The sequence below is a fragment of the Pinus tabuliformis genome, chromosome 3_1 (assembly GCF_031772625.1).
Source record: "Pinus tabuliformis cultivar Carrire ecotype Pingquan chromosome 3_1, CPIR1, whole genome shotgun sequence".
Taxonomy (NCBI): Eukaryota; Viridiplantae; Streptophyta; class Pinopsida; order Pinales; family Pinaceae; genus Pinus; species Pinus tabuliformis.
This window is the reverse complement of record NC_142301.1, coordinates 757,188,643-757,260,731: the sequence shown is the minus strand read 5'-3', so window position 1 is coordinate 757,260,731 and position 72,089 is coordinate 757,188,643. Positions and strand designations below refer to the sequence as shown.

General features: G+C 36.2%; 4 pseudogenes; all 4 read left to right on the top strand.

Annotated features, from left to right (window-relative positions):
• Positions 1 to 3,874: 3,874 nt before the first annotated feature.
• On the top strand, positions 3,875 to 7,197 carry LOC149189582 (potassium channel KOR2 pseudogene; annotated as a pseudogene).
• A 9,886-nt stretch (positions 7,198 to 17,083) lies between these two features.
• On the top strand, positions 17,084 to 25,086 carry LOC149189581 (potassium channel KOR1 pseudogene; annotated as a pseudogene).
• A 7,327-nt stretch (positions 25,087 to 32,413) lies between these two features.
• LOC149189580 (potassium channel KOR1 pseudogene) lies at positions 32,414 to 40,107 on the top strand (annotated as a pseudogene).
• Positions 40,108 to 47,787: 7,680 nt separating this feature from the next.
• Positions 47,788 to 61,254, top strand: LOC149189579 (potassium channel KOR1 pseudogene; annotated as a pseudogene).
• The last annotated feature ends 10,835 nt before the right edge of the window (positions 61,255 to 72,089 follow it).

Sequence of the window (72,089 nt, the reverse complement as noted above, 5' to 3'; positions counted from 1 at the left end):
GCGTGGGGCAAATTTGTTGCCCCATGTGGCCAAAAATGGCAAAAATTGTAGGATACTTTGCAGGTTGGTGCGAATTGTAGCATAATTAGTAGGAAAATTGTTCTGGAGCATAACTTAGTCATTTTTTGACATTTTTCAGTGCAACAAGAGCCCATCTAGGGGTTTTTTACTATTCTGGAGCTGTTAGAGACACTATTTTTGCATTCTGAGTATTGAAAATTCATGTAAACACATATTTTAGGGCGTAATGAAATAGGTCCTTCATTGGAAGCTAGACCAAGAGATGTAGCCCACGAGAGGGGTGAACTCCTTTATCGTGTTTTACGGTTATGTGTTTCTGAAATGGTTATTAATCTCTGTTTGTCTGTTAATTGTGTTTAAAATCACTTGTTTATGTTTTTAGTAACTTGATCCATTACCCAAAACACATAAAATTTCACTTGCAATTTGTATATCACCTTCAGTTTTCAATTACAAATTAGAGAGAGAGTGAGGCGGGGGGGGGGGACAAAGGAAGGTGGGAGAGAATGACAGAGAGAGGACTCAATAGAGAGAAGGAGAGAGAGAGATGGAGTTAGAGGGGGGGCAGAAAGGGAGGTAAGGAGAAAGACACAAAGGGAGAAAGGTGGAGAGAGAGAGAGAGAGAGAGAGAGAGAGAGAGAGAATTTGTTTGTTTGGGGGTGATATAGAGAGAGAGAATAAGAAAGAGAAACATAGATACCAATATAGATATTATAAAATATTATATAACCAGCCTAGACCCATCTTAACCCTGAATCTATCAAGCATTAAGAGAAATCAAATCTCTCGAGGTACAAACCTTTCCTCAATTTCCGCACTAAAAAAAGAGGTTTTCACCTCAAGAGATTTGATCCCTCTTTGCGCTTGATAGATCTGGGGTTAAAATGGATCTACACTGGTATGTATATTTTAACACAAGATACCTTAAAATGGACGAATATAAATTGCAATTTATATTACTAGAGGTATATAAATTTAGAATTATATTTTAATAATTATAAAGGTGAAGTATGAGTTTTTAATGTTTTATGTTTTGGTTCAATTTCTTAAAATTTGGGAATAATTTTTAAAAATTTGGATTTATATTTTTATAATTATAAATGCGCATTATAGTTTTTTTTTATGATTTGGTTTTTTCTTTAAAAGTGAAGGATTTAAAAAAAAAAGGAAGTAAAATTGTAATTTTTTTTAAGTGTAAAATGTTTTTTTTTAATATATAAATAAATTTAATGTTTTGAAAATATTAAATTATATAGATTTAGCTATTAAATTAATAATTCTAACTAGTTTTATTTTTGAATTTTAAGTAGAATTAATCATAAAATATACTAAGAATCTAAAATATAATAGATTGATTTATACTATAACAATTACAAAACTTAATAATGGTTAATATTTATCAGTATCCATGATAACCATGCATCAAAACACTTACTTTATTATGTATATCAAGTTTTAAAAAAATCATAAAAACTAATTAAATTATAATTTTTAAAATTTATTATTATAAAAATAACTAATATAAAACTTAAAGATACATACATTTTAAAAAATGGAACAAGGCTCTTAAACATGGAGATTTATCCTCACTTTATCATTGATATTTTTAATATGTAAATGGATTTTATTACATTACCATGACATGTCAATACCACATGTCCAAAAAATTATAACACACTTCAAATGACACTTTTTCATATAACATGTGTTTAATTAATCAATTTAATTAAAAAGACATAACTATGAAAATAATTATCAACCTTTGATATGTAAAATGTGTACACTACTATGAATACTCTAGAATATTTTATGGAAGTTAAATTAAAATTATGGAAGTCCTATTTCAAAATAAAAATATCTATTAAGAAAAAACTTATCAAGATTCAACTATAAAACAAATGTGTAGTTTGATGATTAGATGTTTTTGTCTTTTCAAAACATTTTTTTGTCACTTTTGCTTGAAAAATCTTGTAGAAAATTCTTGAAATACTAAATTTTGACTCAAAATTCAAATATCTCAATGATTTAGGGTTTTCATGATGTTAAATTTATATATACATTAAAAATACATTTTATACAATTAAAATTTACAATCTTACTCAAAATTGTACCACTAATGAAAAACCAATAAATATAAGACTTATTTTAATCTCACTGTTCTAAGTTTTGAAGGCTTTTTTGGGCATATTTTCTTTTCAAATTATAGAGGTGTGGTATAGTTTTTTTTAGGGTTTATGTTTTGGTTATCTTTCTTATTTTTTGTGTAAATTTAGATTTATATTTTAATAATTATAAATATGCATTATATATATATATATATATATATATATATATATAAAATGTTTTGGTTTTTTGTCTTAAAATTTGGGAACAATTTTGTTTAGTGAAATTGTCAATTTTTTTGGGTGTGACATGTGTTTTTGAATATATAAATAAATATAATTTTTTGAAAATTTCAAATTATATAGATTTCACGACTCAAATTTATAATTTCAACAAATTCTTATTGAATTTTTTGTAGATTTAACCAAAAAAATATGTTGGAAAACCAAAATACCAAAGCATAACATATTATATTACAACAATTATAAAACTTAATAATGGTTAATATTTAGTATAATATAAAAGAAAAAGAAATAAAATTATACCAAGGCTGGCATATAAATTAAATACTTGGTAAATATCATTATCATAGTAAGCATCCAAACATTTATTTCATTATATATCTTATATTTAAAAAAAATCATAAAAATTATTATTATTAATAATATTATTATTATAAAAAGAATTAATATATAACTTAAACATACATACATTTAAAAAAACATGGAACAATACTTTTAACCATGAATATTTATTCTCACTTTACCATGGATATTTTTAATTTGAAAAGAGACTTTATTTAAATACCATGGCTTATCAATATCACATGTCCAAAAAAATAAGTCAATTGAAATGAGATTTGTTCACACGACATTTGTTAATTTAATCAATTTAATAAACGGGGAAAAAGAGCATAACTAGAGCATAACTACTTTGAAGATAAATATTATTCTTTGATTTGTGTATACTATTATGCATATTCTAGAATATTTCATAGAAGTTAAATCTATATCTTCCACCTATAACTATTGGTAATTAACTTAAAATTATGGAAGTCCATGCCTAATTAAAAGAAAAAACTCCCAAACATATCAACATTCAAAACATTTTTTACTCAATTTTGTCTAAAATATCTACTTGAATAGTTTTTAAAATACTAAATTTTACTATATAATATGCAAAATTCAAGAATCTCAAAAGTTTTTGATGACACTATATATATACACATTTTAAACAACTGAAATTTACAATTTTACTCTAAACGATACTCTTGAAAAAATCAAAATATATAAAATTTATTTTAGTTTAACTGATCTAAATTCTGAAATTTTTTTTTTTAATTCAACTGTTCTAAATTCTGAAAAGTTTTTGGGTATTTTCCTTTTCAAATGATCTTAAATTTAACCAGAAAAATTATAAATTTAATTGGTAAACTCTATACGATCTAAATATCCTAAAAGATTTTTCATGACACGGAATCTATTTATAAATTAAAAACAGATTCGAAACTGCCAAAACTATGATTTGAAAGGACACTCAGATTTAAACTCCTAAAACAAAACCTTCCCTAAAAAAGAGTGGTTATACGAAATTGATATGACGTTTAAGTATCTTCTCCAACTGAATTATAATCAAATTATATATACAGTTCCACCCGCACATAGTTTTATCATACATTCCCACCCACACAATTTATATCTTCACTTTCACTTTTGCTTTATATAAGTGGCTGTAAGTGTGGATTATGAAGCCCATGTCTATCCCAATCCTTTCTCAAGACGTGATTTGTTGGACGCCACGCCAAGATATTTACAGAATTCGCGTGTATTCTACCCCACGGCATTGAAAAACACTAAAAAGGGTGACTGGAACACGACTGGCCGACGCCCAACATCGGATTAGCATCCAAATCCTTAATCCAAGAAATGAGAAGACCTTCCTAATGTTCGCAGAAAAGCATTCAGTGTGATGTTATCAGTCGTCGCCTGCCAAGAATTGGCTATATAAGGAGAGTTCTAAAATTCCAGAACGATTCGGACTGGTTCCGATATTGTGGCAACATTCGTTTGAAGCAGAACCATACATTCACAGAAATGGCTACCAGGAGTAGACGAGAATCGCTGGAGGAATACGAATTAACGGACCATGAGGATTCAATCAAGTCATCAATTGGGAGCAAGCTGTCCTTATTCGTTAAAGAATTGGGTCTGGATCGAACCCGCGACGGCCGAAGTCAGGAAAGCCGACTGAGATTGGTTAACGGTTTTTCTCACAGCTTATGTTCGCGAGATTTTGTTATAGAAAAGGATGGTTCAGTGTATAAATGGTGGTCGCGGTTTATCCTGGTTTGGGCATTTTATTCCTCCTGCTTTACACCCTTTGAATTTGGGTTTTATCGCGGCTTGCCTAATCATCTGTGGGCGCTTGACATTGCGGCACAAGTTGTTTTCTTGGTAGACATCTGTGTTCAATTCTTTCTTTCTTACAGAGATTCACATACTTACACGATGGTGTATGATCGCCGGAAAATTGCTGTTCGTTATGCAAAAACAAGTTTCATTCTGGATTTTCTTGGCTGCTTGCCATGGGATATTATTTACAAATGTTCAGGCAGAAAAGAAGAGGTGAGGTATCTGTTGTGGATCCGGTTGTATCGGGTACGGAAATTGATTGATTTTTTTCAGAAATTGGAAAAAGATATCCGTATAAACTATCTGTTCACAAGAATTCTGAAACTTATCTCTGTAGAGTTGTATTGCTCACACACTGCTGCTTGCATCTTTTATTATCTGGCCACAACTATTCCAGAGGCAAATGAAGGGTCTACATGGGTTGGAAGTTTAAGTTTGGGAGATTACGATTACACTGATTTTAGGGAGATCAGCTTGTCAAGATTATACATAACCTCTCTGTATTTTTCAATAGCTACCATGGCCACAGTAGGATATGGAGATGTGCATGCAGTGAATTGCCCGGAAATGATATTTGTAATGATATATGTGTCTTTTGATATGATTCTCGGGGCTTATTTGATCGGTAACATGACTGCACTCATTGTTAAAGGATCCAAGACAGAAAGATTTAGGGATAAAATGGCTAATCTGATGAAATACATGAACAGACATAAACTGGACAAGCATACAAGGGCTCAAATCAAAGGTCATGTCAGGTTGCAGTATGAGAGTGCTTATGGTGAAGCTAGTGTTCTTGAGGATATTCCACTTTCTATTAGGGCAAAGGTTTCAGAGTCATTACATTTGTCAGAAGTTGCACAGGTTCCTCTTTTCAAGGATTGTAGTGCTGAATTCATAAGCCAGATTGTCACTAGATTAAAAGAAGAGTTTTTCCTTCCTGGTGAGGTGATAATGGAACAAGGAAATACAGTAGATCAGCTCTACATTGTTTCTCATGGGTCTCTCGAAGAGGTAATTGTTGGAGAAGATGGGTATGAGGAGATCATTGGACGGATTGAACCCCATGGTATCTTTGGTGAAATCGCTGTGTTGTGTAACATACCTCAGCCATATAATGTTCGTGTTAGTGATCTCTGCAAGCTGCTGAGACTAGATAAACAGTCTTTTGCAAACATTATACAAATTTACTTCAAGGATGGAAGACAAATCCTCACTAATCTTCTTGAGGGAAAAGATACAGATTTGAGAATTAAACAGCTAGAATCTGACATCAGTCTTCTTATTGGAAACCAAGAAGCTGAGTTAGCCTTGAGAGTTAACAGTGCAACTTACCATGGTGATATATACAGTTTGAAGAACTTGATTAGATCCGGTGCAGATCCAAATGGGACTGACTATGATGGAAGGAGAGCTTTGCATTTAGCTGCATGTAAAGGATATGAAGATATCACAGTTTTTCTCATTCAAGTTGGAGCAGAAATCAATGCTATAGACAAATTTGGACATACGCCATTGTTGGAGGCTGTTAAGGCTGGGCATGATAATATTTCTTCTATACTTAAACAGAATGGAGCAACTCTGGGCTTGGAAGATGCTGGTAGTCTTCTCCGTAAAGCCATAGCAGATGGGAATGCAGAGCTGTTAAAGCGATTGTTAGCCAATGGTATAAACCCCAATTCAATGGACTATGATCATTGTACACCACTCCACATGGCAGCTGCAAATGGTTTGCAATTGTTGGCAAGGATTTTGCTTGATTCAGGTGCAAGTGTTTTTTCATTGGATAGATGGGGAAACACTCCACTAGATGAAGCCCAAAAATGTGGCAGCAGACCACTCATCCAGATGTTAGAGCAAGCAGCAGCTAATGCTTCTGGGCGAGTTTGCTTAACAGATTCAGAAAATCAAGAAAGCGCCTCTTCTTTTAAAGATTCAAGAAGAGAGATATTTGAGCCAAGGGAACAGGCCAAGTCCAAAATATGCACAGTGTTTCCTTTTCACCCATGGACTCCCAGAGAGAAGAGAAGAAATGGCCTTGCCATGTGGGTTCCTGAGACAATTGAAACCTTGCTTCAAGCAACAACACAGCACTTTGGTTCCGTTGGTACCATTGTTTTAACAGAAGATGCGGGAGAAGTTTTGCATGCAGACTTAATTCAACATAATCAAAAACTTTATATTGTTAATGTGGACGAGTAGCAACGAAGTTTGAAAGAAGCACACTGCTTTTTTCAATTTACCTCGGCACTACGAGGTGGGCTATGGAGAAAATCACGGACAGCATACTCTGAGAAAGGTTAAAGTCAGTTGGTCTTACAGGGAAAGGTTGTCTGTAAAAATTCTCATGGTCTGATACTATATTTCTTTAGTTGGGTTTGATGAAATCTTGGCCTCTGCATTTTGTTTTAGTCCTAATGTTCTATGTTCAATAGTGGAATAAGAGCTGTTGTTAATAATATATTTGGAAAAAACTCTAAGTGTACGAGAGCTGTGGTTGAGAATATACTCTGAAAAAGCTCAAGTTGTTCCAATCAAATTAGATTTTATTCACTGCAATGGTCACTTTTTATACTGCAGGGAATCCAGCTAAATTACCCATGTACTTTATCCTACAGTCTGAGATGATAAGTAATAAAAATATTAACTTTATCTTTTTTAACAGATATTTGTTCGAAATTGGGTATGTATTTGTTAAAATTGGGTAGAAATTTGTTAAAGTGGGATGGGCATTAGTTAAAATTATAATTTGCACAATCCAATCATTTAAAAATATATTTTAAATTTAAAAATATACTTTAAATACTCAAATATCATAATTTGGTTCTTGATTAATTTTCATTAAAAATAAATAAATTTGACCTGTACTTAGCTCCGCTTATTTAGAAACATATACTTAAATATTAGTGTGTACTTGAATTTTAACTAATGAAAGTTATTGATAACCATTTCATGTTTGAAATTGTATGTAACACTCATAATAAAATCTCCATAACTCTGAAATCAAATGTCTTTGACCTGAACATGCCATTACGTTTATATATATGGATATTACCAAGGAAATGTTATGGGACATATCCTCCACGAACATAATCACATGGAATCAATGTGGGGTTCCATCATGGAGAGTTTGTAGTCAAGCAAGCATAATGTATTAAAAGTGTTTTAATATTTCATAAGTGGCGGTAGATGTTGTTCTTCATGAGTTAGATCTTTCAAAGCTTTTAAGTGACATGTTGAGAAACTCGAGATCTGGTGCAAAGTATAGTTGAAGCAACACTTCCACTGTTCCACATGTGACATTGTGACATAGGATAACATTCATAAGTGAGAGGTGAGTTGGTTACATTGTGACAGGGCCCCGCCCAAACAATCTATTAAAGGTGGGTGGCTAATACACTGAGGGAGAGCAAGTGGCAACAAGCAGGATTGTGGTCCAAATTTATTATGACAAGGAAGAGGTTTTGTTGTTTCTGCTAAGTAGGTTCGATGATGCACTAGCACACTCATGGATTGATTGGTAGTTTCATTCAAGTGGAGATTTTATTTATGTTTGCATATTCATTGGATTTCAAGGAAACTACTTGGACTTGGATTCTAATCCAACTTACCTTGATCAAATGAACGAATTGTGAGTTATTGAACGACTTTCCTTCTGAGTATGAAATATGCATGTTTTCTTCCCCTTGTCCTTTCTAGGTGACACCTATGAGAATTCAATCATACTAGATTGAGCACCTAATGAGATCTCATCATGAACAAAACATTTCAAACCAAGAAAAAATTGTTGTGTTGTGGATATATATATATATATATATATATATATGGCATTATTTGATATAAAGTCTCTATAGGCTAGATGTTTATTGATCACTTAGTCTTGTAGACATATATTTAAGGAGACTAGGTAATAACCTTTCTTGAATGGTCTCATATCCATTTTTCGTGGTTATATGTCCTTATGCTATATGTGCTTTTGCACAAGTTGGAAGTATTTTAATTCCTACTTGAATAAAAATATAGTTTTCCTTCTATGTGTGTGCAAATTCGAATTCACTAGGGAGCTCTCTTCAATTGGCATGGTCCACTCACATGTACCTCGAGTTGCATCAACAAGGAAGCAAATCAATCAAAGGTGAAAAGGGGCCTAAATAGATTTACCCATGGAAAATTGAAAGCTTGCAATATTGATGGCAAAAAATCAAATAGAGAAAGACTAAGAAGTGAAGCCTAGGAGTAAAATTTCACAGAATGGTTATCTACAAGTTTACAACTTCTATTTGTAATAATTCCTAAAGCATAAAAGAGCCAAACTAAGGCAATTTCTTGATAGTTTTGTCAAAAAAGGTTTCCAAGGTAAGATTTCTACATTATTTTCTTGTTTATAATTGAGTTCTTCAACATCATTTCTACATTTTTTTTATTTTAATTAATCAATAAATGGTTTCTAGTGACGTTTTTAATTTTGATATTGAAATTTTACAATTAATAAATTAGATTTTGGTTTAGTTGAATGCTTAACCCACTTAACTTCGAAGTATGTGTTTAAGTGGTAATGGATAGAGTAAAACATAAATTACGGTAATAATTAATTATATACACATTTTTTACAAATTTTATAAAATAATTGTGTTTATAAATTGGAATGGTTGATAAAAAGTTTCTAGTTCTGGAGTATGTCTTAGAATTTCTTTTGTTTGGCTAAGAATTTGATTTCATGGGATGTAAGGAAATAGGTTCATGGCCCATGGCCCAAGAATCAGAGACATTTAGTAAGAGCAAAAACCATATTCAATCTATAATAAGTTAATTCCAAGTCGTCCTTTTTCTTGAATAACTATGATTAATCAACCTGGATGTAAGGAAATAGGTTAATGGCCCATGGCCCAACAATCACAGATATTTAGTAAGAGTAAAAGCCATATTCAAACTATAGTAAGTTAATTCCAAATCGTCCTTTTTCTTGAATAACTATGATTAATCAACCTGCATTATGAAGAACCACCAGTGATGATTGTCCCCAACTTAAATTAAGCAAAAAGAATTAAAATATTATGAATAACAAATCACCAAATTCACTAAATATAAATTAACTTAATATATTTCAAATATGTTTTTAACTAAAACATCATTAAAAAAACACGTTTTTTTTTTAATTTGTATTTATTAAATTTTAATTATTTAACATTACCAATATTTTTAAACATACTCAATTGATTTATACTTTCAAAAAAATGACTTAAACCATATAATACTTAATTCCAACCCAAAAAACATATATATATCATTTTTCTTAAATTTAAATCTTCTATATCAAACAGATATCCCTAAAAAAACTATATATTTATTAATAAATTTAACTAATAATAATATCAATATAAAATTTTCTTTCATATACTAAAACCACAACAATTTTTTTTTTTTTATAAAATTAATATAAAAATAACCTTTTCCCATTTAAAATTAATGAATCAGAAATACAATACATTATTTAGGCTACATAAAATGTAAACGAAATGATAATTAATCACAATGTTGTCTACTCTTCGTGTAAACCAATCCTGTTATATGGAATTTATTTATGATGAAAGCTTAGCATCAGGGTCAAATCTTAAATCTTAGACTATCACATCAACTGAAGATCAAATGCAGCTCCGGTTCAAGGTATGAGGGACAGTCCTACCTCAACTTTTAATGTTTATTAGCTGGCACTTATTAGAGTGTTGCATCCGTTCCAAGTTGGGAAACTTCAGTTGATGGAAAGGTGCCAGCTTGGTATTAATAAAGTTTTGAAAAAAAACGGTGCCCGCTTGGTATTAATAAAGTTTTGAAAAAAAACATAGCCGTCAAAAATTCGTGTTACATATTTAAAAACACGTCATGCCGCACGGTCTTTTAAAAAATTAAAAATTTCAACGTATTTTACGGGCAAAATGGTGTCTGACGGTTAAAATGCCCTTCAAATTCCAATCCTGGGTCCCAGAATGCTTACTGTCATCACAATCACGTGAGGTTAAGAGGAAAAAGCAAACGGAATCGTACGAGTGGGAACCTATAACTGTCGTCCATGAACTAATCAAAACAAACACCCTGTATTCGCCAATCTCAATGATCACATTTTGAATGGTTATTTTTTAATTTCAAAACAAAAAGTATACATAAAGTCAACATTTTAAATGATCAAGTGGTGAAAAAATGGATACACAAATTCAATTTTTCCATTGATGAATTGTGTAAACTAAATACGCTTTATTAGCGTAAATTTAAGAGAGTTAGGATTTCCAACATTATAGATACAATGTTGCATTAAATATTTCGAGTAAGGAAACAATGCTACATAAAATCAGATTACTATTGATTGGGTTTTAATAACCTTTAATCTAAGATTAAAAATACTTAATATTCTTTAACTATGGGAATTTAGATTGGAGTTAAATTTTCATTAACTTAAAATTTAAAATTTAAATTATGTAAATTGCTTGATTATCGGATCTTAAATTGGGAATTAATACAAATTAGGAAGTGGTGATGCATATGCAACTTTGTTTTTTAGGTGAATAAATATCACACTGAATGTTTGAGGGCTTGCACTAAGGAGTAAAATTTTATATCACAAATATCATAATTGAATTTGACATTGAAGAGACATTCTAAATGGCATGAAACAAGGTAGTTGCTTTATTTCAACATAGTTTCCTTGATGGTATGTTGGGATGTCTTACTCTCAATTTCAAAGGGTTGTTGCAAGTATGATATTTGGAAACTTGGGTTGTTGCACAATAGTAGTTTAAAATAATGAAAAATAGTGTTTGTTGTTTTTATCCATACAGGTGTTTTTAGATTGAAAAAGTGGTACGGTGACTAAGCTATCTTAAAGAAGTATGGAATGAATTCACAATTACAGTAATAGTTGAGCCCTCCTAGCAAATTCTTTCATATAATCATAGAAGATGATCTGTGCACAAGGTTGATAATATGTTGAATAAATCACTATAGAGGAAAACCCATTGGTTCTACAAATATATTGACATATTCCTCTAGTAGAGGTTGTTGCTTTGATGATGAAAGTTCCCATTGATGTTATCCTCTTCCATGGGATGAATGATGTAGATGCTATGAGAAATGTTGGAAGCTACCTTGTTGACAAGGGGAATGTGGGCACTACAAAGAGGTAGGGGAACCATACAAGAAGTGAGTTGATAGCAATTCCCATCAAAATGAGTGTATCAATTCAAATGAGCATGATATTGGGATTTATTAGATTTATGGTAGGGGTAGTCGAAAATTAGATGTGCGTAATCAATTTGAGTAACATCATAGTCAATAATTTCATGAAAGGTTAAAATGGTGAAAGTAATGGAACAATATTGAGTGATAAAGATGTGTTGACCTATGCCCTAGCCTAAATGACTTTCCTTGTGAAATGCCACCTAGGATTTTGTTGGGTTGAGCCTTTGATAAGTCTATAATAAAGCTCTATGTTATTTGTCTTTGGGGATACAAATCAACCAAGGACATATATGGATCATACCCAAAGTAAGAGTCCCAAATGTTATTATAAATTAACAACCTATTATTGATTCATATTTATGAAGGGAACAAAATAAAATATATATTTGTAATAAAAATATAGAGATATAACGAAATTGACTTCTATTAATAAATTGAAAGTGTTGAAACTATATAAATGCATAATGAAAACAGACTAGCTTGAATGGTGGTAACTTATCTCTGAGAAGATATGTGATAGCTATGTGCCTTCCCAAATTATCTTACAATGAGAGTGACGGTCTTTTTATCATAGAGAGGCAATGAAAAAAATCCTAAAAATCCAAAAACCTAACCCTAATCGATGAAGCACCTAAATGTGGGCGGGCCTCGATAAGGTAAGTTGGAACGTCAACTTCCCAGGGTTGTAAGTTTGGCATATGATCGACGATTAGGGTGATCGGTAGCACCTTTGAAGGGGTTGACTAGGAAGTACATTTTTTTTACTGAACTAAGCACATTGCCGAGTGCTTGTTTCGCCAAAAAGCATCATTTAGGGTCTCAAAATGACTCTAGAAGTTCAAGACACAAAAAGCTATAGAAAAAATTACAAAATAGAAAAATATGTTGTGAGATAGTGGAATAGGTGGGTGGCCACCGATATCCACTAGGATCAATCCTTCCCCCTTAAGAAGAAATGGTCTCCATTGTGTTAAGTGCCTCCATTACATAAGGAAAATTATGCTAAACTTGGCCCCTGATGACCCACTTACCTTGGTACAGGATTTCACTTGCTTTGACAACCCAACCAGTTGGATCATCTATTGGAATCCATGTGTCAACGATTTGATCAATTGTTGTCTTTTCAATGCAATATGGGTTGAGCTCTATCAGTGTTAGTTGCTCTGCAATCTCTGAAGTGTCCAACAATGATGTAAAGTATGGTTGAACGAGGTCCACATTGAACACTGGATGCAGGGCAAGGAAGGGGGGATAATTAGCTCAAAAACATAGGCACCCCGTTGACGGTGCAAAATTGCATTGTTATAGCCTAATGGTATCTCAAGTATGAGGTCCCCATTAGACCTCACACCATTTGGGATGAGATTCCCATCCGAAAATGTTGGCCAAACTAACATCTCGTGTTTGGTGAAGATTAGATTTTGGATGAATTAAACAAGGAAAGGGAAATTCTAATAAAACTACTTATGAGATACAAGTAATAATAGTTTTTTGGAAGCGTTTTAAATGAATGATGCAAAGAACATTGCAACATATTTATAAAATAAACATGCACCTCAAAAAAATAATGATAACACCTTTGATTAAGATACATGACAATCAAAGTGTTCTAGCTATTAATTGTAAAGTAGCTTGCAATTAATAACTAGCATGTAAACCCCCGGATGCGGGTGTCTCGCCAGTTCGTTAATGCAATGGGACAGGGGTGGGGCGAGAAGGGACGCCACCTGCCCGCCCTGTACAACAAAGATTATAGCCAGTCGACGGATGAACCTCGGCATTTGGGTATCGCAGCGTTTAATGGCTTCACCGCAGGCGACTCTGATACTCCCAGCCTGTCCTCCGATATGTTTTTCACCTCCGCACGCTCTGGACTGCACTGGACCTCGACTCTCTTGAATGCCATAGTAATGGCGGGTGCAATTCGAGGCAGGACTGAGGGTGATAAATCTAGGCTCAGCCATGGGATCGCTCTGGAGCCTCTGTTGTTTTGTTGGCCTGGTTATGGCCTATATGATGCTGGCTCTAGTAGTTTGAAAGGGGCGACTAAGCTGGGTTTTTGCTTTGGTAGTCCTGCGGAGCTGACTTCGTTAGTTCCCTGGGTTCTCTCTAAGGCATCGGGCCCTCGTTTGGATGATCATTTGAATTGCCCGTGTTCTGCTTCTATGGTTGCTCGGTCTTGTTCTCACAGCGCCGCTGCTACTTTCGATATGCCCCGTCTCTGCCATAGAATGAGATGCCATAGGGGCACCCCTCGGCGGGCACCCTCTAGCCCGTCCTCCAATTCTACCTCCCTCTCCAGCGATTTCATAACAGGCCATTACCCTCGCACTCGTAGTGGGAGAGGGCGTCTTCATCTGCCCAGCCATTACCCTGAGCCCCGTCCTCCAGACTCCACATCCTCTCCCACATTCGGCTCTGCGATTTTCACCTTCAATTGCTCCCTGAATCGTCCCAGGATTACTGCTCATGTTTCGGTGTTCTTTCACGAGGAAGCCCAGGAGGTGGGAGAGTCTAGCTCTCATCAGGAGGGCCCTGGTTCGGTCTCTGCGCCGAATCCGCGTTCTGTGCAAGCTCCGAAGGTTCCAGCGCACAATGCTATTGACGTGGTGATGGAGCAGGCGGTTCCTGGTCCTTCTGAGAATGAAGCTGCTCGTGCACGGGACCTGCCTGACTTCGGCTGGTGTAGAATCGTGGAAGAGCCTCCAGATGCTTAGTTCATTCTCTACTGCCTTTGTTTCAGGTCATGCGGCCCATAATAGAGGGAAAATTTTTGTTACTGCTGATAAGTGGGTTCTTCTCTGCAAGCTATGGTTCAAAATGCAAGTTTTTTTTTGGAATCTCTGTAAGCTTCGTAATGTCAAGAAGGTCATCACTGGTTCCCCTGCATCGATTGGATTACAGAGTATCGTCTAAGTTCTATGTCTTGGGCAGTTTTTCTGTTTCTATCTGCCTCTCCTTCTAGGCAGTTGTTTTAGACTTTGGTCAAGATGTAATTTTAACCCTTTATTGTGAATAGAGTAGTTTTATTTAGAAAAAAAAAATAACTAGCATGTAAACATACAATATCAATAAACAATTCCAAAAATGTAAGCCTACGATTAAAAAAATAGCTCATTAGCTTTCAACAAGTGAACAAAAATCACATACCATCAAACACCCATCAACAATAATCTTACAATGTTCAATAAAATGTGAAAGAAATGCCTTTCATGGCCCTAAAGACTTCTAAATATTATAGATGAAATATTCCATACACAATCATACAATATCTACATGACACCAAGTAGTGGGAATGCAAAACTCGAACTTGATGCTCAAATAAGTTTAAAAGCTTTCCCTTTCAAGTGATCTAAGTGTCACAAAAGCCAAAAGTCTCTTTCTCTAGCATAGAGGGTATATTTATACAAAATTGGGTGACCGTTCACCTTCCATGACTTTTCATCTACCCTCACGTATATTTTCTATTTCACTTTATTTCCAATTCTATTTTTTTTACATAATTACATGTAAAACTAAAAAAATAAAGTAAACATTCTTTATGGGAATAATTCCAAGATCGCCAAGGAAAGGGCTTTGAATTGTAATTCTTGTGTTAGGTAAGCATGCCATTCCTTTTAATCAGGTGTTATGGACAAAGCTTTGTTTGATATGAGCCTTTCATATGTGATCTCACACCCGAAAGAACTAGGCACTATTATTTTCATGCCAGACTGTACTAAGTGGAATAGTGTGGAGAGCATCGTGTGTAACTTTGTTGGTTCCACCACGTGTGCTTTGATAGCCTCCTTGGTAAGCTTCATGTCCTTTTGAGTGATGGGAATCTTGTGTTTGTTATCATTTCTTGTGTCTCCCACTGAATCTCTTATTTTGGTCTTATTCCTCTGCGTGCTCCAATGAGAACTATTTTTTGGAATTTGATCAGAACATCCATCATTTTATGAAGTTGTTGATAAATATTTAGAGTTCTAGTTACGTCCCTCACTAGATCTTCTTGGGATTGGATGGCTAATTTGAATTTTGCCTTATCTCGTTCTTTGTCCATATCATCTCTTCTTGGTAATTTTACTAGTGCATTTAGATGTTCCGTGTTCCACCATACATTATCTCCACAACTATTAGGATTATTTCAATAACAGACCTCTTTCTTTGAGGGAATTTTGAATGGCCATAAGCACAGAAGCCGCCTTTTGAAGTATAATTGCTTCATCATATCTTCTAACAATATGTTTTCTTTTAATGTTGCTGCCTAAAAATCATCATTTTTGGAAATCGATGTTAACAAATCTTGATTCTCTTTATGATGCCTCTCATTTTCCTATTGTGCATTTCCAAGGCTCCTCTCTAGTTCCTTGATCCTATCCATCAATTTCTCGATGTTTCTTTCAATGGAAGCTAAGAAAGTTGATCTTTCCAAATCAATGACTTTGATCTTAAATTACTCTTATAAATTTATAATTAATAATGATAATAATTTAATTAAAACATAATCTAAGTTTTAAAGGAAAAAATAAATTTCAGCTTTTACTTATTTTTAGTTTTTAGTTTATTTCATAAAAGTTTGTTTAAGAAAACAAACAATAGACATTCGTGATTAAGAGATAAGTATTATAAAGACTTGGACAAATACCCTTAAATCTAAACTATAGAATTCGCTTAGAAGATGCTTCTTTTTATTGTTAAATATATGACTTTGACCACTAGTCTCTGTTGACCCAGCGACAAATTCACCCTGAAAGCAAAAATTCGCCAGAATCTCTACGCCGCCACCAGAAAAGGGACACGCCGGTCGTCTTAGTGGAGGAGGAGCATGGATTTGTGGAGGCCTAGTCTGCCTACTATCCAAGAGACCAACCTCGCTTGTTGAGCTCATTTGGGTGATCACTTGTCATTTTAGTTCATTTGGGGGTAATTTAGTTTTATAAAATAATTATTGACCTTCTATTTTAAAGAAAAAATCCCAATGTTTATTAATTAGACTACAATGTGTATCACATTGGAATTTATTATAATTTAGATAATGGAGGAGTAAACGAAAAGAAAATTTAAGATTTATGTTGTTTATGAAAATAAAATTTAATGATGGTTATTTGATTTTCATATTTTTATTTTAAATTTTACACAGATTACGAGTATTAAATATATTTTACACAAATTATGAGTCTTTGGTCTTCTTTAAGCTTGTTTTGTTTTTCTTTCTTGGATGCTTATTTCTCTCTCCCTCTCTTGGGTAACCTTCTTGTTTTAACATCTTTACTCTTGGATGACTCTCCATTGGTAGGTTTAACGCCATCTGTGGGTTTAGGGCCACTGTGTTGATGGTGCTGGATTCAATGAAGTCATCATTTGGGAGAAGGTTGTCCTTATTCGTTAAAGAATTGGGTCTGGATTGAACCCACGCTGGCCAAAGTAAGGAAAGCGGACTGAGATTGGTTGTTTTTGTCATAGCTTTATGAACGTATGTTTCCAAGATTTCATTATAGAACATGATGGTTCAGTCTATAGATGGTCATCGTGGTTTATCCTGGTTTCGGCATTTTATTCCTGTTGCTTTACACCCTTTGAATTTGGGTTTTCTGACGGCTTGCCGAAGCATCTGTGGGAGCTTGACATTTTGGCACAAATTGGTTTCTGGATAGACCTCTTTGTTCAGTTCTTTCTTTCCTACAAAGATTTACATACTTACAACATGATGTATGATTGTCATAAAATTGTTATTCGTTATGCAAAAACAAGTTTCATTTTGGATGTTCTTTGTTGCTTGCCATGGGATGCTATTTACAAATGTTCAGGAAGAAAAGAAGAGGTGAGGTATCTGTTGTGGATCTGGTTGTATCGAGCATGGAAATTGATGGAATTTTTCAAGAAAATAGAAAAAGATGTTTGTATAAACTGTCTGTTCAAAAGGATTTAGAAAATTATCTCTGTGGAGCTGTATTGCACACATACTACTGATTGCATCTTTTATTATCTGGCCACAACTATTCCAAAGGAAAATGAAGGGTCTACATGGGTTGGAAGTTTAAGTTTGGGTGATTACCATTATACTCATTTTAGGGAGATCAACTTGTCAAGATTGTACATAACCTCTCTGTATTTTGCAATAACTACCATGGCCATGGTAGGATATGGAGATGTGCATGCATTGAATTCCAGGGAAATGATATTTGTAATGATATATATGTATTTTAAAATGATTCTCAGGGCATATTTGATCGGTAACTTGACTACACTCATTGTTAAGGGATGCAATACATAAAGATTTAGTGATAAAATGGCTAATCTGATGAAATATATGAACAAACATAAACTAGCCAAGCATATAAGGGCTCAAATCAAAGGTCTTCTAAGGTCGGACTATGAGAGTAGCTATGGTGAAGCTAGTGCTCTAGAAGATATTCCAGTTTCTATTAAGACAAAGGTTTTAGAGTCATTACATATGTCAGAAGTTTCACATGTTCCTCTTTTCAAGGATTGCAGCGTGGAATTCATAAGCGAGATTGTGACTAGATTGAAAGAAGATTTTTTTCCTTCTTGGTGACGTGATAATGGAACAAGGAAATGCAATATATCAGCTTTACATTGTTTCTCATGGGTCTTTGGAAGAGGTAATTGTTGGAGAGGATGGGTATGTGGAGACCATTGCACGGATTGAGACCTATGGTATCTTTGCTGAAATCCCTGCATTATGTAACATATCTCAACCATATAATGTTCATGTTCGTGATCTCTACAAGATGTTGAGACTAGATAAACAGTCTTTTGCAAAAATTATACAAATTTATTTCAAGGATGGAAGGCAGATCCTCACTAATCTGCTCGAGGGAAAGGATATAGATTTGAGAATTAAATTGCTAGAATCTGACTTCAGTCTTCTTATTGGTAACCAAGAAGCCGAATTAGCCTTGAGAGTTAACAGTGTAACTTAATATGGTGATATATATAGTTTGAAGAACTTGATTAGATCTGGTGCAAATACAAATGGGACTGACTATGATGAAAGGAGAGCTTTGCATTTAGCTACATGTAAATGATATGAACATATTGTACAAGCCCAAATAAAATCGACAATGAAAGAGAATCATATTAATTATAAAATTACTTATTTATACATGTGCAATCTAGGTACGAGACAGTTGTGTTTTGGTAACTTATTAACCATAAAAACAAAATGTAAAAGTAATTACATATTATACAATAACAATCCCAAAGGATTAGTTAACACTCCCCCCTTAATCCGAAGGGAAATCTGACATGCTGAGTAACATTCTGAACTTTTCAAACTTTTCACATCTTAGTAGCTTTGTAGATATGTCTGTGATCTTCTCTGAAGTAGGAAAATGTGTCAGATGAATAACTTTGGTCTCTACATAATGTCGAATCAAGTGATATTTGGTGTTAATATGCTTTCTTCGATCATGAAACTTTGGATTCTTGGCCAATTGAATTGCATAAGAGTTGTCGACAAGTACTGGAGTTGAAGCCTTTTGTTTCTCCTACAAGTCTTCAAGTATTTTGCGAAGCCAAATTATATCTTTTGTAGCTTGATTTGTTGCAACATATTCGGCTTTAGTGGTAGAATTAGCAGGAACAGATTTCTTGTGTGATCTCCAACTGATGGTTGTTGATCCAAGACTCATCAAATAACTAGAAGTAGAGACTCCATTCTCCTTATCTCCATCAATACGAATAGCCGGTGAGATGGGAATCTACAACTTTGGAATATTTGATGCCATATGTTCGAGTACCTTTCAAATACTTGAGCACTCGCTTTGCTGCATTCAATGACCTTCACATGGCTTATGCATGAACCTGGAAAGTTTCCCTACAAAAAAATCTATGCTAGGTCGAGTAGTAGTTCGAAAATTCAAACTTCCAAAGAGTTGCATGTACTTTGTTGGATATTCAAACATACTTCCTTCAGTGGAAGTAAGCTTCAAATTATGATACATAGGAGTAGCGACAAGATTACAATCCTGCATCCCAAATCTAACCAATCGTTGTCCAATATACTTTTTCTGAGAAATGAAAATATATTTGGGTTTTTGATCAACTTTAATCCCTAAATAATAATGTAATAAACCCAAATCTGTCATGTCAAAAACTTTCAATAATTCTCTTTCGCTATATAGTCATCAATGTTTCTTGTGATCATCAAATCATCTGCATACACAACCAAATATACAACTGAATTTCCAATTTTCTTAGCAAAAAGAGTTGCATCATCTAGATCAAATAACTTATAATTCAACTTGAGAAGGTGTTCAGTTAACTTTTCATACTATGCACGAGATGCTTGTTTTAGTATATACAAATCCTTAACCAATTTTCATACCTTTTTCTCTTTTCCTTTAACAAAAAAACCTTCAGGCTTAAACATATAAACACCCCCCTTCAAATCACCATTCAAAAAAGTTGTTTTAACATCCATATGGTGTATCTTCTAGCTATTCTGAGCTGCAAGAGAAAACAAAGTTCTAATTGTGCCCCATTTTGCTGTAGGAGAAAATGTCTATGTGTATTCAACACATTCCTTCTGAGTGTAGCCTTTTGCTACAAGTCTTGCCTTATATTTATCAAGTGAACCATCTACTTTGTATTTGATCTTATACACCCATTTGCAACCAATGGGTTTGACCCTTGCAGCAAGATCCACTAACCTCCAAGTTCCATTACTAATAAGTGCATCATATTCCTTTTGCATTACATCCTTCCATTCATCACAATTAGGAGCTTCTTCAAAACAATTAGGTTCGCTAATTGTACAATGATTGAATTCACAGTCATGAGAAACATTACCTGAATCGTCTATAGAAGAAATTCCTATTTCAAATCATCATACTTGCTTGGAACTTTTCGAGCACGTGTAGATCTTCGTAAAGGTTGCTGAAGTGGTTGTGAGAGTCACTCATCTTGAAAAACAGGCTCAAGAACAGGGTATTCAAGAGAAATTTCTGGTCCTGCAAAAACATTACTATCATAAAATTTTACTTCACCAATAACATCCTGATAAGTCAAAGATGGAAGAACCATAGATTGATCCAGAATGGGAACCCCCCCTTTCGTGTGTGGAACATCATTATCAAATTCAAAATAGAACTGTTTAGATGCAAATTTATCCAAATGAGCCAGTTTACTATCAACAATGGAATTACTTTTATCTTATTCAAGGAAAATAACATAGCTTCTTGTTCTCTTCATCATATAACCTATAAGCTTTGGAAGTAACAGAATATCCCAAGAAAAGACATTTGCGACTTCTAGCACCCAACTTGTTGCGCTGATGTTTAGGAATTAATGCATAGCATAGAGAACCAAAGACTCTAAAATGTTGAACAACAGGAAGACGATTATACCACATTTCATAAGGAGATTTATTATTTATGATAGAAGAAGGACAACAATTACGAATATAAGTTACACAAAGAACTGCTTCTCCCCAAAAAATCAACTTAACATTCTTAAAGAACATCATAGATCTAACCAAGAAAAGTTATATTCATACATTTTGCGACGCCATTTTGTTGTGGATTATAAGGTATGGTTGTATGATGTTTGATTCCATTGTCCTTCAAATATTGTTCAAAAACATGAGAAGTGTACTCGCCACCATTATAAGTGCTGAGAATGCCTATATTCTGTTTAGTTTCATTTTTAATCATCAAATGAAAAGTTTTAAAAACTTCAAACACTTGTGATTTATTCTTCAACAAATACACCCAACACATTCTCGAGTAATCATCAATAAATGCCAACATATATTTATTTCCATTTGCAGTTGCAACAGGCATAGGTCCACATAAATCTGAATGTATGAGACCTAATTTTTGTGAAGATCTGAAAGAACTATGAAAAGGTTGTTTACAATGCTTTCCTATAATACAAGCTTCACAAGGTGTAATATTTCTTGGAAATATCGGAAGACCTTTAATACCTTGATTTTTCATAATTTTGATGCTGCCATAATTGGTGTGACCAAATTGAGCATGCCACAACAAGCTGGGAAAAAAGATATCACTTTGTTGCACTAAAAGAATAAAACTTTCATGAGAATTAGTAGATTAAGTACCATTTAATTTTAAAAGTGTACCTTCTTCCACCACTGGTCATAACAACTACATGATCAGATGCTCTTCTTATCTCGATGATGCCATCAAATATATGAATAGAATGCCCCTGCTTCCGAATATGGATAAGAGACATCAAATTTCACTGAAACTGTGGAATATAAAGTACATCATATAGAACATAATCTGGAAGATTCAATATCTTCAAACGAATAGACCCAATTCCAGATGGTTTAATTTGAGACTTGTCAGCAAAGTAAATAACACCATCAATATCATCACTAAAAGTTTCAAAAATATATCACCTAAATGTCATATGAAAAGTGGCTCCTAAATCCAAAATCCAAATATCTCGCCATGAAGAAAATGCAGTGTTGAAAACATCATTCATATTAAACTTACAGTGAACAACAATGTAATGTGCAGAATCTAATGATTTTCCCTTATCTAGTGGTGGATGATCATTCTTTTCATTCAACTATTCTCTCCTTTCACTAACTTTCTCCCAAGGGATTTTACAGTTAGTAGTAGTATGACAAATTTTACCACATCTAAAACATTTCATAGATAGTCTATCATTCAAATTCCTTTGTTGTCTGTCTCCCATATTACTTTTCCCCCCTGCCTCTAGAATTTCTCCTACCATGACCTCTACTACTTTTATCACCTCGAGAAGTTTCAGCATGAGACTTCTGATCCTTTTGTGCAAGGCACAAAGTTTCTACATTAGAGTTAGGTGGAGCCTCTTTCTTCCCAAAGGATTTTTCTCTCTCAGCTATTTTTCATACTAGTTTATCAAATGTAATGTCTTTTAATTGCTCACTAGCTTGGAGAGATTCCAAATAGTTTGAATAGACAGGGTGAAGGACTTTTATAAACGTTGTAAGCTGTAAATCTACTTTAATTCCAATGGCTTCTATATCATGAAAAATGGCTTTTATTTCAGAGGCACTCTTCAAAGGATCATTATCCTTCATCTCCAAATTAAACAACTTTAACAATAACTGAATAATTTCGAGTTCTGAGTGTGAATCATACAATTATTTCAACTTCTTTGATGCTTCGAATGTAGTACCACAAGAAACGATATATCTTCTTACCTCTTCTGTCACTGATGCAGTTATTAATGCATATGCCTTGTTGTCTTTTATCTCCCAAATTGCACATTGCTTCTCGTTATCAAGTGGCTCCAATGCAATTTCTTTTCTGTCACTATCCTTCTTTCGTTGACAAACTTCCCACAAATCCTTAAAAACAAGGGCACTTTTAAGCTTTCTAAACCAATCTTGATAATTTTCCTTTCCATTAGGAACAACTCCAACTATGTAAACTATTGAAGTCATAATTGTTATGCAACCAAATATTCTTCAAATCCTTTGAAATTAAAAATATATGCAATTCTTTTGAAAAGATATAAATTCCTTTCTCCTCTTCTTTCAAACAAAGTTTTCTTTGTGGTTTAATGGTAAGTTTCAAAAAAAACCTAGTAAAGAGATAGGTTCAAGTCTTATTAGCCTCCTTTTTTTTTTTTTTTACGAATGGCCTCTCAAAAAAATATGTATTTCAAATCACCAGAAAATTGACCACTCTTCAATTAAAAATTTATTTCAAATGACCAAAAAATTTATATCCTTCATTTTAAGTATCATTCACAAAGACTTCAGTAAAAACTTTGTATTCTTCAGGAATCTTGCTGAAAAAAGACTTTGTATCATTCATCTCTGTAAAAAGACTGTGTATCATTCATCTCCTGTTTGCAATAAATGTCTCTTATTATTATTCATAAATTTTACTGTCATTAAAACTCATGTTTACTGTGGTAAATGCAAATACTGTGATTAAACTCTTGTTTACGGTAGTAAATGCAAATACTATTTTCAGAAATTTCATTGTAAGTAAACTCCTGCTTGATGAAGTAAATGCAAATAAAACCTCCCAAAATTAAAACAACAAGCGGCCCTTGGATGCATGGAACTGCAATTTTTAACAAACAATCCAAATTTTATTGGCATTCGACTTAGTCTTGGCAATTCTTATTGTGAACAACAAGCACTCAAAACTCTAACATGTATTTTAACTTCCAAGGATATTGTAACAAAAAATTATGCCACTGAATTTCTCCAATCATCTTTCATTATGACTTAAAGATATAAAACTTACAAAGAGTCACTAGTTTCGACATTCCACTGCATTTCTCCACTGGATTAACCTTCTTGTGCACTCTATCTTCATAGTTTCCATGCTTTGTGTCTCCTTTACGCCATAGACTTCACATGGAGTTTAGGAACAACTCAACCAAGGCTCTAATACCACCTGACAAGCCCAAATAAACTCCACAATGAAAGAGCATCATATTAATGATAAAATTACTTATTTACACATTTTCAATCTAGGTATGAGACAATTGTGTCTCAGTAACTTATTAACCGTAAAAACAGAATGTGAAACTAATTACATATTATATAATAAAAATATCGAAGGATTAGTTAACACATATCACAATTTTTCTCATTATAGATGGAGTAGAAATCAATGTTATAGACAAATTTGGAATTACACCATTGTTGGAGGCTGTTAAGGTTGGGAATGATAATATTGTTAATATACTTGAACTTAATGGAGAAAATATGGGCTTAGAAGATGTTGGTAGTCTTCTCCGTAAAGCCATAGCAGATGGGAATGCAAAGATGTTAAAGCGATTGTTAGCCAAGGGTATAAACCCCAATTCAATTGACTATGATCATCGTACACCACTCCACATGGAAACTATAGAGGGCTTGCATTTGTTGGCAAGGATTTTGCTTGATTCAGGTGCAAGTGTTTTTTCATTAGATAGATGGAGAAATACTCCACTAGATGAAGTGCAAAAATGTGGCAGCAGAGAACTCATCCAGATGTTAGAACAAGCAACAATTAATGCTTCTGGGCTAGTTTCAAAAAAATGCTTAACAGATTCAGAAAATCAAGAAAGTGTCTCTTCTTTCAAAGATTCAAGAAGATAGATATTTGAGCCCAGGGAATAGGCCAAGGCCAAAATATGCACAATGTTTTCTTTTCCCCCATGGACTCCCAGAGAGAAGAGAAGAAATGGCCTTCTGTGGGTTCCTCAAACAATTGAAGCCTTGCATCAAGCAACAACACATCACTTTGGTTCTGTTGGTACCATTGTTTTAACAGAAGCTACGGGAGAAGTTTTGCATGCAAACTTAATTCAAGTTAATCAAGAACTTTATATTGTTAATGTTGGCGAGTAGAAATGAAGTACATATACAGATACAGACAAATATAATTTCACTGACCTTATAAAGTACAAATAATTCATCAAGATTGAAATGTATTGTCAACTTTATTGTATTTGGATAAATTGTATATGCAAGACAGAAATATAGAAAGGTACGCAGACCTTTGCATATAATACTTTCTTTATTTTTGTTTAAATGTGGTTTCTTATTTTTTTTTTTATGTGGTTTCTTGATTTTCTTTTGGATTGGATCCAAGTTTCTCATTAATCAAATTGCAACCCAATACATGCTTGCAAATTCACCTACATAGTCAAAATGCAGTATTAATAACCGATAAACATCATTTCACCTTCATAGTTTAAGTGCACAGTATGGTTTGAATGAATAAAATGTTTACTCTTGGATCCTTGAAGCGAAAGATAATCCTATATTTTTTCACACATGATTTTGAATTATTACATATATTTCTTATTTTAATTATATCTTCTACTTTAGTATATATATATATATAATTTCTTCGTTTGGTTATGTCAATCCATAGTTTATCATGCTTGTTCCTACCTATATTTCTGGAAAAGCTTTTGGTACGCAACATTTGATCTTTTTTTACAAGAAATGTATCTTTGCTAGGCTGGTCAGATGAGAATTCTTGGGATTCTTGTAGATCACTGAGGTTTATCTATTTGAGCTCAGTTATTGAAACTGCGCTCTATGTACATAGTTCTAATTCGCAACAATTTCCCATTTACAGTACCCTTTGTTTGTTAATAAACAATATGACACTATCTCTCATAAATAAAATTCACCATAACTGTGACATTTATTTTTAATTTTCCCATATTGATTGGTTTCTTGATGGGCGTCCATTACCATATCTAACAGAATCTTGCAGATGAAGAATTGTTTAAAAATCAATTTGATCAGATGATAAATTTCTCAATTTACCTCCGCACTACGAGGTGGTCTATGGAGAAAATGACAGACAATGTATTATGGGAAAGGTTAAAGTTGGTTGGTCTTATTATAGGGAAATGTTGTCTATACAAATTCTCCTCGTTTGATACTATATTTCTTTAGTTTGGTTTGATGACATCTTGGGCTCTGCATTTTGTTTTAGTCCTAATATTCTATTTTCAATAGCATAACAAGAGTTGTTGTTAATAATATATTTAGCAAAAGCTCAAGTTGTACAAGAGCTGTTGTTAAGAATATATTCTGAAAAATCTCTAGTTGTTCCAATCAAATTAGATTTCATTCACTGCAATGGTCACTTTATACTGTAAGGAATCTAGCTAAATTACACATGTACTCTATTTTTGGGAAAAACAGTCTGAGATGATAACCAATAAAAATATTATATTTTGCTTTTTTTTTATAGAGATATTTGTTAGAAATTGGGTATATATTTGTTAAAATTTGGTAGAAATTTGTTAAAGTGGGACAGGCATCATGAAAAAATATAATTTTCACAATCAAATCATTCCAAACAATTTTTATGATAAAAATGTATTTTAAATAACCAAATATTATAATTTGGTTCATGATTAATTTTCATTAAAAATAAATAAATTTGGCTTTTACTTTTTTTTTTTCAAACGAAAAAACTCTAGTTTATATTATGTACCAATGTATATATCCAATGTATTATAAGTACAAAAATATTTCATAGATCTACTAGTAGATCAGGCAAAAATTGTTTAATACATATCTTTCCATAGTCAAAAGAGAGTTAACAACATTGTAGAACTGACACAAATGAATTAATGACTTTCCATCCAAATAGCCTAGAATCAAAATGAGGAAACATAACTATATATACTAGCATAGTTCAAAATTTGTAAAGTAAAAAACAGTAACTATGGGAGGGGAAAGGAGCCTTTAGCCGATATTGTCTCATCCTCCAAATAAGTATATTGTATGATACCATAATTATCAACGATCTCTAGCTTAGAGAGTTAACAACCTGATTCTTTTGGCGAAATATGTGTGAGACAATGATTGCACTGAAAATTCCTATGAGAATGTTAATATGGGCGTTCCAATTAGAAAGAAGTGGGAGAAGAAGCCATGGTTTGACAATAAACTATTAATAATAACTTATGAGTTCCCTTATACATATAAAATGTTAATGCACAGTGACCTAGAGATCCATAAAAAGGCCCAGAGTACCAAAGTTCCGACCCTTGTATTGGTATCTTGTCAACTATTTCAATGAAACCTGTATTGTCATACTTCCCTAGCTCTGCTTATTTAGAAACATGTACTTGTTGGGAGCGAGATCCCCCAAGGGTAGTTTTGGGGCTAAAAGCCCAAGTTAAGTCAATTTTTGTAATATAATTGTAAAGACTCTGCATTTTGTGGTCGTGGAGCATGAAGGTGTTATGTTTCAAAAAGGGTAGTCCGCCCTTAGTTTTGTAAAGTAAAGTCAGCTGTAAGAGACCTACCCATGGTTCGCAGACCATGAGATTGTATAAAAAGAGCTAAGCTCTAAGTAGTTAGAGGCATGAAACATGAAATAGAGTCATAGCCATGAAGAAAGAAGTCTAAGTCTTGGGTTGTAGTGTAGAGAGAGGCTCTGCCGCTAAGTGCACATAGGCAAAGGGTAGAAGTCCGCAGCTGAGTGCGTGTTCCCCTGTAGCTGTGTGCGCAGGGTGAACAAAGTTTGTAACACTTGGGAGATATTAATAAAAGGAGTTATTCTGCAATTTATGTGTATTTGTTTTGTCGATGAGTTTGGATTCGGTGTATGGATTTCCTTTATTATTCTTATATGATGCGCGAATAAATCCAATTACACTGAATAATTGAACGCAATTATGAATATCTGCTTATGTGGTAATAACCTCAAGTATTTGACAAGATAAGAAAATCACTTAGGATAATTTAGGAACCTGCATGGCACGCTGCCATAACAGCACGAAGGTACCTGAGCCACAGGCTAGGGTTACGCGAAGGTCGATCATATACTTTCGCGAAGGTATTGAAGGCCATAATAGAGGGCTTGCTTACAAGCCCTAGAGTGAGACCACCTGTGCGCAGGCAGGGATAGAAGAAATAAAACGACATCACAACCATCTCAGGGTGCGGAAACTTGGTTCCAACACCCCCCATACTACTTCGAGTGATACTTCGGTTCGCGCTCCACGGGCTGATGCTGAAAAGGCCAGTAGTGTAGGGATTTGTTTGGCAAATTAACGCTAAACCTGTGTCAGGCCCCCTGAAGCAAAAAAATGGTTCTGTTTTTGGGACTGGAATCTGCATAAGAGATGTGTGATGTCGTATCATTAGAATCCAACTAAGAAGGAGATTAGAGACTGGTTGGGTAGAAAGATCCATGAATTTGCGACACAGAGAATTGAAACCCGCAGCTGACAAAAGAACAGTGGTTGGACAGATACCTATATAAAGAGATCCATGAGATCTTTTTCTGCTCCTTCCCTATTGAGCTATATGAGTGGATTGTGAAGCTAGCAGATAGACAAGGAAAGTGGAAACTTGACAGTCCTATTGTGTGGACCCCAGAGCTAGTGCGAAGGTTGGAAGCATTAGAGGATAAGATCGCCCGTGCTGTCGATCATTGGCTCGATCACATCATAGGAGGATTTGTGATTGAATTCACAGTCGACACCTCAGTTAGCTACAACAAGGTAGAGCGATGATTTTTCAAAGGACCATGAGGTAAGTACGTAAAATATTTGAATACCTGGATTAAAATGCTATTGTGCGAAAAACAGGTTATGCAACTACCTTGATGTTCAGGACTATACGAAGAAGAAAAACTTATAGGAATGAAGGAAAAAAGGGTCCAGAGTGTAGTCCCCTAATTTCGCCTCCACGAGGTGATGAAGAAGGGATAGCAAAGGTTTCTCCATGAAGTGATATTCAATTAATAAGGCAAGGATTCCCGCGAATACCACCTATGCCCACACCATCTCCAACTTTACCATCCTCACCTCCAACTTCACCCGCACCACCTCCACCTTCACCGTGGTTCAGTATGACAAATACAATGAAGTTTCCTTTGTTCAAAGGCTTGGGGAATGAGGACCGGACCAATTCTGGTTTGTTGTGAGGGCTATATGGGAAGCTCAAGGTGTTACAGATGATCATATAAAGAAGGCAAAATTGGTTAGTTCTCTGCAAGATCGCGCACTTACCTGGTATATTAAGTACTCTAACGATAATCCGAATGCTAGAGTAGCAGATATCTAGGTAGCACTAAATAGAGAATTTAGTAGGCCTAAATCTGAGGCACAGTGGATTGTGGGATTCAAAGAGATCATGATGCAACCAAGCGAGATGCCTTGGGAACTAGATCAGAGCTTGAAATGTATAATCTGCGAAGCCATCATGAATTTGACAGATGTACATCATCGCAAGTGGTTTGTGGCTTCACTACTACCACATTTAAGAAGTGCGCTGTTGCAGCAGAAGATAACAATTTAGGCTAAGGCCTTGGAGATTTCCATGAGACTACACGAAACTCTGATGCATGATCCTAATCTAGGAGTTCAACAAATCCATGCGCAGCTGAAGAATCTGTGCCTTGAGATGCGAAGTCTGACGTAGGACAGGACGGTTCAACCAGAGGTGCACGAGGATTTATGGTGCTTGAAATGCAAGAGTCAAGGTCATGACAAAAACTATTTCCCGGTCTTTGTAAACAATATTGTAGGAGGAGGACCGATGCCTTTAAGGCCAGAAGCTCAAGCAAGACCTAGCGCGGGGCCTGCATTATGGTGTGCTATCTGCTAGGTAGCTGAAAAGCATGCCACAAATAACTGTCACTTGCTACAGAAGTTTGCATAGACACCGCAACAACTGTTCTGCAACTTTTGTAGGTCGATAGGGCATGATGAGCATACTTGCAGGAGCTATGAACTGATGATGGATAGAACTCCTGCCTATAGGGTTCAAGCCGAAACGTGACCCCTTGACTAGAACGCAGGGATGGCGCAGACAAGATTTTAGGGGTATGGAAGAGGCTCAGGTAGAGGAGGACCCGGTAGAGGTCGAGGACAGTTGATTTGCTACAATCGTGGAGGACCAGGACACTATGCCCACGATTGCACTAATCCAATGCGTCCCTCATGCAAGTATTGCACACTGTTTGATCAAGAAATGGAAGACTATCCTATGTTGATAGCTAGGATACATGATAAAGGGGTGCTACCACCTCTGCCGACTCAGAACCTATAGATGATGGGGTCTGAGCTACGCGAGGAAGATCTAATCATAAATATAGTGCTCAGAAGTGGAATCACGATAGGAGATGACAAGGAGAAACAACCAGATGACACTACATGGGTTCGTAAAGCCTCGGTAAAGGAGGCTAAGTTCGACTTGGAACGTGCTCATGAAGCCTTCAAGGAAGCTAAGAAGAGCTTTGTTGAGGCCTCCAGCTCAGGAAGCAAGGATAAACCTGAGCAGGAGATGGACACCTCGATGCTCACAACTTTCTTGGAAACCTACATGAACTTACTGCGCAACGGTAAGGCTATGAAAGGGTTACAAGAACTCATCAATAGATGTGCTGGAACCACGCCAGGTGAGCTGCGCATAGTATGAAAGTTTGGCAAGCATAAAACAAGGATGGGACGGGAGATGAGACTGACTGTACAGATAGGAGAGTATGAAATGGATCAGGTCGTTTTGGACCTGGGGTTAGATGCGAATGTCCTACCAAAATAGACTTGGGAGTGAATGGGAAGACCTACATTGCAATGGTCTCCGGTTCAACTAAGGATGGCAAATCAAAAAAAGATCATCCCCATGGGGCGACTGCAGGGGGTGAACGTTGATATTGAGGGAGCAAGCGCGTTGGATGACTTTGAAGTAATAGAGATAGTGGATGATAGCAATCCCTATCCTGCACTCTTGGGAATTGACTGGGTTACTGACATGAACGGGGTAATCAATTTGAAGAAGCAAAAGATGATCTTTAAGAAGAAATCCCTACGCGTAATAGTACCCCTCGATCCTACTGAAGGATCGTGCTATACTGAACCAGTCCATGATTATGAAAGTGATGATGATCTGGACTATATCTATAAGATAACAGTGTGATACCAAGATTGGGTGAATCCCACTGTGGATGGATGGATAACATGGGATTGTGAGAGTTCCTACAGTTCAGACTCCGATGAAGAAATAAAACACTGGTAGAATCGGGTACATGAAGTAACTATGCTGAATTGCAACATGATGATCTGATCACTGCACTGTGTGTCCTCAAAGGTAAGAAATATGCCTACTTATGATGGTCTTAATGAGGTAGATATATTTTTGGATGCATTTGAACGGGAGGTACGAGAAAAGCAATGCTTCCAGGTGTTAGACTGGGCACTGCGCGCTACGCCCGCAATATGGTGGGATACGCATAAAGGAAGCTTTGATGATTGGAACGAATGTAGGAGGATGATGAGAACATTATTTGGGAAACCTAAGATGCAACTGATAGACAAGTATGATGGGCAAGGTGATCTGTGCGCACATCTGGCCAAATGAACCCAAGATTATGGAGAAAAGACCCAACTTGAGTGGGTGCACTTGTTCTGTCATACCTTGGATGTTGTCCCCATGAATTGGTATGTGGAAACAGAGCTCCGCCATGGGATAGGTGAATAGGATATCCTGCACGAGGGATTCATGATGATGTTCAGTTTTGAGGACGGGTTTGATAGTATTGATGAAGCGCTACAAGAGGTGAAAGCAACGATATTTAGGATACCACAAGATCCTTTAGACCTGATTCAACTTGAATGGGCTACTCAGCTAAGTCGCACGCTAGAATGTTATAATGTAACTACTGAAGAAGAGGACGAGGATCTGCGAAAGTTTAACGTTCCAAAAATAGAAGGTCACCGCGAGGTTCAGGGACAGTAGATTGAGAACCCTAATATAACTGTGCCATTGAAAACGAAACAAGTGAACATTGGTATGGAGGAAGAACCCAAATTCACGAAGATTGGAGACTACTGGGATGATGTAAATTTTAAATTTTACACAGATTACGAGTATTAAATATATTTTACACAAATTATGAGTCTTTGGTCTTCTTTAAGCTTGTTTTGTTTTTCTTTCTTGGATGCTTATTTCTCTCTCCCTCTCTTGGGTAACCTTCTTGTTTAACATCTTTACTCTTGGATGACTCTCCATTGGTAGGTTTAACGCCATCTGTGGGTTTAGAGCCACTATGTTGATGGTGCTGGATTCAATGAAGTCATCATTTGGGAGAAGGTTGTCCTTATTCGTTAAAGAATTGGGTCTGGATTGAACCCGCGTTGGCCGAAGTAAGGAAAGTGGACTAAGATTGGTTAACAATTTTTGTCATAGCTTTATGAATGTATGTTTCCAAGATTTCGTTATAGAACATGATGGTTCAATCTATAGATGGTCATCGTGGTTTATCCTGGTTTCGGCATTTTATTCCTTTTGCTTTACACCCTTTGAATTTGGGTTTTCTCGCGGCTTGCCGAAGCATCTGTGGGAGCTTGACATTTTGGCACAAGCTGGTTTCTGGATAGACCTCTTTGTTCAGTTCTTTCTTTCCTACAAAGATTTACATACTTATAACATGATGTATGATTGTCATAAAATTGTTATTCGTTATGCAAAAGCAAGTTTCATTTTGGATGTTCTTTGTTGCTTGCCATGGGATGCTATTTACAAATGTTCAGGAAGAAAAGAAGAGGTGAGGTATTTGTTGTGGATCCGGTTGTATCGAGCATGGAAATTGATGGAATTTTTCAAGAAAATAGAAAAAGATGTTCGTATAAAATGTCTGTTCAAAAGGATTCAGAAAATTATCTCTGTGGAGCTGTATTGCACACATACTACTGCTTGCATCTTTTATTATCTGGCCACAACTATTCCAAAGGAAAATGAAGGCTCTACATGGGTTGGAAGTTTAAGTATGGGTAAATTACCATTATACTCATTTTAGGGAGATCAACTTGTCAAGATTGTACATAACCTCTCTGTATTTTGCAATAACTACCATGGCCATGGTAGGATATGGAGATGTGCATGCATTGAATTCCAGGGAAATGATATTTGTAATGATATATATGTCTTTTAAAATGATTCTTAGGGCCTATTTGATCGGTAACTTGACTACACTCATTGTTAATGGATCCAATACATAAAGATTTATTGATAAAATGGCTAATCTGATGAAATATATGAACAAACATAAATTGGCCAAGCATATAAGGGCTCAAATCAAAGGACTTCTAAGGTCGGACTATGAGAGTAGCTATGGTGAAGCTAGTGTTCTAGAAGATATTCCAGTTTCTATTAGGGCAAAGGTTTTAGAGTCATTACATATGTCAGAAGTTTCACATGTTCCTCTTTTCAAGGATTGCAGTGTGGAATTCATAAGCGAGATTGTGACTAGATTGAAAGAAGATTTTTTTCCTTCTTGGTGAGGTGATAATCGAACAAGGAAATGCAATATATCAACTTTACATTGTTTCTCGTGGGTCTCTAAAGAGGTAATTGTTGGAGAGGATGGGTATGTGGAGACCATTGCACGGATTGAGACCTATGGTATCTTTGGTGAAACCCCTGCATTATGTAACATATCTCAACCATATAATGTTCATGTTCGTGATCTCTACAAGATGTTGAGACTAGATAAACAGTCTTTTGCAAAAATTATACAAATTTATTTCAAGGATGGAAGGCAGATCCTCACTAATCTGCTCGAGGGAAAGGATATAGATTTGAGAATTAAATTGCTAGAATCTGACTTCAGTCTTCTTATTGGTAACCAAGAAGCCGAATTAGCCTTGAGAGTTAACAGTGTAACTTAATATGGTGATATATATAGTTTGAAGAACTTGATTAGATCTGGTGCAAATACAAATGGGACTGACTATGATGAAAGGAGAGCTTTGCATTTAGCTACATGTAAATGATATGAACATATTGTACAAGCCCAAATAAAATCGACAATGAAAGAGAATCATATTAATTATAAAATTACTTATTTATACATGTGCAATCTAGGTACGAGACAGTTGTGTTTTGGTAACTTATTAACCATAAAAACAAAATGTAAAAGTAATTACATATTATACAATAACAATCCCAAAGGATTAGTTAACACTCCCCCCTTAATCCGAAGGGAAATCTGACATGCTGTGTAACATTCTGAACTTTTCAAACTTTTCACATCTTTGTAGCTTTGTAGATATGTCTGTGATCTTCTCTGAAGTAGGAAAATGTGTCAGATGAATAACTTTGGTCTCTACATAATGTCGAATCAAGTGATATTTGGTGTTAATATGCTTTCTTCGATCATGAAACTTTGGATTCTTGGCCAACTGAATTGCATAAGAGTTGTCGACAAGTACTGGAGTTGAAGCCTTTTGTTTCTCCTACAAGTCTTCAAGTATTTTACGAAGCCAAATGATATCTTTTGTAGCTTGATTTGTTGCAACATATTCGGCTTTAGTGGTAGAATTAGCAGGAACAGATTTCTTGTGTGATCTCCAACTGATGGTTGTTAATCCAAGACTCATCAAACAACTAGAAGTAGAGACTCCATTCTCCTTATCTCCATCAAAATCATAATACGAATAGCCGGTGAGATGGAAATCTACAACTTTGGAATATTTGATGCGATATGTTTGAGTACCTTTCAAATACTTGAGCACTCGCTTTGCTGCATTCAATGACCTTCACATGGCTTATGCATGAACCTGGAAAGTTTCCCTACAAAAAAATCTATGCTAGGTCGAGTAGTAGTTCGAAAATTCAAACTTCCAAAGAGTTGCCTGTACTTTGTTGGATATTCAAACATACTTCCTTCAGTGGAAGTAAGCTTCAAATTATGATCCATAGGAGTAGTGACAAGATTACAATCCTACATCCCAAATCTAACCAATCGTTGTCCAATATACTTTTTCTGAGAAATGAAAATATATTTGGGTTTTTGATCAACTTTAATCCCTAAATAATAATGTAATAAACCCAAATCTGTCATGTCGAAAACTTTCAATAATTCTCTTTCCCTATATAGTCATCAATGTTTCTTGTGATCATCAAATCATCTGCATACACAACCAAATATACAACTGATTTTCCAATTTTCTTAGCAAAAAGAGTTGCATCATCTAGATCAAATAACTTATAATTCAACTTGAGAAGGTGTTCAGTTAACTTTTCATACTATGCACGAGATGCTTGTTTTAGTATATACAAATCCTTAACCAATTTTCATACCTTTTTCTCTTTTCCTTTAACAAAAAAACCTTCAAGCTTAAACATATAAACACCCCCCTTCAAATCACCATTCAAAAAAGTTGTTTTTACATCCATATGGTGTATCTTCTAGCTATTCTGAGCTGCAAGAGAAAACAAAGTTCTAATTGTGCCCCATTTTGCTGTAGGAGAAAATGTCTATGTGTATTCAACACATTCCTTCTGAGCGTAGCCTTTTGCTACAAGTCTTGCCTGATATTTATCAAGTGAACCATCTACTTTGTATTTGATCTTATACACCCATTTGAAACCAATGGGTTTGACCCTTGCAGCAAGATCCACTAACCTCCAAGTTCCATTATTAATAAGTGCATCATATTCCTTTTGCATTACATCCTTCCATTCATCACAATTAGGAGCTTCTTCAAAACAATTAGGTTCGCTAATTGTACAATGATTGAATTCACAGTCACGAGAAACATTACCAGAATCGTCTATAGAAGAAATTCCTATTTCAAATCATCATACTTGCTTGGAACTTTTCGAGCACGTGTAGATCTTCGTAAAGGTTGCTGCAGTGGTTGTGAGAGTCGCTCATCTTGAAAAACAGGCTCAAGAACAGGGTATTCAAGAGAAATTTCTGGTCCTGCAAAAACATTACTATCATAAAATTTTACTTCACCAATAACATCCTGATAAGTCAAAGATGGAAGAACCATAGATTGATCCAGAATGGGAACCCCCCCTTTCGTGTGTGGAACATCATTATCAAATTCAAAATAGAACTGATTAGATGCAAATTTATCCAAATGAGCCAGTTTCCTATCAACAATGGAATTACTTTTATCTTATTCAAGGAAAATAACATAGCTTCTTGTTCTCTTCATCATATAACCTATAAGCTTTGGAAGTAACAGAATATCCCAAGAAAATACATTTGCGACTTCTAGCACCCAACTTGTTGCGCTGATGTTTAGGAATTAATGCATAGCATAGAGAACCAAAGACTCTAAAATGTTGAACAACAGGAAGACGATTATACCACATTTCATAAGGAGATTTATTATTTATGATAGAAGAAAGACAACAATTACGAATATAAGTTACACAAAGAACTGCTTCTCCCCAAAAAATCAACTTAACATTCTTAAAGAACATCATAGATCTAACCAAGAAAAGTTATATTCATACATTTTGCGATGCCATTTTGTTGTGGATTATAAGGTATGGTTGTATGATGTTTGATTCCATTTTCCTTCAAATATTGTTCAAAAACATGAGAAGTGTACTCGCCACCATTATCAGTTCTGAGAATGCCTATATTCTGTTTAGTTTCATTTTTAATCATCAAATGAAAAGTTTTAAAAACTTCAAACACTTGTGATTTATTCTTCAACAAATACACCCAACACATTCTCGAGTAATCATCAATAAATGTCAACACATATTTATTTCCATTTGCAGTTGCAACAGGCATAGGTCCACATAAATCTAAATGTATGAGACCTAATTTTTGTGAAGATCTGAAAGAAGAACTATGAAAAGGTTGTTTACAATGCTTTCCTATAATACAAGCATCACAAGGTGTAATATTTCTTGGAAATATCGGAAGACCTTTAATACCTTGATTTTTCATAATTTTGATGCTGCCATAATTGATGTGACCAAATTGAGCATGCCACAACAAGCTGGGAAAAAAGATATCACTTTGTTGCACTAAAAGAATAAAACTTTCATGAGAATTAGTAGATTAAGTACCATTTAATTTTAAAAGTGTACCTTCTTCCACACTGGTCATAACAACTACATGATCAGATGCTCTTCTTATCTCGATGATGCCATCAAATATATGAATAGAATGCCCCTGCTTCCGAATATGGATAAGAGACATCAAATTTCACTGAAACTGTGGAATATAAAGTACATCATATAGAACATAATCTGAAAGATTCAATATCTTCAAACGAATAGACCCAATGCCAGATGGTTTAATTTGAGACTTGTCAGCAAATTAAATAACACCATCAATATCATCACTAAAAGTTTCAAAAATATATCACCTAAATGTCATATGAAAAGTGGCTCCTAAATCCAAATTCCAAATATCTCGCCATGAAGAAAATGCAGTGTTGAAAACATCATTCATATTAAACTTACAGTGAACAACAATGTAATGTGCAGAATCTAATGATTTTCCCTTATCTAGTGGTGGATGATCATTCTTTTCATTCAACTATTCTCTCCTTTCACTAACTTTCTCCCAAGGGATTTTACAGTTAGTAGTAGTATGACAAATTTTACCACATCTAAAACATTTCATAGATAGTCTATCATTCAAATTCCTTTGTTGTCTGTCTCCCATATTACTTTTCCCCCCTGCCTCTAGAATTTCTCCTACCATGACCTCTACTACTTTTATCACCTCGAGAAGTTTCAGCATGAGACTTCTGATCCTTTTGTGCAAGGCACAAAGTTTCTACATTAGAGTTAGGTGGAGCCTCTTTCTTCCCAAAGGATTTTTCTCTCTCAGCTATTTTTTATACTAGTTTATCAAATGTAATGTCTTTTAATTGCTCACTAGCTTGGAGAGATTCCAAATAGTTTGAATAGACAGGGTGAAGGACTTTTATAAACGTTGTAAGCCGTAAATCTACTTTAATTCCAATGGCTTCAATATCATGAAAAATGGCTTTTATTTCAGAGGCACTCTTCAAAGGATCATTATCCTTCATCTCCAAATTAAACAACTTTAACAATAACCAATAATTTAGAGTTCTGAGTGTGAATCATACAATTATTTCAACTTCTTTGATGCTTCGAATGTAGTACCACAAGAAACGATATATCTTCTTACCTCTTTTGTCACTAATGCAGTTATTAATGCATATGCCTTGTTGTCTTTTATCTCCCAAATTGCACATTGCTTCTCGTTATCAAGTGGCTCCAATGCAATTTCTTTTCTGTCACTATCCTTCTTTCGTTGATAAACTTCCCACAAATCCTTAAAAACAAGGGCACTTTTAAGCTTTCTAAACCAATCTTGATAATTTTCCTTTCCATTAGGAACAACTCCAACTATGTAAACCATTGAAGTCATAATTGTTATGCAACCAAATATTCTTCAAATCCTTTGAAATTAAAAATATATGCAATTCTTTTGAAAAGATATAAATTCCTTTCTCCTCTTCTTTCAAACAAAGTTTTCTTTGTGGTTTAATGGTAAGTTTCAAAAATAACCTAGTAAAGAGATAGGTTCAAGTCTTATTAGCCTCCAATTTTTTTTTTTTTTTTTTTTTTTTTTTTTTTTTTTTACTTTTACGAATGGCCTCTTAAAAAAATATGTATTTCAAATCACCAGAAAATTGACCACTCTTCAATTAAAAATTTATTTCAAATGACCAAAAAATTTATATCCTTCATTTAATTTATATCCTTCATTTTAAGTATCATTCACAAAGACTTCAGTAAAAACTTTGTATTCTTCCGGAATCTTGCTGAAAAAAGACTTTGTATCATTCATCTCTGTAAAAACACTGTGTATCATTCATCTCCTGTTTGCAGTAAATGTATCTTATTATTATTCATAAATTTTACTGTCATTAAAACTCATGTTTACTGTGGTAAATGCAAATAATGTGATTAAACTCTTGTTTACTGTAGTAAATGCAAATACTATTTTCAGAAATTTCATTGTAAGTAAACTCCTGCTTGATGCAGTAAATGCAAATAAAGCCTCCCAAAATTAAAACAACAAGCGGCCCTTGGATGCATGGAACTGCAATTTTTAACAAACAATCCAAATTTTATTGGCATTCGACTTAGTCTTGGCAATTCTTATTGTGAACAACAAGCACTCAAAACTCTAACATGTATTTTAACTTCCAAGGATATTGTAACAAAAAATTATGCCACTGAATTTCTCCAATCATCTTTCATTATGACTTAAAGATATAAAACTTACAAAGAGTCACTAGTTTCGACATTCCACTGCATTTCTCCACTAGATTAACCTTCTTGTGCACTCTATCGTCATAGTTTCCATGCTTTGTGTCTCCTTTACGCCATAGACTTCACATGGAGTTTAGGAACAACTCAACCAAGGCTCTAATACCACCTGACAAGCCCAAATAAACTCCACAATGAAAGAGCATCATATTAATGATAAAATTACTTATTTACACATTTTCAATCTAGGTATGAGACAATTGTGTCTCGGTAACTTATTAACCGTAAAAACAGAATGTGAAACTAATTACATATTATATAATAAAAATATCGAAGGATTAGTTAACACATACCACAATTTTTCTCATTATAGATGGAGCAGAAATCAATGTTATAGACAAATTTGGAATTACACCATTGTTGGAGGCTGTTAAGGTTGGGAATGATAATATTGTTACTATACTTGAACTTAATGGAGAAAATATGGGCTTAGAAGATGTTGGTAGTCTTCTCCGTAAAGCCATAGCAGATGGGAATGCAAAGATGTTAAAGCGATTGTTAGCCAAGGGTATAAACCCCAATTCAATTGACTATGATCATCGTACACCACTCCACATGGCAACTATAGAGGGCTTGCATTTGTTGGCAAGGATTTTGCTTGATTCAGGTGCAAGTGTTTTTTCATTAGATAGATGGAGAAATACTCCACTAGATGAAGTGCAAAAATGTGGCAGCAGAGAACTCATCCAGATGTTAGAACAAGCAACAATTAATGCTTCTGGGCTAGTTTCAAAAAAATGCTTAACAGATTCAGAAAATCAAGAAAGTGTCTCTTCTTTTAAAGATTCAAGAAGAGAGATATTTGAGCCCAGGGAATAGGCCAAGGCCAAAATATGCACAATGTTTTCTTTTCCCCCATGGACTCCCAGAGAGAAGAGAAGAAATGGCCTTCTGTGGATTCCTCAAACAATTGAAGCCTTGCATCAAGCAACAACGCATCACTTTGGTTCTGTTGGTACCATTGTTTTAACAGAAGCTACGGGAGAAGTTTTGCATGCAAACTTAATTCAAGTTAATCAAGAACTTTATATTGTTAATGTTGGCGAGTAGAAATGAAGTACATATACAGATACAGACAAATATAATTTCACTGACCTTATAAAGTACAAATAATTCATCAAGATTGAAATGTATTGTCAACTTTATTGTATTTGGATAAATTGTATATTCAAGACAGAAATATAGAAAGGTACGGAGACCTTTGCATATAATACTTTTTTTATTTTTGTTTAAATGTGGTCTCTTATTTTTTTTTATGTGGTTTCTTGATTTTCTTTTGGATTGGATCCAAGTTTCTCATTAATCAAATTGCAACCCAATACATGCTTGCAAATTCACCTACATAGTCAAAATGCAGTATTAATAACCGATAAACATCATTTCACCTTCATAGTTTAAGTGCACAGTATGGTTTGAATGAATAAAATGTTTACTCTTGGATCCTTGAAGCGAAAGATAATCCTATATTTTTTCACACATGATTTTGAATTATTACATATATTTCTTATTTTAATTATATCTTCTACTTTAGTATATATATCTATATATATATATATATATATATATATATATATATATATATATATATATATATATAATTGCTTCGTTTGGTTATGTCAATCCATAGTTTATCATGCTTGTTCCTACCTATATTTCTGGAAAAGCTTTTGGTACGCAACATTTGATCTTTTTTTACAAGAAATGTATCTTTGCTAGGCTGGTCAGATGAGAATTCTTGGGATTCTTGTAGATCACTGAGGTTTATCTATTTGAGCTCAGTTATTGAAACTGCGCTCTATGTACATAGTTCTAATTCCCAACAATTTCCCATTTACTGTACCCTTTGTTTGTTAATAAACAATATGACACTATCTCTCATAAATAAAATTCACCATAACTGTGACATTTATTTTTAATTTTCCCATATTGATTGGTTTCTTGATGGGCGTTCAATAAGGCACATGGTCTCAAATACTTCCATTACCATATCTAACAGAATCTTGCAGATGAAGAATTGTTTAAAAATCAATTTGATCAGATGATAAATTTCTCAATTTACCTCAGCACTACGAGGTGGTCTATGGAGAAAATGACAGACAATGTACTATGGGAAAGGTTAAAGTTGGTTGGTCTTATTATAGGGAAATGTTGTCTATACAAATTCTCCTCGTTTGATACTATATTTCTTTAGTTTGGTTTGATGACATCTTGGGCTCTGCATTTTGTTTTAGTCCTAATATTCTATTTTCAATAGCATAACAAGAGTTGTTGTTAATAATATATTTAGCAAAAGCTCAAGTTGTACAAGAGCTGTTGTTAAGAATATATTCTGAAAAATCTCTAGTTGTTCCAATCAAATTAGATTTCATTCACTGCAATGGTCACTTTATACTGTAAGGAATCTAGCTAAATTACACATGTACTCTATTTTTGGGAAAAACAGTCTGAGATGATAACCAATAAAAATATTATATTTTGCTTTTTTTTTTATATAGATATTTGTTAGAAATTGGGTATATATTTGTTAAAATTTGGTAGAAATTTGTTAAAGTGGGACAGGGATCATGAAAAAATATAATTTTCACAATCAAATCATTCCAAACAATTTTTATGATAAAAATGTATTTTAAATAACCAAATATTATAATTTGGTTCATGATTAATTTTCATTAAAAATAAATAAATTTGGCTTTTACTTTTTTTTTTTCAAACGAAAAAACTCTAGTTTATATTATGTACCAATGTATATATCCAATGTATTATAAGTACAAAAATATTTCATAGATCTACTAGTAGATTAGGCAAAAATTGTTTAATACATATCTTTCCATAGTCAAAAGAGAGTTAACAACATTGTAGAACTGACACAAATGAATTAATGACTTTCCATCCAAATAGCCTAGAATCAAAATGAGGAAACATAACTATATATACTAGCATAGTTCAAAATTTGTAAAGTAAAAAACAGTAACTATGGGAGGGGATAGGAGCCTTTAGCCGATATTGTCTCATCCTCCAAATAAGTATATTGTATGATACCATAATTATCAACGATCTCTAGCTTAGAGAGTCAACAACCTGATTCTTTTGGCGAAATATGTGTGAGACAATGATTGCACTGAAAATTCCTATGAGAATGTTAATATGGGCGATCCAATTAGAAAGAAGTGGGAGAAGAAGCCATGGTTTGACAATAAACTGTTAATAATAACTTATGAGTTCCCTTATACATATAAAATGTTAATGCACAGTGACCTAGAGATCCATAAAAAGGCCCAGAGTACCAAAGTTTCGACCCTTGTATTGGTATCTTGTCAACTATTTCAATGAAACCTGTATTGTCATACTTCCCTAGCTCTGCTTATTTAGAAACATGTACTTGTTGGGAGCGAGATCCCCCAAGGGTATTTTTGGGGCTAAAAGCCCAAGTTAAGTCAATTTTTGTAATATAATTGTAAAGACTCTGCATTTTGTGGTCGCGGAGCATGAAGGTGTTATGTTTCAAAAAGGGTAGTCCGCCCTTAGTTTTGTAAAGTAAAGTCGGCTGTAAGAGACCTACCCATGGTTCGCAGACCATGAGATTGTATAAAAAGAGCTAAGCTCTAAGTAGTTAGAGGCATGAAACATGAAATAGAGTCATAGCCATGAAGAAAGAAGTCTAAGTCTTGGGTTGTAGTGTAGAGAGAGGCTTTGCCGCTAAGTGCACATAGGCAAAGGGTAGAAGTCCGCAGCTGAGTGCGTGTTCCCCTGTAGCTGTGTGCGCAAGGTGAACAAAGTTTGTAACACTTGGGAGATATTAATAAAAGGAGTTATTCTGCAATTTCTGTGTATTTGTTTTGTCGATGAGTTTGGATTCAGTGTATGAATTTCCTTTATTATTCTTATATGATGCGCGAATAAATCCAATTACACTGAATAATTGAACGCAATTATGAATATCTGCTTATGTGGTAATAACCTCAAGTATTTGACAAGATAAGAAAATCACTTAGGATAATTTAGGAACCTACATGGCACGCTGCCATAACAGCACGAAGGTACCTGAGCCACAGGCTAGGGTTACGCGAAGGTCGATCATATACTTTCGCGAAGGTATTGAAGGCCAGAATAGAGGGTTTGTCTTACAAGCCCTAGAGTGAGACCACCTGTGCGCAGGCAGGGATAGAAGAAATAAAACGACATCACAACCATCTCAGGGTGCGGAAACTTGGTTCCAACACCCCCCATACTACTTCGAGTGATACTTCGGTTCGCGCTCCACGGGCTGATGCTGAAAAGGCCAGTAGTGTAGGGATTTGTTTGGCAAATTAACGCTAAACCTGGGTCAGGCCCCCTGAAGCAAACAAATGGTTCTGTTTTTGGGACTAGAATCTGCATAAGAGATGTGTGATGTCGTATCATTAGAATCCAACTAAGAAGGAGATTAAAGACTGGTTGGGTAGAAAGATCCATGAATTTGCGACACAAGAGAATTGAAACCCGCAGCTGACAAAAGAACAGTGGTTGGACAGATACCTATATAAAGAGATCCATGAGATCTTTTTCTGCTCCTTCCCTATTGAGCTATATGAGTGGATTGTGAAGCTAGCAGATAGCCAAGGAAGGTGGAAACTTGACAGTCCTATTGTGTGGACCCCAGAGCTAGTGCGAAGGTTGGAAGCATTAGAGGATAAGATCGCCCGTGCTGTCGATCATTGGCTCGATCACATCATAGGAGGATTTGTGATTGAATTCACAGTCGACACCTCAGTTAGCTACAACAAGGCAGAGCGATGATTTTTCAAAGGACCATGTGGTAAGTACGTAAAATATTTGAATACTGGATTAAAATGCTATTGTGCGAAAAACAGGTTATGCAACTACCTTGATGTTCGGGACTATGCGAAGAAGAAAAAATTATAGGAATGAAGGAAAAAAGGGTCCAGACTATAGTCCCCTAATTTCGCCTCCACGAGGTGATGAAGAAGGGATAGCGAAGGTTTCTCCATGAAGTGATATTCTATTAATAAGGCAAGGATTCCCACGAATACCACCTATGCCCACACCACCTCCAACTTCACCATCCTCACCTCCAACTTCACCCGCACCACCTCCACCTCCACCGTGGTTCAGTATGACAAATACAATGAAGTTTCCTTTGTTCAAAGGCTTGGGGAATGAGGACCGGACCAATTCTGGTTTGTTGTGAGGGCTGTATGGGAAGCTCAAGGTGTTACAGATGATCATATAAAGAAGGCAACATTGGTTAGTTCTCTGCAAGATCGCGCACTAACCTGGTATATTAAGTACTCTAACGATAATCCGAATGCTGGAGTAGCAGATATCTAGGTAGCACTAAATAGAGAATTTAGTAGGCCTAAATCTGAGGCACAGTGGATTGTGGGATTCAAAGAGATCATGATGCAACCAAGCGAGATGCCTTGGGAACTAGATCAGAGGTTGAAATGTATAATCTGTGAAGCCATCATGAATTTGACAGATGTACATCATCGCAAGTGGTTTGTGGCTTCACTACTACCACATTTAAGAAGTGCGCTGTTGCAGCAGAAGATAACAATTTAGGCTAAGGCCTTGGAGATTTCCATGAGACTACACGAAACTCTGATGCATGATCCTAATCTAGGAGTTCAACAAATCCATGCGCAGCTGAAGAATCTGTGCCTTGAGATGCGAAGTCTGACGCAGGACAGGACGGTTCAACCAGAGGTGCACGAGGATTTATGGTGCTTGAAATGCAAGAGTCAAGGTCATGACAAACACTATTTCCTGGTCTTTGCAAACAATATTGCAGGAGGAGGACCGATGCCTTTAAGGCCAGAAGCTCAAGCAAGATCTAGAGCAGGGCCTGCATTATGGTGTGCTATCTGCTAGTTAGCCGAAAAGCATGCCACAAATAACTGTCACTTGCTACAGAAGTTTGCATAGACACCGCAACAACTGTTCTGCAACTTTTGCAGGTCGATAGGGCATGATGAGCATACTTGCAGGAGCTATGAACTGATGATGGATAGAACTCCCGCCTATAGGGTTCAAGCCGAAACGTGACCCCTTGACTGGAACGCAGGGATGGCGCAGACAAGATTTTAGGGGTATGGAAGAGGCTGAGGCAGAGGAGGACCCGGTAGAGGTCGATGACAGTTGGTTTGCTACAATCGCGGAGGACCCGGTAGAGGTCGATGACAGTTGATTTGCTACAATCGCGGAGGACCAGGACACTATGCCCACGATTTCACTAATCCAATGCGTCTCTCACGCAAGTATTGCACACTGTTTGATCAAGAAATGGAAGACTATCCTATGTTGATAGCTAGGATACATGATAAAGGGGTGCTACCACCTCTGCCGACTCAGAACCTATAGATGATGGGGTCTGAGCTATGCGAGGAAGATCTAATCATAAATATAGTGCTCAGAAGTGGAATCGCGATAGGAGATGACAAGGAGAAACAACCAGATGACACTACATGGGTTCGTAAAGCCTCGGTAAAGGAGGCTAAGTTCGACTTGGAACGTGCTCATGAAGCCTTCAAGGAAGCTAAGAAGAGATTTGTTGAGGCCTCCAGCTCAGGAAGCAAGGATAAACCTGAGCAGGAGATGGACACCTCGATGCTCACAACTTTCTTGGAAACCTACATGAACTTACTGCGCAACGGTAAGGCTATGAAAGGGTTACAAGAACTCATCAATAGATGTGCTGGAACCACGCCAGGTGAGTTGCACGTAGTATGAAAGTTTGGCAAGCATAAAACAAGGATGGGACGGGAGATGAGACTGACTGTACAGATAGGAGAGTATGAAATGGATCAGGTCGTTTTGGACCTGGGGTTAGATGCGAATGTCCTACCAAAATAGACTTGGGAGTGAATGGGAAGACCTACGTTGCAATGGTCTCCGGTTCAACTAAGGATGGAAAATAAAAAAAAGATCATCCCCATGGGGCGACTGCAGGGGGTGAATGTTGATATTGAGGGAGCAAGCGCGTTGGATGACTTTGAAGTAATAGAGATAGTGGATGATAGCAATCCCTATCCTGCACTCTTGGGAATTGACTGGGTTACTGACATGAACGGGGTAATCAATTTGAAGAAGCAAAAGATGATCTTTAAGAAGAAATCCCTACGCGTAATAGTACCCCTCGATCCTACTGAAGGATCGTGCTATATTGAACCAGTCCATGATTATGAAAGTGATGATGATCTGGATTGTATCTATAAGATAACTGTGTGATACCAAGATTGGGTGAATCCCACTGTGGATGGATGGATAACATGGGATTGTGAGAGTTCCTGCAGTTCGGACTCTGATGAAGAAATAAAACACTGGTAGAATCGGGTACATGAAGTAACTATGCTGAATTGCAACATGATGATCTGATCACTGCACTGTGTGTCCTCAAAGGTAAGAAATATGCCTACTTATGATGGTCTGAATGAGGTAGATATCTTTTTGGATGCATTTGAAAGGGAGGTACCAGAAAAGCAATGCTTCCAGGTGTTAGACTGGGCACTGCGCGCTACGCCCGCAATATGGTGGGGTACGCATAAAGGAAGCTTTGATGATTGGCACGAATGTAGGAGGATGATGAGAACATGATTTGGGAAACCTAAGATGCAACTGATAGACAAGTATGATGGGCAAGGTGATCTGTGCGCACATCTGGCCAAATGAACCCAAGATTATGGAGAAAAGCCCCAACTTGAGTGGGTGCACTTGTTCTGTCATACCCTGGATGTTGTCCCCATGAATTGGTATGTGGAAACAGAGCTCCGCCATGGGATAGGTGAATAGGATATCCTGCGCGAGGGATTCATGATGATGTTCAATTTTGAGGACGGATTTGATAGTATTGATGAAGCACTACAATAGGTGAAAGCAACGATATTTAGGATACCACAAGATCCTTTAGACCTGATTCAACTTGAATGGGCTACTCAGCTAAGTCGCACGCTAGAATGTTATAATGTAACTACTGAAGAAGAGGACAAGGATCTGCGAAAGTTTAACGTTCCAAAAATAGAAGGTCACCGCGAGGTTCAGGGACAGCAGATTGAGAACCCTGATATAACTGTGCCATTGAAAACGAAAGAAGTGAACATTGGTAAGAGGAAGAACCCAAATTCACGAAGATTGGAGACTACTGGGATGATGTAAATTTTAAATTTTACACAGATTACGAGTATTAAATATATTTTACACAAATTATGAGTCTTTGGTCTTCTTTAAGCTTGTTTTGTTTTTCTTTCTTGGATGCTTATTTCTCTCTCCCTCTCTTGGGTAACCTTCTTGTTTAACATCTTTACTCTTGGATGACTCTCCATTGGTAGGTTTAACGCCATCTATGGGTTTAGAGCCACTATGTTGATGGTGCTGGATTCAATGAAGTCATCATTTGGGAGAAGGTTGTCCTTATTCGTTAAAGAATTGGGTCTGGATTGAACCCGCGCTGGCCGAAGTAAGGAAAGTGGACTGAGATTGGTTAACAGTTTTTGTCATAGCTTTATGAATGTATGTTTCCAAGATTTCATTATAGAACATGATGGTTCAATCTATAGATGGTCATCGTGGTTTATCCTGGTTTCGTCATTTTATTCCTTTTGCTTTACACCCTTTGAATTTGGGTTTTCTCACGGCTTGCCGAAGCATCTGTGGGAGCTTGACATTTTGGCACAAGTTGGTTTCTGGATAGACCTCTTTGTTCAGTTCTTTCTTTCCTACAAAGATTTACATACTTACAACATGATGTATGATTGTCATAAAATTGTTATTCATTATGCAAAAATAAGTTTCATTTTGGATGTTCTTTGTTGCTTGCCATGGGATGCTATTTACAAATGTTCAGGAAGAAAAGAAGAGGTGAGGTATCTGTTGTGGATCCGGTTGTATCGAGCATGGAAATTGATGGAATTTTTCAAGAAAATAGAGAAAGATGTTCGTATAAAATGTCTGTTCAAAAGGATTCAGAAAATTATCTCTGTGGAGCTGTATTGCACACATACTACTGCTTGCATCTTTTATTATCTGGCCACAACTATTCCAAAGGAAAATGAAGGCTCTACATGGGTTGGAAGTTTAAGTTTGGGAGATTACCATTATACTCATTTTAGGGAGATCAACTTGTCAAGATTGTACATAACCTCTCTGTATTTTGCAATAACTACCATGGCCATGGTAGGATATGGAGATGTGCATGCATTGAATTCCAGGGAAATGATATTTGTAATGATATATATGTCTTTTAATATGATTCTCGGGGCCTATTTGATCGGTAACTTGACTACACTCATTGTTAAGGGATCCAATACATAAAGATTTAGGGATAAAATGGCTAATCTGATGAAATATATGAACAAACATAAATTGGCCAAGCATATAAGGGCTCAAATCAAAGGTCTTCTAAGGTTGGACTATGAGAGTAGCTATGGTGAAGCTAGTGTTCTAGAAGATATTCCAGTTTCTATTAGGGAAAAGGTTTCAGAGTCATTACATATGTCAGAAGTTTCACATGTTCCTCTTTTCAAGGATTGCAGTGTGGAATTCATAAGCGAGATTGTGACTAGATTGAAAGAAGATTTTTTCCTTCTTGGTGAGGTGATAATGGAACAAGGAAATGCAATATATCAGCTCTACATTGTTTCTCGTGGGTCTCTGGAAGAGGTAATTGTTGGAGAGGATGGGTATGTGGAGACCATTGCACGGATTGAGACCTATGGTATCTTTGGTGAAATCCCTGCATTATGTAACATATCTCAACCATATAATGTTCATGTTCGTGATCTCTACAAGATGTTGAGACTAGATAAACAGTCTTTTGCAAAAATTATACAAATTTATTTCAAGGATGGAAGGCAGATCCTCACTAATTTGCTTGAGGGAAAGGATACAGATTTGAGAATTAAATTGCTAGAATCTAACTTCAGTCTTCTTATTGGTAACCAAGAAGCCGAATTAGCCTTGAGAGTTAACAGTGCAACTTAATATGGTGATATATACAGTTTGAAGAACTTGATTAGATCTGGTGCAAATAAAAATGGGACTGACTATGATGAAAGGAGAGCTTTGCATTTAGCTACATGTAAATGATATGAACATATTGTACAAGCCCAATTAAAATCGACAATGAAAGAGAATCATATTAATTATAAAATTACTTATTTATACATGTGCAATCTAGGTACGAGACAGTTGTGTTTTGGTAACTTATTAACCATAAAAACAAAATGTAAAAGTAATTACATATTATACAATAACAATCCCAAAGGATTAGTTAACACTCCCCCCTTAATCCGAAGGGAAATCTGACATGCTGAGTAACATTCTGAACTTTTCAAACTTTTCACATCCTAGTGGCTTTGTAGATATGTCTGTGATCTTCTCTGAAGTAGGAAAATGTGTCAGATGAATAACTTTGGTCTATACATAATGTCGAATCAAGTGATATTTGGTGTTAATATGCTTTCTACGATCATGAAACTTTGGATTCTTGGCCAACTGAATTGCATAAGAGTTGTCGACAAGTACTGGAGTTGAAGCCTTTTGTTTCTCCTACAAGTCTTCAAGTATTTTGCGAAGCCAAATGATATCTTTTGTAGCTTGAGTTGTTGCAACATATTCGGCTTTAGTGGTAGAATTAGCAGGAACAGATTGCTTGTGTGATCTCCAACTGATGGTTGTTGATCCAAGACTCATCAAACAACTAAAAGTAGAGACTCCATTCTCCTTATCTCCATCAAAATCATAATACGAATAGCTAGTGAGATGGAAATCTACAACTTTGGAATATTTGATGCCATATGTTCAATTACCTTTCAAATACTTGAGCACTCGCTTTGTTGCATTTAATGACCTTCACATGTCTTATGCATGAACCTGGAAAGTTTCCCTACAAAAAAATCTATGCCAGGTCGAGTAGTAGTTCGAAAATTCAAACTTCCAAAGAGTTGCATGTACTTTGTTGGATATTCAATCATACTTCCTTCAGTGGAAGTAAGCTTCAAATTCTGATCCATAGGATTAGCGACAAGATTACAATCCTGCATCCCAAATCTAACCAATCGTTGTCCAATATACTTTTTCTGAGAAATGAAAATATATTTGGGTTTTTGATCAACTTTAATTCCTAAATAATAATGTAATAAACCAAAATCTGTCATGTCAAAAACTTTCAATAATTCTCTTTTAACAAACGCTATATAGTCATCAATGTTTCTTGTGATCATCAAATCATCTGCATACACAACCAAATATACAACTGAATTTCCAATTTTCTTAGCAAAAAGAGTTGCATCATCTAGATCAAATAACTTATAATTCAACTTGAGAAGGTGTTCAGTTAACTTTTCATACTATGCACGAGATGCTTGTTTTAGTATATACAAATCCTTAACCAATTTTCATACCTTTTTCTCTTTTCCTTTAACAAAAAAACCTTCAGGCTTAAACATATAAACATCCTCCTTCAAATCACCATTCAAAAAAGTTGTTTTAACATCCATATGGTGTATCTTCTAGCTATTCTGAGCTGCAAGAGAAAACAAAGTTCTAATTGTGCCCCATTTTGCTGTAGGAGAAAATGTCTATGTGTATTCAACACATTCCTTCTGAGCGTAGCCTTTTGCTACAAGTCTTGCCTTGTATTTATCAAGTGAACCATCTACTTTGTATTTGATCTTATACACCCATTTGCAACCAATGGGTTTGACCCTTGCAGCAAGATCCACTAACCTCCAAGTTCCATTATTAATAAGTGCATCATATTCCTTTTGCATTACATCCTTCCATCCATCATAATTAGGAGCTTCTTCAAAACAATTAGGTTCACTAATTGTACAATGATTGAATTCACAGTCATGAGAAACATTACTTGAATCGTCTTTAGAAGAAGTTCCTATTTCAAATCATCATACTTTCTTGGAACTTTTCGAGCACGTGTAGATCTTCGTAAAGGTTGCTGAAGTGGTTGTGAGAGTCACTCATCTTGAAAAACAGGCTCAAGAACAAGTTCTTCAAGAGAAATTTCTGGTCCTGCAAAAACATTACTATCATAAAATTTTACTTCACCAATAACATCCTGATAAGTCAAAGATGGAAGAACCATAGATTGATCCAGAATGGGAACCCCCCCTTTCGTGTGTGGAACATCATTATCAAATTCAAAATAGAACTGATTAGATGCAAATTTATCCAAGTGAGCCAGTTTCCTATCAACAATGGAATTACTTTTATCTTATTCAAGGAAAAAACATCTCTGGAAAGAATTAGCTTCTTGTTCTCTTCATCATATAACCTATAAGCTTTGGAAGTAACAAAATATCCCAAGAAAATACATTTGCGACTTCTAGCACCCAACTTGTTGCGTTGATGTTTAGGAATTAATGCATAGCATAGAGAACCAAAGACTCTAAAATGTTGAACAACAGGAAGACGATTATACCACATTTCATAAGGAGATTTATTATTTATGATAGAAGAAGGACAACAATTACGAATATAAGTTACACAAAGAACCGCTTCTCCCCAAAAAATCAACTTAACATTCTTAAAGAACATCATAGATCTAACCAAGAAAAGTTATATTCATACATTTTGCGACGCCATTTTGTTGTGGATTATAAGGTATGGTTGTATGATGTTTGATTCCATTGTTCTTCAAATATTGTTCAAAAACATGAGAAGTGTACTCGCCACCATTATAAGTGCTGAGAATGCCTATATTCTGTTTAGTTTCATTTTTAATCATCAAATGAAAAGTTTTAAAAACTTCAAACACTTGTGATTTATTCTTTAACAAATACACCCAACACATTCTCGAGTAATCATCAATAAATGCCAACATATATTTATTTCCATTTGCAGTTGCAACAGTTATAGGTCCACATAAATCTGAATGTATGAGACCTAATTTTTGTGAAGATCTGAAAGAAGAACTATGAAAAGGTTGTTTACAATGCTTTCCTATAATACAAGCTTCACAAGGTGTAATATTTCTTGGAAATATCAGAAGACCTTTAATACCTTGATTTTTCATAATTTTGATGCTGCCATAATTGGTGTGACCAAATCGAGCATGCCACAACAAGCTGGGAGAAAAGATATCACTTTGTTGCGCTAAAAGAACAAAACTTTCATGAGAATTAGTAGATGAAGTACCATTTAATTTTAAAAGTGTACCTTCTTCCACACTGGTCATAACAACTACATGATCAGATGCTCTTCTTATCTTGATGATGCCATCAAATATATGAATAGAATGCCCCTGCTTCCAAATATGGATAAGAGACATCAAATTTCATTGAAACTGTGGAATATAAAGTACACCATATAGAACATAATCTGAAAGATTCAATATCTTCAAACGAATAGACCCAATGCCAGATGGTTTAATTTGAGACTTGTCAGCAAAGTAAATAACACCATCAATATCATCACTAAAAGTTTCAAAAATATATCACCTAAATGTCATATGAAAAGTGGCTCCTAAATCCAAAATCCAAATATCTCGCCATGAAGAAAATGCAGTGTTGAAAACATCATTCATATTAAACTTACAGTGAACAACAATGTAATGTGCAGAATCTAATGATTTTCCCTTATCTAATGGTGGATGATCATTCTTTTCATTCAACTAGTCTCTCCTTTCACTAACTTTCTCCCAAGGGATTTTACAGTTAGTAGTAGTATGACAAATTTTACCACATCTAAAACATTTCATAGCTAGTCTATCATTCAAATTCCTTTGTTGTTTGTCTCCCCTATTACTTTTCCCCCCCTGCCTCTAGAATTTCTCCTACCACGACCTCTACTACTTTTATCACCTCGAGAAGTTTCAACATGAGACTTCTGATCCTTTTGTGCAAGGCACAAAGTTTCTACACTAGAGTTAGGTGGAGCCTCTTTCTTCCTAAAGGATTTTTCTCTCTCAGCTATTTTTCATACTAGTTTATCAAATGTAATGTCTTTTAATTGCTCACTAGCTTGGAAAGATTCCAAATAGTTTGAATAGACAGGGTGAAGGAATTTTATAAACGTTGTAAGTTGTAAATCTACTTTAATTCCAATGGCTTCTATATCATGAAAAATGGCTTTTATTTCAGAGGCGCTCTTCAAAGGATCATTATCCTTCATCTCCAAATTAAACAACTTTAACAATAACTGAATAATTTAGAGTTCTGAGTGTGAATCATACAATTATTTCAACTTCTTTGATGCTTCGAATGTGTCAGGCCAGGTAGTAACTCTCCAAAGACAGAAAAGACTGATTCTTCTGATTATTCCATAGGTATGTTATTGTTTTATACATTAGGAGTGATTGTTCAGTTCATCTTCCGATGACTCTTCACATTCCTGATTTATTTATTTTACAAATTCCCTAATCATGAAGATTAGGTGTCAACATTCCCCCCCTTAATCTGAAGGGATGTTGGTGAGTCCAAGCATCATTCTGAATCGTTCAAGCTTTTCCTTTCCAAGTGATTTGGTGAAGATGTCTGCAATTTTCTCATTTGTGGAACAATGACGGAGATGGATTGTTTTGGCCTCAACATGATGTCGAATCAAATGATATTTAGTATTGATATGCTTTGTTTGATCATGGAACTTTGGATTCTTGGCCAACTTTATTGCAGAGGTGTTATCAATCATGAGTGGAGTTGATCGTACTTGTTTTACCTGCAAATTTCAAGAATTTTCCTGAGCCATACAATTTCTTTCGTTGCTTCAGCTGCTGCCATGTATTCTGCTTCAGTTGTGGAATCTGCTGGAACTGATTGTTTGCGTGATCTCCATGAGATAGCTCCTGATCCAAGACTCATAGCATATCCTGAAGTAGATACCCTAGTTTCTTTGTCTCCATCGAAGTCTGAATCAGAGTATCCAATCAAGCTGAAGTCGTCCACCTGTGTATACTTGATTCCAAGGTCTTGAGTTCCCTTCAAGTACCTTAGAACTCTTTTTGCAGTAGACCAATGTCCCTCACAAGGCTTTTGCATGAACGTGGAGAGGATTCCAACAGTAAATGAAATGTCTGGTCTGGTAGTAGTGAGGTAGATTAGACTTCCTACAAGCTGTCTATACTTTGTTGCATCCTCAAATTCCTTTCCTTCAATAGATGTGAGCTTTAAGTTTTGTTCCATTGGAGTAGAAAGAGGATTGCACTCTGTCATGCCAAATCTGTTTAACAAATCTCCAATGTATTTCTTTTGAGAAAGAAATATGGATTTTGGATGTTGGGTTACTTCAATGCCAAGATAGTAATGAACATAGCCCAAATCAGTCATTTCAAAACTTTTCCCTAATTCCTTCTTTATGGATGCAATGTAGCTTTCATTGTTCCCTGTCATTAAAAGATCATCTACATATACCACAAGATACACAACTGTTTTGCCAACTTTCTTGACAAATAAAGTTGCATCATCAAGATCAAAATGATTGAAGTTGAGTTTCAGAATATGCTTAGTTAGTTTTTCATACCAGGCTCGCGGTGCTTATTTGAGGCCATAGAAGGACTTCACAAGTTTGCATACTTTATGTTCATTTCCTTTCACAGAAAATCCTTCAGGCTGGGACATGAAAACATTCTCTTTTAGATCTCCATTCAAGAATGCAGTTTTTACATCCATTTGATGGACTTTCCAACCGTTCTGAGCAGCTAGTGCAAAGAGTGTCCGGATGGTGGCCCATTTTGCTGTGGGGGCAAAAGTTTCCTCATAATCGACCCCTTCCTTCTGTGTAAAGCCTTTTGCCACAAGCCTAGCTTTGTGCTTGTCAAGTGAGCCATCAACTTTGTACTTGTTCTTGTAGACCCACTTGCAGCCAATTGGTTTGGTTCCAAATAGAGGATCAACCAGCTTCCAAGTGCCATTCTTTATGAGAGCATCATACTCCTTTTGCATCGCTTCTTTCCATTCATCATGAGAAGCAGCTTCTTTGAAGGAAGTTGGTTCAAAATCTGTAGACAAGTTCAATTCACAATCATAAGTAACATCCATATCAACGGGTGAATTAGAGTCATCTACATCACCTCCATTTTGTCGGTTTGAATTTCTGGTTCCTATTTTTCCAATTTCATCAGGATGAACACTTTCAAGTGTCTTTGTCAACCACTTTGGGGGACCTTTCTGAGATGGTCCAGGCTGCTCTATTGATTGAGTTGGGACTGAATCCAGATTGAGTCTCCCAATTCTATCAATTACATCACTTAAAGCATCATTCGTTGTTGGAGTTTCATGCAGGGGAGATTGTTCTTCAGAAGAAGATTCCACATGTTGATCTAGTATAGGAATCCCCCTACAATATGTGGAATCTGATTATCAAATTCTTGAAATGATTTCGTTTTTGTGAATCTATCCAAGCGATCAAGTTGCCGCTCAACAACATTGTCATATTTGGATGATTCAAGAAAAATGACATCTCTAGATACAACAAACTTTTTATTTACTTCATCATAGAGGCGGTATTCTTTAGAGGTGTTTGAATACCCCAGGAAGATACATTTACGACTTCTAGCACCAAGTTTGTTTCTATGTACCTTTGGTATCAAAGCATAACAGGTGGAACCAAAGATCCCGAGATGTTTTACCAAAGGAACATGCCCATACCACAATTCATAAGGAGTCTTGTTTCTTATAGCATTAGATGGACATCTATTCTTTATATATGCAGCACATAGAACAGCATCAGCCCAAAACATTATCTTTACATTTTTGAAGAAAAGCATAGATCGTACCATATTCAAAATTGTTCTATTCATTCTTTCTGCTACACCATTCTGTTGGGGATTATAAGGTACAGTTGTTTGATGTTTGATCCCATGTTGGCGAAGATAGTTTTCAAATTCATTTGATGTATATTCTTTTCCATTATCAGTGCGAATAGACCCAATATGAGATTGTGCATCATTTTCAATCCATTTATGAAAATTCTTGAATGTTTGAAAAGCATCAGATTTGTTCTTCAATAAATAAACCCAACACATTCTGGTGTAATCATCAATAAATGTCATGATATATTTATTTCCATTTGCAGAAGGAACAGGCATTGGACCACATAAATCTGAATGAATGAGTTCAAGCTTCCTATGTGCTCTTGAATGTGAATCATGAAAAGATTGTTTGCTATGCTTTCCTAGAATGCAAGCATCACATTGCTTATGTTTCCTAGGAATTGTAGGCAAACCAACAACACCATTTTTCTTCAATAAGCGGAGACTGTCATAGTTTAAACGTCCAAATCTAGCATGCCATAATAAACTTGATGGAAGTGTACCTTCTTCATGATGAGAAATATATGAGAAATGTTGTGCATGAGCAGAGGTTCCTTGCAGTTTGAGAAGTCTTTCTTCTTCTATTCCCCTCATGACAAGTGAGTGGTCAGATGCTTTTCTTACTTCGAGCTTGCCATCAAACATATGAATGGAGTGACCTTGCTGGCGGATGTGGACCAAGGACAACAAGTTTCTCTTGAGCTGTGGGAGATATAGAACATGATCCAGAAGAAAGTCTGGAAGACCAGGCAGTTTAAGCCTGATTGTGCCAAGCCCTGATGGCTTGATTTTTTACTGATCTGCAAAGTATACTGCTCCATCAACATTGTCAGTGAAATCTTCAAAAAATCTTTTCTATGAGTCATGTGACAGGTTGCTCCTAAATCAAGCAACCAATAATTTTTCGAAGAAGCAAGTGAAGCATTAAACAAATCTTCATTTACTCCAATGTTACATTGTGCCTCAATATAGTGAGCGGATTCAGGTGCTTTACCTTTGTCTGTATCATCAGTTTTACCTTTCTGCTGGTTTCTTTTCTGCTCAATTTTGTCCCATGGTAGCTTTCATGTAGAAGCATCATGTGATCCATTTCGTTTGCAGCGAATGCAATGCAGATTTGCCTTTTCTCCTTGAGAATGTCTGCCCCCCCTACCTCTGAAGTATCTTCCTCTTCCTCTTCGTCCACCTCTTCCTCTTGTAGAATCTTGAGCAGGATGCTTTTCTTTATGAGCAAGGCACACAGTCTCTTCAGAATATTCAGGGACTGTCTTCTTTCCAAAGGCTTTCTCTCTTTCAGCAAACTTTTTCACAAGAGAGTCAAAGGTTATATCTTTAAGATTTCCATTTGCTTGTAAAGACTCAAGATAATTGGAGTAAGTAGGATAGAGTGCCTTGAGAAAAGCAATAAGAGGGATATCCAGCTCAACCTTAGTGGATTTGATATCATGCATTATGGATTTTACTTCAGATGCAAGAGCAAGAGGATCATTATTTTTCAGTTCAAGAGTGAAGAGTTTAATCATGAGCTGAACAACTTCAAGTGCAGAATGTGAGTCATAGAGTTCTTTGAGCTTTTGTAAAGCTTCAAAGGTAGTTGAATATGATGAAATATGGCGACTTACTCTTCATTTACAGATGCTGCAATTAATGCATATTCTTTGCTGTTCTTAGTATCCCAAATGACGAGCTCTTTGTCTGATGTAGGCTGTACTGGGTCATTGTCTCCTTCTCTGACACACACTCCCTCCCACAACTCATTGAAGATGAGGGTGTGTTTTATCATCCGGGACCATTCAGGATAGTTCTCCTTGCCAGTGAGAACTATCCCTACCATAGAGATGATTGAATGCATTCTGTAAAAAAACTTCTGCTGAAAAAAAAAACTTCCTTACGTTACAGCCTTATGCACTATATTTTCTTCAAATCCCTCTAATGTTTGATTGAAGCATCAACATTTCATTGAAATATTATGTACATATCACTTTAATGCTTTAACTTTTCAACGCAAAATTACCATTCAAATGATAAAAAAAAACTATGCAATACTACTATGTTTTGAATGATATATAAAACGCGCAATACCACAAATGCTTTGATATAAACTGCTTATATAAACTGCGCAACACTATGAACTCAACCGCGCAACACTATGAACTCAACTGCGCAACACTATGAACTCAACTGCGCAACACTATACCACAAATGCTTTGATATATAAAACGTTTTGAATGATATATAAACTGCTTATATAAATTGCGCAACACTATGAACTCAACCGCACAACACTATGAACTCAATTGCGCAACACTATGAACTCAACTACGCAACATTATACCACAAATGCTTTGATATATAAAACGTTTTGAATGATATATAAACTGCTTATATAAACTGCGCAACACCATTGAAGGCAAAACCGCCATCATAAATATACACTGGAATTAAAATCACCCTCTTGTCATTTATCGGCATTCTCAAGCTTAAGGGACACATTAGACCTCCTCCCAGAAGACAAATGCGAAGCCTTTTCATGCGGAGTCTCTGCCTCATCGAGGGCTAAAGTCTGCTTGGCAAGTATGCAGCCCATTTGTACACGAAAAGGAGCTCCAATGACGTAGACGAAACCTTAAATCCCACTTGCATCAAAGTGTATCTTACAGTGACTTCATATCTTATTGCATTAGGCACTTTTCAAGAGAAACGATGCAACCCGAGAGAGTGGAGCAGAAAGGATAATCCGCTTTTGCAAGGGCCTCTAAGGTTGTTACAAGGGAAGGCAAAGGAAAGTAACAGTAGTGCATTGCATTGCATTGCGTAGAATGACTGCCATCATTCACATTATCAGAGTGGCGCAGCGTAGGTTTTGTTTAGAAAATGGTAGCAGCATAACAGTAGCAGTCTTGACAGACAATGTCAGAATCTGGCACCAACGGATATATGGGCAACGTATTGCAGGGAGCAGGCTCTGTATGGAGCAGAGCGCAGGTCATGGCAGACAGACAGGACACTCAGTCAGACAAGGGAGTTACAAGGCACAACAGCTAAAAATAGGAGCTGGCTCTGATACCATGTCAGGCCAGGTAGTAACTCTCCAAAGACAGAAAAGACTGATTCGTCTGATTATTCCATAGGTATGTTATTGTTTTATACATTAGGAGTGATTGTTCAGTTCATCTTTCGATGACTGTTCACATTCCCGATTTATTTATTTTACAAATTCCCCAATCATGAAGATTAGGTGTCAACAGAATGTAGTACCACAAGAAATGATATATCTTCTTACCTCTTCTGTCACTGATGCAGTTATTAATGCATATGCCTTGTTGTCTTTTATCTCCCAAATTGCACATTGCTTCTCGTTATCAGGTGGCTCCAATGCAATTTCTTTTCTGTCACTATCCTTCTTTCGTTGACAAACTTCCCACAAATCCTTAAAAACAAGGGCACTTTTAAGCTTTCTAAACCAATCTTGATAATTTTCCTTTCCATTAGGAACAACTCCAACAATGGAAACTATTGAAGTCATAATTGTTATGCAACCAAATATTCTTCAAATCCTTTGAAATTAAAAATATATGCAATTCTTTTGAAAAGATATAAATTCCTTTCTCCTCTTCTTTCAAACAAAGTTTTCTTTGTGGTTTAATGGTAAGTTTCAAAAATAGCCTAGTAAAGAGATAGGTTCAAGTCTTATTAGCTTCCAATTTTTTTTATTTTACGAATGGCCTCTTAAAAAAATATGTATTTCAAATCACCAGAAAATTGACCACTCTTCAATTAAAAATTTATTTCAAATGACCAAAAAATTTATATCCTTCATTTTAAGTATCATTCACAAAGACTTCAGTAAAAACTTTGTATTCTTCAGGAATCTTGCTGAAAAAAGACTTTGTATCATTCATCTCTGTAAAAAGACTGTGTATCATTCATCTCCTATTTGCAGTAAATGTATCTTATTATTATTCATAAATTTTACTGTCATTAAAACTCATGTTTACTGTGGTAAATGCAAATACTGTGATTAAACTCTTGTTTACTGTAGTAAATGCAAATACTATTTTCAGAAATTTCATTGTAAGTAAACTCCTGCTTGATGCAGTAAATGCAAATAAAGCCTCCCAAAATTAAAACAACAAGCGGCCCTTGGATGCATGGAACTGCAATTTTTAACAAACAATCCAAATTTTATTGGCATTCGACTTAGTCTTGGCAATTTTTATTGAGAACAAAAAGTACTCAAAACTCTAACATGTATGTTAACTTCCAAGGATATGTTAAAAAAAAATTATGCCATTGAATTTCTCCAATCATCTTTCATTATGACTTAAAGATATAAAACTTACAAAGAGTCACTAGTTTCGACATTCCACTGCATTTCTCCACTGGATTAACCTTCTTGTGCACTCTATCTTCATAGTTTCCACGCTTTGTGTCTCCTTTACGCCATAGACTTCAAATACATGGAGTTTAGGAACAACTCAACCAAGGCTCTGATACCACTTGACAAGCCCAAATAAACTCCACAATGAAAGAGCATCATATTAATGATAAAATTACTTATTTACACATTTTCAATCGAGGTATGAGACAATCATGTCTCGGTAACTTATTAACCGTAAAAACGGAATTTGAAACTAATTACATATTATACAATAACAATATCGAAGGATTAGTTAACACATATCACAATTTTTCTCATTATAGATGGAGCAGAAATCAATGTTATAGACAAATTTTGAAATACACCATTGTTGGAGGCTGTTAAGGTTGGGAATGATAATATTGTTACTATACTTGAACTTAATGGAGCAAATATGGGCTTAGAAGATGTTGGTAGTCTTCTCCGTAAAGCCATAGCAGATGGGAATGGAGAGATGTTAAAGCGATTGTTAGCCAAGGGTATAAACCCCAATTCAATTGACTATGATCATCATACACCACTCCACATGGCAACTATAGAGGGTTTGCATTTGTTGGAAGGGATTTTTCTTGATTCAGGTGCAAGTGTTTTTTCATTAGATAGATGGAGAAATACTCCACTAGATGAAGTGCAAAAATGTGGTAGCAGAGAACTCATCCAGATGTTAGAGCAAGCAACAGTTAATGCTTTTGGGTTAGTTTCAAAAAAATTCTTAACAGATTCAGAAAATCAAGAAAGTGCCTCTTCTTTTAAAGATTCAAGAAGAGAGATATTTGAGCCCAGGGAATAGGCCAAGGCCAAAATATGCACAATGTTTTCTTTTCCCCCATGGACTCCCAAAGAGAAGAGAAGAAATGGCCTTGTGTGGGTTCCTCAAACAATTGAAGCCTTGCATCAAGCAACAACACATCACTTTGGTTCTGTTGGTACCATTATTTTAACAGAAGCTACGAGAGAAGTTTTGCATGCAAACTTAATTCAAGTTAATCAAGAACTTTATATTGTTAATGTTGGCGAGTAGAAATGAAGTACATATACAGATACAGACAAATATAATTTCACTGACCTTATAAAGTACAAATAATTCATCAAGATTGAAATGTATTGTCAACTTTATTGTATTTGGATAAATTGTATATTCAAGACAGAAATATATAAAGGTACGCATACCTTTGCATATAATACTTTCTTTATTTTTGTTTAAATGTGGTTTTTTTTTTTTTTTATGTGGTTTCTTGATTTTCTTTTGGATTGGATCCAAGTTTCTCATTAATCAAATTGCAACCCAATACATGCTTGCAAATTCACCTACATAGTCATAATGCAATATTAATAATCGATAAACATCATTTCACCTTCATAGTTTAAGTGCACAGTATGGTTTGAATGAATAAAATGTTTACTCTTGGATCCTTGAAGCGAAAGATAATCCTATATTTTTTCGCACATGATTTTGAATTATTACATATATTTCTTATTTTAATTATATATTCTACTTTAGTGTATATATATATATATATATATATATATATATATATATATATATATATATTGCTTCATTTGGTTATGTCAATCCATAGTTTATCATGCTTGTGCCTGCCTATATTTCTGGAAAAACTTTTGGTACGCAACATTTGATCTTTTTTCACAAGAAATGTATCTCTGCTAGGCTGGTCACATGAGAATTCTTGGGAGTCTTGTAGATCACTGAGGTTCATCTATTTGAGCTCAGTTATTGAAACTGCGCTCTATGTACACAGTTCTCATTCGCAACAATTTCCCATTTACAGTACCCTTTGTTTGTTAATAAACAATATGACACTATCTCTCATCAATAAAATTCACCATAACTGTGACATTTAATTTTAATTTTCCCATATTGATTGGTTTCTTAATGGGCGTTCAATAAGGCACATGGTCTCAAATAATTCCATTACCATATCTAACAGAATCTTGCAGATGAAGAATTGTTTAAAAATCAATTTGATCAGATGAAAAATTTCTCAATTTACCTCCGCTCTACGAGGTGGTCTATGGAGAAAATGATAGACAATGTACTATGGGAAAGGTTAAAGTTGGTTGGTCTTATTATAGGGAAATGTTTTCTATACAAATTCTCCTGGTTTGATACTATATTTCTTTAGTTAGGTTTGATGACATCTTGGGCTCTGCATTTTTTTACTCCCAATATTCTATTTTCAATAGCATAACAAGAGTTGTTGTTAATAATATATTTAGCAAAAGCTCAAGTTGTACAAGCACTGTTGTTAAGAATATATTCTGAAAAATCTCTAGTTGTTCCAATCAAATTAGATTTCATTCACTGCAATGGTCACTTTATACTGTAAGGAATCTAGCTAAATTACACATGTACTCTATTTTTGGGAAAAACAGTCTGAGATGATAACCAATAAAGATATTATATATATATATATATATATATATATATATATAGAGAGAGAGAGAGAGAGAGAGAGAGAGATATTTGTTAGAGATTGGGTATATATTTGTTAAAATTTGGTAGAAATTTGTTAAAGTGGGATAGGCATCATGAAAAAATATAATTTTCACAATCCAATCATTCCAAACAATTTTTATGATAAAAATGTATTTTAAATAACCAAATATTATAATTTGGTTCATGATTAATTTTCATTAAAAATAAATAAATTTGGCTTTTACTTTTTTTTTTTCAAACGAAAAAACTCTAGTTTATATTATGTACCAATGTATATATTCAATGTATTATAAGTACAAAAATATTTCATAGATCTACTAGTAGATTAGGCAAAAATTGTTTAATACATATCTTTCCATAGTCAAAAGAGAGTTAACAACATTGTAGACCTGACACAAATGAAATAATGACTTTCCATCCAAATAGCCTGGAACCAAAATGAGGAAACATAACTATATATACTAGCATAGTTCAAAATTTGTAAAGTAAAAAACAGTAACTATGGGAGGGGAAAGGAGCCTTTAGCTGATATTGTCTCATCCTCCAAATAAGTATATTATATGATACCATAATTATCAACAATCTCTAGCTTAGAGAGTCAACAACCTGATTCTTCTGGCGAAATATGTGTGAGACAATGATTGCACTGAAAATTCCTATGAGAATGTTAATATGGGCGATCCAATTAGAAAGAAGTGGGAGAAGAAGCCATGGTTTGACAATAACTGTTAATAATAACTTATGAGTTCCCTTATACATATAAAATGTTAATGCACAGTGACCTGGAGATCCATAAAAAGGCCTAGAGTACCAAAGTTCCGACCCTTGTATTGGTATCTTGTCAACTATTTCAATGAAACCTGTATTGTCATACTTCCCTGGCTCTGCTTATTTAGAAACATGTACTTGTTGGGAGCGAGATCCCCCAAGGGTAGTTTTGGGGCTAAAAGCCCAAGTTAAGTCAATTTTTGTAATATAATTGTAAAGACTCTGCATTTTGTGGTCGCGGAGCATGAAGGTGTTATGTTTCAAAAAGGGTAGTCCGCCCTTAGTTTTGTAAAGTAAAGTCGGCTGTAAGAGACCTACCCATGGTTCGCAGACCATGGGATTGTATAAAAAGAGCTGAGCTCTAAGTAGTTAGAGACATCAAACATGAAATAGAGTCATAGCCATGAAGAAAGAAGTCTAAGTCTTGGGTTGTAGTGTAGAGAGAGGCTCTGCCGCTAAGTGCACATAGGCAAAGGGTAGAAGTCCGCAGCTGAGTGCGTGTTCCCCTGTAGCTGTGTGCGCAGGGTGAACAAAGTTTGTAACACTTGGGAGATATTAATAAAAGGAGTTATTCTGCAATTTCTATGTATTCATTTTGTTGATGAGTTTGGATTCGGTGTATGAATTTCCTTTATTATTCTTATATGATGTGCGAATAAATCCAATTACACTGAATAATTGAACGCAATTATGAATATCTGCTTATGTGGTAATAACCTCAAGTATTTGACAAGATAAGAAAATCACTTAGGATAATTTAGGAACCTGCATGCCATGCTGCCATAACAACACGAAGGTACCTGAGCCACAGGCTAGGGTTACGCGAAGGTCGATCATATACTTTCGCGAAGGTATTGAAGGCCATAATAGAGGGTTTGCTTACAAGCCCTAGAGTGAGACCACCTGTGCGCAGGCAGGGATAGAAGAAATAAAACGACATCACAACCATCTCAGGGTGCGGAAACTTGGTTCCAACACCCCCCCATACTGCTTCGAGTGATACTTCGGTTCGCGCTCCACGGGCTGATGCTGAAAGGGCCAGTAGTGTAGGGATTTGTTTGGAAAATTAACGCTAAACCTGGGTGAGGCCCCCTCAAGCAAACAAATGGTTCTGTTTTTGGGACCGGAATCTGCATAAGAGATGTGTGATGTCGTATCATTAGAATCCAACTAAGAAGGAGATTGGAGACTGGTTGGGTAGAAAGATCCATGAATTTGCGACACAAGAGAATTGAAACCCGCAACTGACAAAAGAACAGTGGTTGGACATATACCTATGTAAAGAGATCCATGAGATCTTTTTCTGCTCCTTCCCTATTGAACTATATGAGTGGATTGTGAAGCTAGCAGATAGCCAAGGAAGGTGGAAACTTGACAGTCCTATTGTGTGGACCCCAGAGCTAGTGCGAAGGTTGGAAGCATTAGAGGATAAGATTGCCCGTGTTGTCGATCATTGGCTCGATCACATCATAGGAGGATTTGTGATTGAATTCATAGTCGACACCTCAGTTAGCTACAGCAAGGCAGAGCGATGATTTTTCAAAGGACCATGAGGTAAGTACGTAAAATATTTGAATACCTGGATTAAAATGTTATTGTGCGAAAAACAGGTTATGTAACTACCTTGATGTTTCGGGACTACGCGAAGAAGAAAAACTTATAGGAATGAAGGAAAACAGGGTCCAGAGAATAGTCCCCTAATTTTGCCTCCACAAGGTGATGAAGAAGGGATAGCGAAGGTTTCTCCATGAAGTTCTATTCAATTAATAAGGCAAGGATTCCCGCAAATACCACCTATGCGCACACCACCTCCAACTTCACCATCCTTACCTCCAACTTCACTTGCACCACCTCCACCTCCACCGTGGTTCAGTATGACAAACACAATGAAGTTTCCTTTGTTCAAAGGCTTGGGGAATTAGGACCGGACCAATTCTGGTTTGTTGTGAGGGCTGTATGGGAAGCTCAAGGTGTTACAGATGATCATATAAAGAAGGCAACATTGGTTAGTTCTCTGCAAGATCGCGCACTAACCTGGTATATTAAGTACTCTAACGATAATCCGAATGCTGGAGTAGCAGATATCTAGGCAGCACTAAATAGAGAAATTAGTAGGCCTAAATCTGAGGCGCAGTCGATTGTGGGATTCAAAGAGATCGTGATGCAACCAAGAGAGATGCCTTGGGAACTAGATCAGAGGTTGAAATGTATAATCTGCGAAGCCATCATGAATTTGACAGATGTACATCACCGCGAGTGGTTTGTGGCTTCACTACTACCACATTTAAGAAGTGCGCTGTTGCAATAACAATTTAGGCTAAGGCCTTGGAGATTTCCATGAGACTACATGAAACTCTGATGCAAGATCCTAATCTAGGAGTTCAACAGATCCATGCGTAGCTGAAGAATCTGTGCCTTGAGATGAAAAGTCTAAAGCAGGACAGGACAGTTCAACCAGAGGTGCACGAGGATTTATGGTGCTTGAAATGCAAGAGTCAAGGTCATGAAAAAGACTATTTCCCGGTCTTTGCAAACAATATTGCAGGAGGAGGACCAATGCCTTTAAGGCCAGAAGCTCAAGCAAGACCTAGCGTGGGGCCTGCATTATGGTGTGCTATCTGCTAGGTAGCCGAAAAGCATGCCACAAATAACTGTCACTTGCTACAGAAGTTTGCGTAGACACCGCAACAACTGTTCTGCAACTTTTGTAGGCTGATAGGGCATGATGAGCATACTTGCAGGAGATAAGAACTGATGATGGATAGAACTCCTGCCTATAGGGTTCAAGCCGAAACGCGACCCCTTGACCGGAACGCAGGGATGGCGCAGACATGATTTTAGGGGTATGGAAGAGGCTGAGGCAGAGGAGGACCTGGTAGAGGTCGAGGATAGTTGATTTGCTACAATTGCGGAGGACCAGGACACTATGCCCACGATTGCACTAATCCAATGCGTCCCTCGTGCAAGTATTGCACACTGTTTGATGAAGAAATGGAAGACTATCCTATGTTGATAGCTAGGATACATGATAAAGGGGTGCTACCACCTTTGCCGACTTAGAACCTATAGATGATGAGGTCTGAGCGACGCGAGGAAGATCTAATCATAAATATAGTGCTCAGAAGTGGAATCGCGATAGGAGATGACAAGGAGAAACAACCAGAAGACAATACATGGGTTCGTAAAGCCCCAGTAAAGGAGGCTAAGTTCGACTTGGAACGCGCTCATGAAGCCTTCAAGGAAGCTAAGAAGAGCTTTGTTGAGGCCTCCAGCTCAGGAAGCAAGGATAAACCTGAGTTGGAGATGGACACCTCGATGCTCACAACTTTCTTGGAAACCTGCATGAACTTACTGCGCAATGGTAAGGCTATGAAAGGGTTACAAGAACTCATCAATAGATGTGCTGGAACCACGCTAGGAGAGCTGTGCGTAGTATCAAAGTTTGGCAAGCATAAAACAAGGATGGTACGGGAGATGAGACTGACCGTACAGATAAGCGAGTATGAAATGGATCAGGTCGTTTTGGACCTGGGGTTAGATGCGAATGTCCTACCAAAACAGACTTGGGAGTGAATGGGAAGACCTGCGCTGCAATGGTCTCCGGTTCAGCTAAGGATGGCAAATCAAAAAAAGATCATCCCCATGGGGCGACTGTAGGGGGTGAATGTGGATATTGAGGGAGCAAGTGCGTTGGATGACTTTGAAGTAATAGAGATAGTGAATGATAGCAATCCCTATCCTGCACTCTTGGGAATTGACTGGGTTACTGACATGAATGGGGTAATCAATTTGAAGAAGCAAAAGATGATCTTTAAGAAGAAACCCCTGCACGTAATAGTACCCCTCGATCCTACTAAAGGATCGTGCTATACTGAACTAGTCCATGATTATGAAAGTGATGATGATCTGGACTGTATCTATAAGATAACAGTGTGAGACCAAGATTGGGTGAATCCCACTGTGGATGGATGGATAACATGGGATTGTGAGAGTTCCTGCAGTTCGAACTCCGATGAAGAAATAAAACACTGGTAGAATCGGGTACATGAAGTAACTATGTTGAATTGCAACACGATGATCCGATCATTGCACTGTGTGTCCTCAGAGGTAAGATATATGCCTACTTATGATGGTCTTAATGAGGTAGATATATTTTTGGATGCATTTGAACGGGAGGTACCAGAAAAGCAATGCTTCCAGGTGTTAGACTGGGCACTACGCGCTACGCCCGCAATATGGTGGGATACGCATAAAGGAAGCTTTGATGATTGGCACGAATGTAGGAGGATGATGAGAACGTGATTTGGGAAACCTAAGATGCAACTGATAGACAAGTATGATGGGCAAGGTGATCTGCGCACACATCTAGCCAAATGAACCCAAGATTATGGAGAAAAGCCCCAACTTGAGTGGGTGCACTTGTTCTGTCATACCTTGGATGTTGTCCCCATGAATTGGTATGTGGAAACAGAGCTCCGCCATGGGATAGGTGAATAGGATATCCTGCGCGAGGGATTCATGATGATGTTTAGTTTTGAGGACGGGTTTGATAGTATTGATGAAGCGCTACAAGAAGTCAAAGCAATGATCTTTAGGATACCACAAGATCCTTTAGACCTGATTCAGCTTGAATGGGCTACTCAGCTAAGTCGCACGCTAGAATGTTATAATGTAACTACTGAAGAAGAGGACAAGGATCTGCGAAAGTTTAACATTCCAAAAATAGAAGGTCACCGCGAGGTTCAGGGACAACAGATTGAGAACCCTGATATAACTATGCCATTGAAAACGAAACAAGTGAACATTGGTATGGAGGAATAACCAAAATTCACGAATATTGGAGACTACTGGGATGATGTGACGGTTGATATTCGCTAAATTTCTCTGCGAATATCAAGATTTATTCCCTACCAACTTTATAGATCTAAAAGGGATAATTGGGGACCTTGGAATCATGAATATCACGTTGAAATTTGATGCGAAGGCAGTTAAGCAAATGCCTTACCATCTCAATCCGAAATATAAGGAGAAGATTTGTTTAGAACTAGAAAAAATGCTTGCGGTAGGCATCATTTTGCCTGTGGAAGAATTTGATTGGGTAAGCCCAATGGTGGTGCAAGAGAAGAAGTAGAAGGATGAGATAAGGATATGCGTGGATCTCATAAAAATGAATGACACTTGTGTGCATGATCCTTTCCCGACTCCTTTCATGGATGAAGTATTGGACAATGTAGGTGACCAGGAAGCATATTCCTTCATTGATGGGTTCTCTGGGTACCACCAAATCAAAATCATGCCGAAGGATAGGAGCAAGACAACCTTCACTACTGAGTTGGGTTATTTTTAATACACTGTAATGCCGTTTGGGTTGAAGAATACGTCTGCAATATTTTCACACGTGGTTGTTGCGGCATTCAAGGAATTTATTCATAAGTTCCTAGAGGTATATTTTGATGACTGGACTATATTTGGGCTGGTTAAGTGCCATGTGGAAATATTGCACCTGATGCTGGATACCTGTCAAAGGTATCAGATCACACTCAATCTCAAGAAGTGTCTATTTTGTGTTCCATTTTGGAACCTATTGAGCCATGTGGTTTGCAGACAAGGATTGATGGTAGACCTCGCGAATATCGTGGTGATACTAAACTTGGAAGCGTCGAGGAGTGCGAAACAGCTGCACGCTACTCTGGGACATATGGGATATTATAGAAAGTTTATCAAAAGTTATGCCCAGATCACCGTGCTTATGGAGAAATTGTTGAACAAGGATGTCACTTTCTGCTGGAATGATGACTGTAAGAAGAGCTTGGATTGAAAGAAAATATGGTTACTGTGCTAATTCTAGTCTTCTCGGACTAGAAGAAAGAGTTTCATATACATCTTGACGTGTCATGTATAGTGCTGGGAGCAGTACTGACACAAGTTGGTGGAGAAGGCTTGGACCATCCTATCACATTCGCAAGCCACAGATTATCCAAAGTAAAGAAGAACTATTCTACCATTGAGCATGAGGGGCTAGCTATGGTGTATGCGCTCCAGAAGTATAGGCACTACTTGCTAGGAGGCCATTTTAAGATGTATACAGATCACTCTACATTGAAGCACCTGGTCAATAAGCCTGTATTGGGGGGGAGAATTTGTAGATGGATCTTATTGTTCCAAGAGTATGATTTTGAAGTTGTTGTGAAGCATGGACGATTGAAAGCAGGACTAGACCATCTGTCGTGCATCAAAACAAGGGAGGAACCTAATAACTTGGAAGAAGGATTGCCTAATGCGTAGATATTTGCAGTTCATGTCATGGATGGTCATTTTGAGGATATAATCCACTTCCTAACAACAAGATTTACACCAGAAGGATACACTGTCCAACAAAAGAGGGAATTAGTGGTGTGTGCGACCGATTTCTTTGTCATTGTTGGGCATCTATACAAGATGGGGACTGATGAGATATTGTGATGTATGTACCTGATTTCAAAAGAAGCAGCATTCTCATGGATGCTCATGGGGGCGCCGCGGGAGTACATTATGCAAGGAGAGAAACCGCGCAGAAGATTCTACATGCAGGGTTGTGGTGGCCAACCCTTCATCAGGATTCAAAAGCATATTGCAAGGCGTGTGACATATGTTAAAGAATGGGAAGGCCATCGTGAAGGGATGAAATGCCTTTGAAACCACAATTGATGTTGCAACCCTTCGAGAAGTGGGCGATAGATTTTGTAGGACCCATTCAACCACAAGGGAAGACAGGAGCAAGGTACATTATCACTGCGATGGAGTATTTGATTCATTGGGAAAAAGCGCAGCTGGTGAAGGATTGCACCAGCACAACTACTGCAAAGTACCTATTTGAGCATGTACTGACGTGATTTGGATGTCCGAAGATCTTGACGAGTGATCGATGTACACACTTCCTGAATGAGACGATTAGCGCACTAACGAAGGAATTTCAGGCATATCACCAGAAGAGCACACCTTATCACCCACAGGCTAATGGGACAGTGGATGCATTCAACAAAGTGCTTGAAAAAGCACTAACCAAGGTTTGCAATGCTCAATGAATTGATTGGGACCTACGCATACCTGCAGTACTGTGGGCTTATCGAACGACATGCAAGAAGTTGACTGGATTAACCCCTTTTAGGCTTATCTATGGTGTGGAAGTAGTCATGCCTATGGAATACATCGTGCCTAGTCTGCACATAGCAGTGCTCATAGGTATGACGGATCACAGAGCCTTGGAGGAGAGGCTCGCATAGCTGGATGTGCTTGAAGAAGAAATATTTTTGGCTGGATTTCACCAGTAGGTCCAAAAGCAACGTGAAAAGGTGTGGCATGATCAACACATCAAGTTTCGCACATTTAAGGTAAATGACCTGGTATTTTTATATGATAGTAAGTTTGATAAATTTCCAGGATGCACTGGTTAGGGTCTTATGTTATTAAGGATATTACCGACGAAGGAGCAATACAGCTGGTCAAGTTAAATGGAGAACCCTTCCCAAGAAAGGTGAATGGTAGTCCCTTGAAGCCATACACCGATAGCCTGACCATGTGACTAAATGAAAGTAGCATAGTCTTAGCACTCTAGGTAGCTGAAAGGAGGTGCAGGGCTATAAAATACTTTGCCTGGGTTGGGGAGTTGCGTAATTGGAAAATGGTGTGAAGCAAGGACTTTTCACTGGGTCTGCAACAACGTGGAGGGAGTTGTGATACCCAGGAAGAAATCGTACATGTCGACTGGAAAGTGACCATTAAAGTCACTGTTCATGAAAAGACGACAGAAGTGAGGCCAAAGGGAGTGGGCGACCAACATTTAAGATGAAATTTATGGCTTAGATCCTTGAAAATCTACTACCAATCCGGCAATAATGAATCGATTTTTGGGGCAACAGTCGGATTTGAATTCAAAATTCCCTATAAATTACAAGTGGTTTCCTAGCGAAAAACAATTGGCATTTTGAGAATTGAGTTGTTGTGCTTTTAGGTGCACATGAATGGTGAATTATTTCAAGATCTGATAGCGAGTTCGGCATTTGAACAATTGTCAAAGGAGACCCAAGCACTAGTGAATAGCATCATGTTGACCCGCGCAGAAGTTATGGACATCGAAGGAATGGCAACTGAGGAGAGTGTGCAGGAAATTGCTATGGGGGCCGAAGTAGCTGCCCCGGAAGTGGCCAAAATATTGGTGGAGGTCCCTAAATCTCCGCGAACACTAACACTGAAGCCCACCCCAACCAAGGAGACCATGAAAGACAAGAAGGGAAAGCAATCTGCTATACCGGTGCGCGCATCACCAAGATGAAACCCACCAAAGCCCACTGTCCAGGAGAAAGGCAAGGCTATAAACCTAGAAGCAGAAGAGGAGGATATCGAAGACATCCCATGGACAA